At 36.5% G+C, this 72,089-nt stretch overlaps 2 protein-coding genes across 2 annotated transcripts in view; both read left to right on the top strand.

The window, feature by feature from the left end:
• LOC129257834 (meiosis-specific nuclear structural protein 1-like) overlaps positions 1 to 5,700 on the top strand; it is a 14,002-nt gene extending 8,302 nt beyond the window's left edge. Inside the window, exons 6-8 of the mRNA XM_054896245.2 lie at positions 208 to 438; positions 1,978 to 2,238; positions 2,641 to 5,700. Of these exons, the coding sequence (XP_054752220.2) occupies positions 208 to 438; positions 1,978 to 2,238; positions 2,641 to 2,745 (597 nt within the window). The 3' untranslated portion in view covers positions 2,746 to 5,700. The remainder of the gene's footprint in view (positions 1 to 207; positions 439 to 1,977; positions 2,239 to 2,640) is intronic.
• Positions 5,701 to 30,386: 24,686 nt separating this feature from the next.
• Positions 30,387 to 52,425, top strand: LOC129257835 (inactive tyrosine-protein kinase PEAK1-like). The gene is made up of 4 exons (XM_064096370.1): positions 30,387 to 30,598; positions 34,060 to 37,416; positions 46,842 to 47,593; positions 48,894 to 52,425. Exons 2-4 carry the CDS (start codon positions 34,155 to 34,157, stop codon positions 49,929 to 49,931), a joined length of 5,052 nt encoding a protein of 1,683 aa, XP_063952440.1. The 5' UTR covers positions 30,387 to 30,598; positions 34,060 to 34,154; the 3' UTR covers positions 49,932 to 52,425.
• Positions 52,426 to 72,089: the final 19,664 nt, after the last annotated feature.

Raw genomic sequence — 72,089 nt, 5'->3', positions numbered from 1 at the left:
ATAAATTGAACAGGCATAACACTCAATTTGATCAAAGTCTGCTGTAGAATAAGAAAGTATATGTGGCATTTCAAAGTTTTCACATATTTTCACAAAACAGTTCTATGCACAACACAGTGATATAGGGAACTGAGGGGGCCAAAGAAGTCACACATTCACCATTTGTTGTGTATTTCACATTGATCTTCTCTCTCCGTCTTCTTGCAGCTGAGCGAGGAGATTGCCAGGAAGCGCGCCATGGAGGAGGAGATGGAGCGGGTCCGGGACGAACTCTACCACGAGGAGCAGGAGGAGGCGGTCCGTCAGAAGGAGCTGGCGGAGATCGAGAGGCAGATCCGCCAGAGGCTGGAGCTCCAGAAGACCTACCAGGAGCAGCTCCGGCTCAAGAGGATGCGGAGGCAGGCTGAGCTAGAAGAGGAGGAGGAGTTCAAGCGACAGGTAATGTCAATGTTACTCTCTCGCGTGATTCAAGTTTCTTAACATCAAGATTTCAAACATCTATGTTCTGTAATACGCAGAGGCGTGTATAACTCAGTATAGATCAGTCGGTAGAGCAGGGTACTTTGAATCCTACTTGATAAGCTATTGCCCTAAAGTAAGCCAATTATCCTCATAACCGGGTTGCTCTGAGAAGGTCTTAAGCCTTTGGTCCTCTGGTTGGTTGGTTGCCTGCTTTCAATCATTCATGCTTTTTCTTAGCGATTGGGTAAAAAAAAGTCATCACCAAGCATATATTACTTTTGGGTGGGGGGTGGTGAATGTTAGCATGAGTTTGTATGCCTTCTCTTGAGTTTTTGGAAACTTTTCAAACTATTGAATTGAAATTGAAGTTGAATATGCATTTTTATATTCTTTTATTTCTTTTAATAAATCTTAGCATGACACCACGTACCATCTTCCGATTGAGTTTTTGAAAATGTCAAATTGTGAGCTGCATGACCGTTCATGCTATCGGCAAATCCCATAGAAACATTGCACTGTTTGTCTGGTTTTCCTTCCCCTTTCCTTTTGAGGCCTTTATCAATTTCAAGCTCTAAGCTTAAGATGGAGGTCTCCCACATTTCAAAATGTATTATGCCGATATATGTATATATATATTTTTTTCTGCTATTTGTTTTGATAATTAAAAAAAAGAAAATTTATCAGGTATAAATATATTTCAATTAGATTGTTAGAATGTATGTATGCATATGTTTAATATTCATTATGTCATTTGCGTATTGTTATGTTATGCTAAGAAAAAATGATTACACTTGTATGTACTTTTGTTATTGGAATGTGGAAATGAATAAATCAAATCAAATAAAGCCCTGGTAGTGACTATGACATTCATGTTATTAACGCAGCTGGATGATGCACAGTCGTCGGTGCGGCCGTCATCGTCGTGTCTTGAAAGAGTTACGGTGTTTGGGATTCATTAGATTTCGGCATAAATTTCATTTGTTATTTAGCACTTTGTTGTCAAATATCAAAGATTAATAGAGCTATGTACTTTTGATAATCGAATGTCTCAAGTCGGTAATCAAAATCTGGTGAAACGTTCGATTGGTGTAAATAGTAGTATACAGTTGCCGATTGTTGGTAAACTGATCGAAAGGATCGTTTATCCCCACACGTAACGTCTAATATCTTGCAATGCATTTCCTGGTGATCATTATTGGTGGTATTCAGTCATAAACCTTCATAGTCTTTGCTTTTTGTTCACCACCAGAAAATACTTACATGCCACAGAATTTTTGCCAGTTATTTACCGTAATCAAGTTGTCAAATCCTCAGTCTTTTTAAAGGATTCCATTTTAGACAATCCATGTTGTCATCTGCACACAATCATTTATTAAATCTATTAATCAAGACAATTTTGTTTACTACATTGCTTTCAGAGAAGATAAGTAAAGCAAGTTGAACTAACATTGACATCCTGCATCAAAGTCTCTCTTTGTACCTATCACACCTTATAAACTATGTTTTTTTGTTCAGATGCTGGCTAAGTTTGAGGAAGACGACCGCATCGAGCAGATGAACGCTCAGCGTCGACGAATGAAACAGCAGGAGCACAAGCGCCGCGTGGAAGAGCTCCTCAGAGACCGCCGTGCCCAATTTGCGGCGGACAAGGAGCGGGAGAGGGCGGAGCGCGAGGAGGCGGAGAACCTGGAGAAGCTCCGCATGGAGATCATCGAGGAGGAGAGACAGAGGCTCCTGAAGGAGCACGCATCCAAGCTCCTGGGATTCCTGCCAAAGGTAAGCTCCTCATACAATGTATGTTGAGGGAGTCATTTGGCATTAAGGCCATCCAGGGGGTGTTTCACAGAGATTCAAATGTGATTACCGAAATCAGACTTTTCCTTATCAATGATCCAATTTCAAACACATTTATTAAGTCTTTTTTTCTATGTATATTTTTCTATTTGTTTTTGATATTTATTATAATATGATATTTTAATAATTTTTTATCATGATATATTACATTTCCATCCTCTTGTGTATGTATCTGAAAGCCACTGGAAGCTCAATTTCTTTGTATGCCTAGTTGCCTACATTTATGAAAAAATAAATCTTGGAATATTTTGTGATATTAAGCAAAAAAAATGTTGTTGACCTTTGCAAGTGATTGTTCTACCTCTTTTCTCTGTTTTCCTTCAGGGAGTTATCAGAGACGAGCATGACTTGGAGCTGTTTGACGATGATTTCAAGAGGAATTACAGCGGCCGACAGAGGGACATGCACAGTGCAGACGGCTGGGATTAAAAAATAACACACATCAATTTAAAATTAATGAGTACTAAAAAAAAACATGAATGAACTTGAGATTGGAACTTCTTTTGCTAATCTCCCAGATGAATGGAACGATCGATGTTCCAACTTGTGGTCAACGGTGATTAGAACAGAAACAGGTGCATTTAATTTGGGAAGGCTCCGATCGTGGATGCCCATTCCGTCCAGCTTGGTTAACTTGGGAAAGTTTTGTTTGTCTTTTGAGTATATTGAAAGTGAGTTGAATCAATCACTCACATGCGGAGGTAAAAAAAGAGCAGGTATGAAAATAAGATAAATATCAAACTCATTCTAATATCTTGACATTAGGACTTCTTCTTAATTCTGAGAGTGCTTCACGTACAATCCCGGACGCTCTTTCCGTCCAACTTGGTTAACTTGGGAAAGTTTTGTTTGTCTTTTGAGTATATTGAAAGTGAGTTGAATCAATCACTCACATGCGGAGGTAAAAAAAGAGCAGGTATGAAAATAACATAAATATCAAACTCATTCTAATATCTTGACATTAGGACTTCTTCTTAATTCTGAGAGTGCTTCACGTACAATCCCGGACGCTCTTTCCGTCCAACTTGGTTAACTTGGGAAAGTTTTGTTTGTCTTTTGAGTATATTGAAAGTGAGTTGAATCAATCACTCACATGTGGAGGTAAAAAAAGAGCAGGTATGAAAATAACATAAATATCAAACTCATTCTAATATCTCGACATTAGGACTGTTCTTAATTCTGAGAATGCTTCACGTACAATCCTGGACGCTCTTCCCGTCCGATTTGTTTAACTTACAGGAAGGCTTTGTTTTTCTTTGGAGTATATTGAAAGTGAGCTGAATTAATCCCTCACATGCTGAGGTAAAAATGATATGAATAGTCCATGGGGATATGAAAGACAAAAGTCATGCGTTGCGCACCACTTGAGTTCCGTATAAGTACTGCTTGAGGTAACACTAGCAAATATCAAAATATAAATAAGTCATAGTGATGCTATGGATAAAAGTAAAAGTCACGCTCCACTTGATTTCCATAGCAGGGTTATTATCAGTAATTTATAGTGGGACATTACATGGGTCAAGTTATGGTGGATTGAACGACCTTTCAGTTTGCATGGCATAATATGTCACTGCTAACCCCATTCTGCTTGAACTGAAAATCAAGATGGTGTACGGACGCCATACTTAAATGAGCTTATTTTCCAATATTGAGGTAAACTTCTAGTCTACAGATATATGGCTCATGTGTCATATTGCCTGAAATGGGGTTCCCTGGAATATATGAAATACTATCTACCCTCCAGAAAATATGGGTGTCTTGTTTCCTCTTATTTGTTCAATATTTCAACAATAAAATAGTCTCAAATATATAGATAGTTATGTACATATTGTATGGTATTGGAAAGGGGATGAGATTTTGATATTGGTTAATTGATTGTGGATTTTGTTAAAATATATATGTATATCTTTATTATGTTCAAATTAAGTGGAATTGTATTTTCTTTATAAACTTGTATTGTTGATGTAGACTCAACATTCCCTTATAGTTTCTGAATATAAGAGAAATTGATCTTGTTTTCTTCAGATTGATTTAAAGAAAATATCTTAAAAGGATTGATTTCTTAGATTTTAATAAGTATTTCTTTATGTTTGATATATAGTTGCCAACTGCCTGAAATGATTGGGCATACCTATTCGGGGTCTCGTAACACAAAGGTTAGCAATTGATCATACGCTTGATTTTCACAATTGATATTGCATTGTAGTCAATGCAATCTATCATCCAAGTTTCTTCTGCGATCATTGCTAAGCTTTGTGTTTACAATAGTCGGCATATCGTAAATGCTAGCACTAAGTGAAATCTGTTTGGGCTAGACACAAAAATCTTTTTTGACTAACACCTCACTGCGACAAAATCTAAAAATAATTGGCTCACTCTTTATGCATGTTTCTGTCTGAATTATTGTTGCACAATAGGTTATTTGCTACGGGGACAATGACTCTAGGCTTTATTTTGTCTTAAGATATAGGGTTATGGTTGCAAGATGGTTTTATTTTAGAGGTTTAGGGTTCGGTGAAGGATGGGTATAGTGTTAAATCCAGGGGTGATGTTGGTCATTCCATAAATTTGTGGACTTTACAGCTGAGCAATTGTTGCCAGAGCAAACGAAATGAAAACAGTTCCGAACCAGTTCAGCTGCAACTAATCACCCAAATCCCCACCATAAAAACTTCATGCTCAGTAATTCTTTGTAATAACGTTATAAGCTATTTGTTTTATATACATATGTACCTATGATTTTGTAATAGATAAAGAATTTATGAAAGTTTAAAAATCTAGCAATTTCTGTTATGTATGTTCTATTCTTATTCATGGGTAGCTCCGAGTATTATTATTATTTTTTTTGAAGGGGGGGGGGGTCTGATGCAGTCTTATTTCTCCTCGTTTTTTTTTTTTTTTTTAGAAAAATCGTAAGGGAGGAGCCGTGAACCCAGCCTCCTCTTATATATTACATATACATATGATTGAAGTTATTTTTTGCTAGGTTTGACTTGCGAAATCTATGAAAATGATAACCCAATACAAATTACCATTCATAGTAAACAGCAATATTTTTGGTGCCTCTTCAACATTGTGCTTATTCTTGAATGAATGTTCAGGCCATGAAAAGCCTGGAGCTAACACAATCTTATTAAAATATCTAGTTATAGACATATTGGAAAAATATAATTCATTAATCATGATGAAGGAATAGTGACAGATGAAGTCACATGTATCTGAAAATTAAACTAGTAGTATGTCCAACTGTTGGTGAATTTTTAGTGTAAGAATATTCTACTAATGCTTATAATAAGCATACAAATAATTTGAAAATATATGTAAATAATATTGCAGTAAGTACATTATGTAAATTTATGTTATTAAAGAAAAAGATAAAGTATATTCCTCTGTTTCTTTGTTCTTATTTTTGTCAGGAAAATGATTGTACAGTCCTCTGTATCTCCTTATTTTTGTCAAGAAAGTGATCGTAATGTCCGTCCCGAACAAAACCCTTGGGCCCGGATTTTGAAGACCAGTTTAGCCCTGGGTCCCGTCTTACACAGAGTTGCAATTGATCCAATCAACCACAACTATGGAAAGCCAGCACAGTCAACATACATTATGCATGTTCGTTCAAAATATTTTCCAACTATGATGTATATTCATTGTTTTCTTGAAAATTCATTGTGCTTCTCTTTGTTAACAAAGGACATTGGACAAATTTCCTGTAGAAAAAAATATTGGTATGGATGGATTTCTATAGAGTTAAGTTTGATTGGATCAATCATAACTCTTTGTAAGACGGGACCCAAGCCTATTGCGTTAAAAATATTGATTGGGGTAAAAATTGCATATACATTAACATGTTTCCTATCTAACGCTGAAAATTTCATTAAAATTAGACGTGAAATAAGAAAGTTATGACATTTTAAATTTGTGCTCATTTTTCACAAATTGGTGATATCCACAACTCGGTGACATGCAAATGAGACAGACGATGGTGTATCTCACTATTTTTTTTATCATTGTTTAAATTATACCAAATTTCATTTTTTACAGATTTGGCAATAAGGACCAAGTTGACTGAACCATATAATATTAAACAATGCTAATTCCACATTTTCAGGGAGGAATTAATCGTTGTTTCACTTGACAATGGGAGAAAAATATTTTATATCATAAAATACAAAAGAAATGGCAAGTGGATGACGTCATCAGTCTCCTCATTTGCATACTGACCAGGATGTGCATATAACTGTTATGTGAAATTAAGTGAAACTTTAAAATGTCATAACTTTCTTATTTTACTTCCGATTTTGATTAAATTTTCAGTTATGCTTGTTGGATATTTCTCTTTATATTCAAATCAACTTTTTGTTTGGGTGGACTTGTCCTTTAAAGAGACATTCTCTTTAAAATTAAAATACGCCTCATGCCGATGTCTATTCAGTGTCCTCTTTTCGAAATTATTTTTACTTGATCCTGCGTGAACAAAAAAAGAAGTGTGTGCGTATCAAATTCGGGTAAAATTAAGTAGGATCTAAGCTTCACAAAAGTTTGATTCAGAAATAGGTACTTTGTGTCTAGCCTGCATAGCAGAAGCAAAACATAGCTCGACGCCGCGCCGTTTTTCCGATGGAGACGGCAAATTAACGACGCGTCAACATTTAAATTCATCTCTGGTTAAGTTAGAAATGTTATCATAACTTTAAAGTATTGATTTCGTGAAACTTATTAAGGTCATGTGCATAGGGCGGCCCCAACAGGGGCGGGGGTACGTGGGGCAGATGATTTTGTTTATAGTGGATAAAAGGTAGAAGAAATAGGGGGAGAGCATAAAATTATTGGTAGAGGGTTTACTTGCACCCCTATCATTTAAGTTAGAAAACATGACTCACGTGAGGTCACCCACCCATCCACCCCCCCCCCCCAAAAAAAAGCCGGCACCTGGCCCGTGGCCATTTAAAGGTCGTTTAAGGTCAATAAACTTTGAGCATATTGTGAGTCAACATCAACAACTAAACCTTTTTAGAGGATTTGATATATATTCCACAAAACCTGAACACAATAATTGACGACCCCCCCCCCCTTCTACAGGGAGAAAGATTGTGTTAGGTCCCCTGAAGACCATTAAACTTTTTTATTTAAATCTTTGGAAGGTTTTTCAATAAATAAAGAATCGTGAATCAATAACTGGTTCTACCTATATAAATTCCTGTATCGAATTCAAATTACTTATTATCAATATCTACGACAGCTACATGCTTTCCTTTATCTCACACAATTACCAACTCTGTAGAAACCAAGCAGGAGAGCGTTTCATTGAAGGGCTTGTCATATTTTTATCCGACAAAGTCTGTTTTATGAGATAGTTGCCATGGTAACAATTAGACGCTTGCAGTCATTGGATCTCACAATTTGTCGAATGACAACATTAATGTTGATAAAACGCTCTCCTGTGCGGCGTTTCATTAACATTTTTTGTCCATCAAGTTTACAGATGTGATAACTTTCCTTGATTTTGATTGGCTGAGAACATTAATTGTTTTCCTAGTAATTTTCGGATAAAATGGAACTTGTTGGATAAAACTTCCGACAAGTCCTCTCAAGAAATACTCCTCAGATTGTGTTATGTTCCATTTCAAAGTCTTTTGCGTTATCACCAAAACAAAATCATCATTATAAAGATTTTTTTCCTGCTCTGCTGATTTTGTCTCGAACAAGCTGCAGGCTTGCCTGGACATAAAATTTGAATGAAACGTATCCAAATCTCTCAAGACATTTCACCTCTTATACGAACCTAGAGCATCGTTCTTTCATTATGAACTTCTTTGAATGCATAAGCACTTGTAATCTTAGTCAATAATGCGAGATACAAAAAAATGTAACTTAGGTTATTACTCGATTTTAATTGTAGCGAATATTCTACATGGCTTTGTTTGTGTGTGAGGGGGTTTGTTTTTTATGTGTTGTTCATTTTTTAGTCGGAGTTGGCAAAAAGGGCAAAATCGTCATCTGCGCGCGTCATTGAAAAGGAACTTTACTTTCCCAGTGCCCTCTTTTATTTCTTGTATGGCGCCATCTCGCGAAAAGTTTGCGATTGATTTGTTTAGAAATTGTGTTGTTATCAATATCATGTTGTTCAGTGAAATTGTTGGTAGCAGAAGATGGTCGAGAGATCTGTGTGTATGCTTGTCATGAATTCATAATTCATTTAATTTGGATACTATTACAGGCCATATTAACCATCTCGTCGAATTTCAAGGTGAGTTTTGTGATATTTTTTTGTTTTCTGCGGCATTTATTGGCGCGTACCGTATATTGGTCCGCTGTTAACCGTTTGCCGCTGAGCTGAGGCGTGTGTGAGCCGAGCGGTGATCGGACTTTCTCTCGCTTGTCTGCCCGGTGCGGTGTGGGACGTTCGATCGCTCTCTGACTCTGCTGCCCTGGCCTGGGCTGGAGCGGAGGAGCGCGATGGTGCGGGGATTAGATTATGACTGTGCTGTCGTTGTGTGTATGTGATTTTTTTTAAAGTTTAATAAAGATCAAACTATTTATTCAATTTTGGTATAGATCTACATGGTAGGTGCCTATGTGATGTATTTTTAGTGTCATGAATCAAGAGATAAATGAATGATTCTGTCTTGAACTTTGAAGGGAAGAAGTGAATGATCTGTGACTGTGACCGTGACCGAGTCGGAGTCTGAGTGAGAGACTGAGTACGGAGTGAGACTGAGAGGTCTAACGTTCAGTTGTAATGGTTCAAACTTTTATAGTTAACTCTGTGACTAGGGTGTCTGTAGAAAAAAATTATTTTTCTTATTTCAAGAAAATATCACATTTTCTTTGTGAATTTGAAGAGAAATGACCTTCAGACTGACAGAAATGTAACATTTTTGAAAAAAATCCAATTATTGGCTGCAAAAAAGAAGAATGAAATTAGGTAAATTTTCAGCATTTCTCTGCCATAGACTGTGTAGTTAAGAAATGGACATACACAAATCCAAATTTTTAGCTTCCGAGAGCTGTTATAAATTTATTATTAATGCCAAAAACTTGTCCATAAAGAGTCCAATAGGATTTTTTATGCTCTATCTGATGGTATGATTTTTATAAAGATTTGGAAACCAGATCACAATGAAAAATTGCGACAAAGTGAAAAAAATTGTGCAAAACAGAAATTTCATTTTCCCATAGAAAACGCATGGAGAAATGGCAATCTCAACACACACAAAAATAAGGGTTTGCAATTTATCTCTAAATCCTTATTTAAATGATCATATAAACTTGTCCTTACTGTCAAAAGAAGCCCCTGAATTTTCTCTTTCCATACATGCCAAACACAAGTTAATAATCAATTCAGATCACATTTTTCTAGTAGCCTGAACTTCCCCGAAAAAATGTGCCATATTTTCCCCTAAATTAGCCTGTTTTATGCTGACACTTTTCAGTGTGGCTTCAGACACCCTACTGTGACGGAGCTCCCTGGGTAAAATTTAGACTCTTAATAATAAACAGGGATATTGCAACTTTATAATAATAATAAGAAGAAGAATAGATGGGATTTGTACAAAATTGTACTTGTATTGTAGTGCGCTAAAATCCACTCGGTAGAGTGCCCAAGGCACAGTGAGAGAAAGAAAGAGAGAGAAAAGTACACTACAAATACAATGATAGATTAAGGAACAATTAAAAGTAGGAAGCATTAATAGATTAGTTTTTTTAGGTAACATGAATGTTTCTACCCTTTCTCTTTATCTTCCAATTCCTGATACAATTGAATTTGATACTGTTTTAAAAATTATTGCTGAAAACTTTATTGTTTTTTATTTTAATTCAGATTTTTTTCCTCCGGCAATGGCATTATTGTTTTCAGCCTGGAGTACATGATAGATAGATAGATAGATAAAATGGTTTATTAAAAGATCATCGCAGCCAAAGGCCGAATTGTGATCAATTTTACAAACATGCAAGTTATAAAGTTCTCATACAAAGTATCGTAACAGTTTCTTAAAATGATACACGAACCTATTATGTATACTATGTGATCTTAGAAAAAGAGTCAGTGGGGAAAAAGAAGAATGCAGTGATAGGTGAGCGAAAATAAAGAAGGAAACTAGAAAAATGTAAAGGGAAGTTGTGAAGGTGTAAGGGAATGAATGGAAAGAATGGAAAAGAGAGGAGAGAAAGGGAGGAAAAGAGGAGAAAAGAACAGATCACGTTCATCACATCTTGACATGTACACACCATATCCTGTCACAGATGGTAGCAAGAAAATTGCAGTGAGATTAGAAAAGGTCAAGTCCACCCCAGAAAAATGTTGACTTGAATCAATAGAGAAAAATTAAACGAGCCTAACGCTGAAAATGTCATCAAAATCGGATGTAAAATAAGAAAGTTTAATCTTAAAGTTTCGTTTATTTTTCACAAAACAGTTCTATGCACAATTCAGTGATATGCAAATGAGAAAGTTGATGATGTCTCTCACTCACTATTTCTTTTGCTTTTTATTGTTTGAACTTTGAATCAGGGACTCGATTTTAAGGCGCGCGAGAGCGATCGCGCGCTACATGCGCGCCTTAATCCATTTTTGGTAGCGCGATTAATAGCGCGCCTCGCGATAGCTGACCTGCGCGAAAATGCCTAAAGTCGCCCTCGAAATCACCCAAAATCATGCTTTCGGGGGCGACATAAAATCTGAATGTCGCCCCCGAAATTATTGCCGAGTGATAACAACTCAACGGCCCACTAGTTCCATATGCTCGAGCTCTGCTTACCATTTAAAAACCATCCAAAATCCACACTCAAAATCACGAATAAGCCTTAAAAGTAGCGAGTAGCGCAGTTTCAAATTCCGAAGTTGCGTTATTTTTTCTGTACCCACGTATTTCCATACACATGGTACCAGGTATGGAAAAAAAAAATCAACGCAACGGTCGGGAAAGAGTTGCATGTATAGGGGTCCATTATGACTACCACCGTGTGTCATTTCGAATGCACATGTTTCCCCTACAGATATCACAATTCTGTGATAAAATAATTCGAATTACACAGGAAATAAATCCCAGAGTCTAGTAACCTAGCATTGGTGAGTTGTCATTCGGCTTTGCTTTTCAAAACGGCTTATTAACTTCCAAAATAAGTTATCTAATTTATCAATTATAACTAAAAAATCATTTGTTTTCTTTTTCTAGGGGATGAGGTATTATATCAGACAATAAATCATCAAACAAAGCTCCATCTTTTTTACAAGGACGGCGGCAGGCTCACGCATTGGCGCTTTTACTAGCTAGCCAGTTGGAGCTCTGTCTCTCTGCCAGAGCTCTGGGGGACAATTCGCTCAGTAAAGGCCTCAATGATGGTGATTTTCTGTTTCAGACAGAGTTTACATTTCAGGAATATTATTCAAAACTGCCAATAAAGTTTGATGATTTCTTCATTGTCATGTATATTTAAGTTCTTAATGAATACATTCTCACCAAATTTAGACTCCCCCATAGAGAAATTAAATTTTCATGGAGATCTGCGTTTTCAAAGAACTTCAGGAAAAGTTAGGGTAAGTGGGCCTTTATTACATGTACATGGCTGACTAGGGTATTGTACTGGAATAAATGGAGTAGAAATTAGATATTGAATTCATTTATATCCAAGTCCAACTCACAGTCACACACACACGCACACACCCACCCATCCACACACACCCACATCCAAGATTCTAAACATGATAAACAACTTTAAAAATCATACAATATTAAACAAAAAGTAATAATTCCTTAATAAGTGAACAGGTATTCCTCAAAATACAAAAAAGTAGCATTTAAAAAGAGCCCCCGAAATTTGACAAAAAAATTAAAATGGAGCCCCCGAAAAAAAAAAAAAATTGTCAGTGACTTAACTTTTAGCCAAAGTCAAAACCTAACTAAAACAGGTTTTACAACACACAATCTAATTACAATACATTGTAAAACAATTATGAATACTTCCTTTGGTTGTTGATTGTAATTTTATAGTACATACATTTCCTCCATCCATTTTGTTAATTGGGCAAAAAGCTCCCCTTGTATGTTGAAGAAGAGCTTTTTGAAGTGCTCCTCTACCGCTCTCCTTAAAAGTTCTAGGAGAGCTTTTTATTGCTCCCCTTATAATTATAAAACCGAGTCCCTGTTTGAATCATACAAAATTTCCATTTTTACAGATTTGACAATAATGACTAACTTGACTGAACCATAAAATGTGAACAGAATAGTACCAGTAATTCCAAATGTTCGGTGAGGAATAAACCTTTTTATAAAGGACAATGAGGAGAAAATTAGAATATTTCACATCATGTAATAAAATACAAAAGAAATAGTGAGAGACGTCATCAGTCCCCTCATTAGGCGTCAAGGATGTATGTGCATATAACTGTTTTGTGTAATAAAACGAAATTTTAAAATGTCATAGCTTTTTTATTTTTCATCAAAATTTGATGAAATTTTCAGTGTTTTGCTTGTTGCATTTTTCTCTTTTTATTTAAATCAACATTTTGTTGGGGACTTGTCCTTTAAGTATTAAGGCATTTGTTTTTTCATAGTTTAGGCCTATTAAAGTTGCCTCCCATGTAGGGGATATATGTACAGTATACATGTAGATACAATTATTTTTCCTCAATTCTGCAATTTTTGCTACCCCTTTCTTTGTACATGTGTACATCGCCTGGCTTAAAGAAAAAAAGATGAATGCCCCCCCCCCCCATAGGCCTACATGTTTATCTTTTGCCCTATTGATTGAGTAGCATTCTGAATTTGTGATTTGTGATATACATGTACAGTGATGCTAAAAAGTTAAAGAACCCAAGAAGAAAATGATTATTTTTAAAAGTGTTCAGGGTCTGCCTTCTTTTAGATAATTTATTGTGAAGTCAGGTGATGAATAAATTAAAATATTACATTGAATAAAGTTTGTTTCTCTTGGCTCGCCAGACATTGTAGTGGTGTTGTCTACATTCAACACTCAGAATATTATTAAAAGGAGTGCATTTTCTGGTGGGGTTCACTAACTTTTTAGCACCACTGCATGCGAAGATCATGCATTTCATATTCAGTGAAAAAAGAAAGTGGAGTACACTGTTTATCAGAGGCCAATGTGATCGAGGCCAAATGATAGAGAATTCCAGGACTTTGTGGCCATGGATTAATTCAAGACCTGCTTTGGGAGCAGTCTTGAGAAGAGAGGACACTAAAAACTCAATGAAGGTTATCCCCCAACAAAATGTTGACTCTAAAAAAATAGAGCCAAACTTTAAAACCTGGCATTTCCTTTCTTATAAATGTAGATTTCAAATCTGATTTAATTAAAAAATTTCAAGTGCTGATCTTTTTATTTGGCTCTATTTTACATGTATTCAAGTCATGTTTTTGTTTGGGTGGACTTGGCTTTACTTTAATACCCATGGTCAAGTCCTATGCTCCCTTTAATAATAATCTGTTTTGTGAAATCATTTTCAACATATTTTTGTCATATATATTCTTCTTAATAATTGCTCTGTAATGTTGCTAATGTGTCAATGCAAAATTATGACAAACCATGCTGTAAATGCACCCGTTGTAAGTTGATGCTCCTTTTTCAATTGTCAATATCATAAGTTTGTTTCAGGTGATTTTAATACTGTATTTAATGTAACTTCTCCAAGTTTGAACTTTTCTCTAACTTAGACTCCTTAAGCAATTAAAAAGAGAACCTTGCAAACAAGGACGAGCCTCCATATTCATTGGTCTCCATGATCAATAAATAAGCTGGTCAGTTAAATGCAGGAAATAAGAATAGAATCCCAACAATGGCCATCTCCCCTACTGACAAAAGATTTCGTCACAAAAGGCTATTGAGCACTCACCATTGAAAGCCATCACATGGCTTAGTTCACATACACTGTATAGGCTAACTGTATCGCTTAAATGCTATAATAAACCAAATCCTAATATCATTGTCAGCTTATGTATTTCTTGCTTCATTCATACATTTGATTATTCATTTTTTAAGTATTGGACTTTGGTGACTGAATTTTTTTGCATTTAATCTTTTGGGGGGTTTTGCCTTTCTTTCATTTCTTGTTTCTATTAGAAACTTTCTGTCATGTTTCATATTGCTGCCTACTTTTTATTATTGCCTAATTGCTTACACTGCTTGGGGTAAAAGTGGAACCCGAAGTTTTGCATGCTCTGCTCATAGAGCTATTTTATAGCTCTATGCTCTGCTGTAGCCGAAGGTACTTTACGTTCTGTATGTCATACCCAAGAAAGCCCCCCCCCCCCCTACCCCCAAACACACACACATGTTAAACTGATTATAAGATGGGTTCTTATATCAAAGTACAGCTTTCATAATGATTGTAATTTTTATTATAGAATTTTGATGATATAAATCTAGTTTGTTTATTTTGATTTTTATAGTTCATTGTCGGATGAAATGAAAATAAGTATGGAAATGTTGCATGAAAGTATCATAAAGTTAAAACTTAATTATAAAGAGGTGAGTCTCAGAAAGTCTCAGAAAGTTTATATACATTTATGTAATTTTATTACCGTACTACATGTATGTTCAGCAACTGTATGCATATACATGTACATGTAATGAGGCAAACATTTCATAACCATCTTTGTGAATTGCCTTTTGGATTAATTAGGTGTTTTCAGGGCCTTCAATATCAGTGCCAGTTGTGGTGATGATCTAGAGTCTACATTTACATATTAGTTCACATAGAATCCAATAAAAGACACAATTAACATGTGAATCTACGAATCAAAATGTGCCAAGTGATCCACAATCACATCATAGAATCTTTACCAAAGCTTTATGCAGGATTTAATGTCAAAGAGGGCAAATTTGGCTCGAATATAATTTAAAAAAAAAAAATTAAAGTAAACTCAATCTCATGGAAAATATTCCTCTGCAATCCACTGTTCATTGACAGATTGTATCTTTATCTCGTGTTGTGGTATAAGGAGGAAAATGGCAACACATTTTAGAAAACTGTTTCATATTGGAGGATAATTGACAGCCCAGGTCTTTGTTGTGAAGGAACTGTATTATCCTTGTATTGATCTGATTCTTGATGCGGAGGGAGTGAGGGTAACAAAGGAAGAAGTTGAATCATTTGAATTGGGAAAAGTACACCATCTAGGCTGCGTTTATGCGACCTCAAGCCAGAATCATTATTTGAATCATGACCTGAATCATGATTCAAAACAAACATGAATCACAATATCACAGAATCAGTGTTTAGACGGCCTTCATTCCAATGCAATGAATCGGGCCGATCCAGTGCGCAGTTTGACAGAGGAAGTAGAGGTCAACTTTTTTGCACATGCTTCGGCTCGCGAAAAATAAATCTTTTGCCTTCAGAATTCAGTCTCTTATACCTCATTTTGTTTACTTCTATTCATCTTGTCGGTTTATCGCAATGGTTTTCGGAAATGAATTTCAGCGTAGATCCAATTTAATATTGACACTGTTAACTCAACGACAACTGAGATCATTGTCTGATCAGTTAGTTCATTTACGAGAACTTGAAGAACTTGAAGACATGACCAAAAAATGAAAAGCAGTAGACGATGCGATGACCAACACAGAACTTGAAAATGACAAGAAATGCATAGCATGCATAGCACATACATACAATATAGCGCGCGCCTTGAATTGGCAAGAGTCAAACCGAAAGTAGCCCGACACAGTGACGTCATAGAATCATGATTCAAATCACGATTGCGTTTATACAACCTTTTTGGTTTGTGATTCTACAGAAACGTCTTTCCAAATGCCCCTTTTTCCGTGTTTCATGTTTGTGATTTGAAAGACGTTTATTTTCACTTTTGACTAAATGCAATCGTGATTCTACAGAATCATGATTTGAATCATGATTCTAGGGTAAAAAAGTGGTGCATAAACGCACCCCTAGTCTAATGTAATCTACTTTAAGACGTGAAGGGTAGCACCCTCTCTGCCATGTTTTTCTGTTGTTATTTTAAAAGAGCCTTTTTGAGCACACATCTTGCAAATACATGTACATGTATGTCAGAAAGCTAGAGGCAATGATTTACATGTGCATGTATACCCATAGATTTTCATTCCATCACAAAGAAAAGTAGGCCTACATGTACATACATTTATTTTATTTTTATTGGAAAACATTAATCCAAACAAATTTTCATGCAAAAATCATGAAATTAATTTATATCCAGCAATCTTTAACTATTTTTATAGGGCAAGTACACATTCATATTAATCTACATGTAGAATTAATTTCAATAGTGACATGAACTTTTGGAGCATTTGCCAAAATATGCTTCGAAATCTCTAATGTTCATCGTGGAACAGATTATAACAGATTGGTGGGTTACATGGTCTATGGAAACGGGGGGGGGGGGGGGGCACTTTTTAAAATACACAAGGATGTAAAATTATCTGATTAGATGGTTTCAGACCGCCTCGAAGTTCGTCAGTTCCAGGTATTTTCTGATCGGGAAATTTACCCCGATCAGAAAATACCAGGTAATTTGGCAATGTGAAAGCAAATTACGCGTAATCTCCCCGAAAGAAAATACCCACTAAATAGTAGGTACTTGTCAAAATTACGAGAACTTTCGCAGGGATTTTTCCAAGGTCACAGGTATTTTGGCAATGTGAAAGCAATTTACGGGAATTTTTAGCCCAGTGTGTAGTTGTCGCGGGCGCCGTGGGTGGCTGCTGAGCTAGCGATTTTGAATCTCGCGCCTCGCTTGCTTATCAGACCATACTGTGCATGCTCCAGGAACTTCAGGAACTTATCCCGAAGGGTATGTTTCAGGGCGGTGTGAATGCAGGAATAATTAATGGGTATTTTTTAGCCTTAAAAAGTTCTCGTAATTTAACGGGAATTCTTATGATCGAGGCGGTTTGAAACCACCTATTGTGTTTTTTTCACTTGGTCTCCCCCCCTCCCCCCCACTTTCATTACCATCCTGTGGCCCCTGTAAATGGAGAATTCCTGTGTTAAGATGTAGGCCTACATGTACTAGCACAGATCAATAGCTGTCGTGGGTAGTTTAGTAGTAAACCGGGTATTTTGTGGTTTTTGGATCCCCATATGGACCCCTATAAATACCCTTCTTACAAAAAGAAAGTGAAACTAACTCCTTGAAAACAATCTTGTAAACAGGAAAAAGATAGTAGAAACAATAAAATGCTCTGATGTAATACAGTAGACCGATTAAGAGGCTTATAATGGTCGCAACTTCGCACAGATGATGCAATGAGAAAGTTAATAAGTCCATCTATAAAGCTTAATTCAAAAGATTAATGATGACGCATGACATGAGTCGCTCCTACTTATCATACAGATCTGTGGGCGTTATTTTGTTTATTTCAGGGAGGTGTTACAACATGGATCACAAAGAGTGAAAAGTTTGACTCTAAAAAGTCGTACACAATGCACTCATGATATTTAATGAGTAATCTCATTTGTCTAATACAAGTTAGCATGCAGTTGCGAATCCAGGTACATGAAGGAGGTCCAACCCATGCCCCCCCCCCCATTTTGAGAGTCACCAAAAAAAAATGAGGGGAATATGTCATGCATACGAAACTGAGAACCTTTTTTTATTATGTTTCTTATCATTTTTTTTTTCCTGGAACAAAATGACCTCAATTTGGTCATGAAGCTTCTTCTTTTTTTTTGCTTGTCAAATATTTCCTGTACAAAAATGCCCCCCCCCCCCCTTTGGAAAATCCTGGATCCGCACTTGGTAGCGCATATCCCATACGTTACTATCCATGTATACGCTGCAAAAAGGAATTTCCATGTGACTTTTTAGTTTGACTTAAATGTTTGTGAAAACAAGTGGAAAGCAGACAAAATCCATGTTTAGCCTACAATCATCAAACATACCCAGGTATAAAAGGATGACCACCCCCCCCCCTCCCCGGGGGGAAAAATGCTCAAATTAGCCTTTGCCCTATAGGCCTACATTTCCCAGGTTGCAAAATCAACCCCTGCCACACAGCCTAAAGGGCTACTCGGTCCAGTAATTTGTCATCAATAAAAGTAGGGAAATACATGAAGCCCTCGTTTTAATAGAAAAAAGAGAATACCCCTGAGGTACAAACATGTAGAAAAAAGTACCCTCTTTTAACCTTTTAATTCATATTACATTTTCAACTGACAAAGTCAGTTCAACAAGAACAAAAACATGGAAGTCATGAGCGAGGTCATAGAGAGAGCAGAAGTTAGTCACATTTTGATGTTGGAAAATACCAACAATATGAGTCATTCCTAGCTAGGCAGCAAGGGGTCAGTCTCCTTATTTCGTCTGGTCTTGTAAAATTTCTTTTTGTGGTATTTTTTTTCTGGGAAGATATTAATACTGGGCAGGTTGAAACATGGCAGGAGGGAGGTGATTATGGAATTTGAGAAACCAGCATCTGATGTCAATATTTACCAGAGGTCTCTTCTTGTTTGCCTTGATCCCTGACTCTCTTGAAGATTGTTTTGGTGGAGACAGACCAGGAAAAAAAGGGACAAAATAGAAAGGAAAGGACAAATTTTATACATCATATCCTGTACTGTAGGTCCATCATATTGTGTACATGACTACATGTGGGCCTTTATTAGAAGTTCACCCTGGAGAAAAGTCTTTTGTAAAAATAGCAGAAAAAATAAGAAGTCTTTTGTAAAAATCGCCGAAAAAAATAATAAAAAATATTGGAGAAAAATCCATTAAAGATTTTAAAATAAAGTTATTAGAATTTTAAGTTTTGGATCTGTACCCCCAAGTCCTTGATACACCTTTAAATAGCCCAGTCCTTTTAGGGAGTTGTGGACGAGCAGCTGATCCATACCTTATGTACTATAAAATTCATAAATTTCAATTATTTAATGATTTGTGATGACTTATTTTTGTTTTATTTTTGGGGATGGGTGTGAAAAATGATTTATCTCTTGATACATACTATGAAGACAGTAAAAACTATTCCCAATTTTCTGAGAAAATGACATTCATTGATTTTAACCATACAATGTAGTGTACAATGTGTAGGAAAGCTGCTCGCATATGACGTCACAAATCAAATAATTAAAACTCTAACAACTTATTTATTTTATTTTTGATGAATTTTTCTCAAACCTTCAGTAAATTTTTTTTTTCTACTATTTTTACAATAAACTTTTTGTCAGGGTGAACTTCCCCTTTTACAGCCTATTTGGTATTGTCTGGCCTAACTTTTCATTCTCTTTTCCACTCCACCCCTGTCCCCCCTCATTCTCTAGAAATAGTTTTTTCTTTCTTCTCTTTTTTTCTTTCTTTCTTTCGTTCGTTCGTTCTTTCTTTCTTTCTTTCTCTTTTATTCCTTGAGTTATGGCCAATCTGTATGATGATTTTACAAGAGGGAAATATGAATCTTCTTCATTGATATGTTTATACATACAACTTTTTAATAGGTTATCATTACAAGAGCTTGTATTGTAATGCTCTATACGAGATTAGAGAAATTCCTTGTTGAAACATTCCAAAGTGCTTGTTGGGGATATGCAATTATAGGATTAGCCTTTCATTCAATCAATAGCCTAAATCACTTTTTGATATAAATGGTTCCCCCATTTTAAGCTACTTAAAGCTTTGAAAAATTACAGTAATAAAGAATGATTGATGAAGATATATGCAGGCCAAGGCCTTTAGTGCACCCTTCAGCCAATACATTTGTCCATACTCGAAAAAAGAAAGAAGAAAAAAAAACTTCTGAGAAAGGCAATTGCTCTATGTTGTTGTTTTTTGTGCAAACTCTTAAATTGATTATGTTATTGAAATCCTTGTATCTGATTGGCACAGAGAAAACTTGCCAGTGAAAGATACTTCATGAAACCCTCCCAGGGGGCCGTTTCATAAAGCTGTTCGTTTTAAAGTTAAGAGCAACTTTAAGAATGACTGGTGAACCTTTCTTACGTGCCAAACCATCGCCAGTGAATATACCATTTACCACCATGACCACAAGAAAGGATCACCAGTCGTTCTTAAAGTCACTCTTAACTTACGAACAGCTTTATGAAACACGCACCAGGTCTCCTGTTTATGGTATCTGTTCTAGGACAAACTTTTAATACAGTCTAGGCCTAGGGCTACATCCCGGGGGGGGGGGGGGGCACTTCCATTGACGAGTGGATACCATGCGCGACCATGGGGTCTCGAAAAGCACCCTAAACACGTATTTTCCATATTCTGAAAATGCACCCCTTAACAAGTATTGGCGTGTGAAACCCTATCCTTAAAAAGTATTGGAAACAAAACGATACTCTTGCCAAGTATTCCCTGAATTGACCCCCTGAACAAGTACGTGTAAAGCGATACTTTTATTGTTACATGTACATGTATGTCACGGACGTCGGTTTTACCTTTACCTACATCACTGGGTTTAGTACAGCCCCACCTCCCACATCTTGCGCAAATCGTACTCTAAACATGTAGTGTTGACTCTTGGGGCAAAAAGTACATCCTTTATCAAACATTTTAGTCTTAATTTTTTACCCCCTCGCAAATTTGACGCTAAACACGTAGCTTTCCTTTAGAACGAAAATAGATACCCCTTTTTCACTATTTTAGTGTTTTTGACACCCTTATTACGTTACGTACTTAACGTGCCCTATCTTGAAAAAGACATCCTTTTTACATGTTTTTTTGGTCGCGCATGGTATCCACTCGTCAATGTAAGTGCCCCCCCCCCCCCCCCCCCGGGGGCTACATGTACATTTGTAGGTCTATATCAGGCCCGTAGCTAGATCAATGGTACAATGTAGGCTTGTCATGTGCTTGCCACAATAAGAACACAAGTGTCCTCGTACATATATCTGTTATAAATTAAATAATACAGTTGGTTTCCCAGCCTGTCAAAGTGCAACCTCATTATCATGTTAATATTGATGATTGTTGACAAAGGCAGCTCCATCAGTTCTGACACTCAGAAGTGGTCCAATGTTTGTTTTTGGCCTGCAGTACCAGGACACTGCTGAGGAGTGCAGCTGTATCATGCAGTGTGTGGTCAGACATTGGTTTGTTTACAGTCTACAGGCCAGATCAAAATCCATGTGTCAATCATTCTGGTGGACAGAGACATGGATTTATTAACTCTATGAACATAGAGTTAAAAAGAAAATAACTGTAAAATTGATGAGGATAGCCTACTCTTTATACGGTGTGGTGTGTCTACTGTCGAGGCCTACATTTATATACATGTAGGCCTAGAGTACAGGCCATCTCCTTAATATTTATATGGTTAAATGCAAATAACAGTTAAAAACAATAACAAAATTGAGGATACTATTTTATACAGTGTAGTGTGTACTGTGTAGACAGTTAAGGCCTATGCACATACATATATAGGCCTACAGTACAGGCCATCTATCAGTAGCAAGCATACACTATAAACCACCCTTCCCTGCCTCTCGAACCTCAATTTTAAATATGGGTGGAAAGTTTGTTTTCATCCTATAAATATATAAGATAAGGAAAAATATATGGGCTCCATGTTCATGATAATGGTCAACACAATATACAGATGCAAATGTATCTATAGCCTAGGCCTATGGCCTACAATGTATTATTTTAAGTATACAGTAAACATAAAAGAGTTAACATAATTTCAAATTGCAATAGTCTTAAATTGAGGCCTTAATATGTTCTGCAATGAATAAAGCTAATATGATATATTTTGTTTGAATTTTTAATATTTTTGCATTTAATAGCGTGATGTTTATAACCAAGCATAGAAAATACATTGAACGTACGGTTAGGTACACGTACATGTAGATCAAAATTGTTTTTCACCAATTTTTTTCATTAATCCACTTTGAATGATCCCCCACGAATATGGTCCGATTGTATGCGGCTGATAGCACCGGGTGTTACCCATTCAATCAGTGGTTAAATGGCTGCAACCGTAAGGCAAGGGTTCTTCTATTCAACTCGGCTGATTCAATAGCAAAGTTTGTTTACTTGATCTACCTCGGACCGATCTCGCAAATAATGGATTCATCATCTGCATTTGGGTTTCTTTGTTCTGGGATGATTAAGCTTATTTTTAGTACTTGATAATCCCATGGAAATCCAAAGTGTATGATATTTAATTCTATATTTTGAATCAATATAAGGGAAAGCTAGGTAGGAACATATACACGGATATATATTTTTTAATTCTTCAGGCTTTTTCGGGGGCTACTTATAAGCTTAAAGGAAACCAAAACCCAAGAAGAGAAGCAATCTTGTTGGAAAGAGTAAAATAAGAGAACACTTTAAAAAAAGATTCATCAAAATCGGTTATGAAATAAGCAAGTTATGGACGTTTAAAAAGTCTTGTTGTACTTTCTATGGGGATCCTCAAAATGGCTGAATTTGTGGACAACTCTCCATTTGTTTTGTACACAAATTTTCAGATTTTCCCCTTTATTTTTACATATTTCACAATATCTCCTTCTGACCTTGACATATGTGGTGGGAATTATATTTTCCCATGACATATGTTGTGCTCAGAAGGAGGCAAGATGCAATTTGAAAGATAATGAGGAAAATCTGAAAATTTGTGTACAAAACAATTTTTTTTTCCATGCCTCTTTTGAGCACTTTTGGGTGAAATCGCTCTCGAGCCCCTGTTTAATTTTTTCCCCTGGTGGGTGTTTCATAAAGCTGTTCGTAAGTTAAGAGCGACTTTAAGAACGACTGGTGATCCTTTCTGGTGGCGAATGGTATATTCATTGGCGATGGTTTAGCGCATATATGAAAGGTTCACCAGTCGTTCTTAAAGTCGCTCTTAACTTACAAACAGCTTTTTATGAAACAGCCCCCAGGTAACAACATGGTTGGAGCAAGATTTGTTGACAGAATATAAAAGATTATGTCTAATATGCTTTTCTTTTTAAGAGTAATTTGAAGGATTTATTTTGACATCCATGATGATACTCTTCATGTCCTTTTTCATGTCCTTTTTCTTGTGAGCAATAAATGTGTTTATTGCTTCCTCTTTCCAAGTATATTTGTTGTAGTTGTTCGTTCTATTTCAGTGCAGTCAACATTAGTTTCAAATCAGGGATGATAGAATACTTAAAATTAGGACTTAAAATGATCTTCCCAAGGGTGGGAATCTGTATAAATTCACCCTTTAATGTGTTGTTTATGAATCAAGGAGGAAGTAGACTGCAATGTTTGCTTCAAGATTGACGTAACTAGAATTCAAAATAATGAGAAAATACATGTAGACTCGATAATCTATGATGTAAGTCCCTGATTTGAGTAATAACCTTCTTGGAAGATGAATGGCTGCATCCTTGATAATCCTTGACTAATCTTCCCAGTGGTTGTAGTGTACAGTGAACCTTGAGACTCTATATTAAAGCTACCACCAGTCAGCTCTGTTTCCTTATCAATTATTCACAAATTATTTGTGGATGGGGGAGGGGATACTGTATATCACCTAGGCCTATGTGTTATAAATGAAATCCAGGGTAAATATGATTTTTTTTTTCTTTTTTTTTTCCAATTTATGTATTTTGATATTTCTTTTTTGCATTTGTTTTTCATACTTGTAGTCCTGCCTAAGCATTGTCTATCGGAATCCGTTTTCTTTTATGTAGTTTTGAAATAACTTTATTGCTTTTTTAGATCAAGGCATTATTCTGTGGAGGTTGCTAAAGCAGATATGTTGCAATATTATGTTGAATATTTAGCAATGGAACTGTAAACAAATCTTTTTTCAAATTTCTTTTCTTCATTGGAGGCATCCTTGAAAATGATAACAATTAGTTCATTCTAGAATGATAGCATTACATGAAAACACACTTTGTGGTTGATCAAGTTTGATTAGCTTGAATCTTTTCTAAAAATACATGTGACTACAGAGCTCAAGCCTTTGTACATATAGGAGGCGATTGTACACACATGTGGGCAGAGTCTAGGTTCCCTGGTTTGGGCACCAAAGCAAAGAGGACATGCATCACTTTTTATACATTAGTCAGTACTTGCATGTACATGTAGACATGTTTGTTCAAATACAGGTGGAAGTACCACAGACTTTTAAATCTTTTTATCACATGTACATGTAGTCCCCTCTGTAATGTTCACTCTTCTCATTACATAACTTCCAAACCGGTTCAGGGAACCATTTTGAAAGAACGTTTGCTAGCGTTCCCATCTGATCACCCGAAAGTGGTTTTCAAAACCACTTCACGTAAAGCGGTCTTGTTAATTGCTATGGGAATGCTCCCAGTGGGATGACATGTTTTGCGAAATTTGAAACTGCAGCGTAGACATTTTACACACTGTTGGTGGAGTAGTGTGCTCAAAATGTGCAAAGATCGCTTCCTGACGAATGGTTGTGTCCTCACCTTCGCTTGGCTTAAACCATTTAAACGAGGCAAAGCGATCTTCAAAACTACAGTACATCGCGAGGTTGTTTTCTGAACCTCTTGAAAGACCACTTAAGGTCGGTTCCAAGACCGCTTCCCATTATACGTTAGTTTAACTGGTTTCAAAACTAGTTTTTAGGATTGTAATGTGAATGGGGTCTTTCTGATTGATCATGATAGTTCAAACACAATACAGATGGGTGTATGAACATACATGTACATGTAGGTGACGGAGGGGCGGATTGTCAATAGGGTTGGGTCTTCTCATTGCAGAATGACCTGAAATGTACAACTTCTAGTACACCGAGCGAAAGAGAATAATGACGTTTAGATTTTAAAAGAGTTTATTTTGCTATGGTAATGTCTGCAGAAATAATGTATGGTAGGCTTTCACCTGACTTTGTACACAAAACCTAGGGTATGAAGTATAGTTTCTTGATTGGAAAGAAATAAAGTGCCTGTAATTAGATCTTTGTTCCACAAGATGCTTTAGATTCCAGAAGCCAAGAAACATCACAGACACAAATAAATTTCAGCAAGAAGTGTCATAATGTTATGTTTGCTTGATTTGAGGTTTCCATAATGAGTACTAAAATTGAAATTTGGAAAATTTTCAGAATTTTTAACACAAGGTCATTTAATATTCTTAGAAAACGTACTGGACTTTGGTGAGAATAATACTCTGATACATGTAGGTTCAATTGGCCCCAGTTCAAACGGTTATGGAGTTTACACCGGCCTGCATACTTCATAGCTATTTTAAATTTCACGTGATCACGTCATTTACTTACAAAAAACTTCAATTGTATCTTATCATTCTAATAAAACCATTATAGAAAATAGGCCTGCATGGCTGTTGGTGTTGACATACATGTAGGTTTTGTGAACCTTTGATCTACTGATCAACATCCTGTATGCTTATTTACTATTGCAAACAAGGATGCTGAGAGCTCCTTGGTTTGATGCCTCCCTCAACCTATTGCAGATGATAAAACAAAGGTCACATGTTTTATTATTTAGGGAAACCTTGATGTAAAAATTTGGAAAAGTTTTGGAGGGAAAATCCCTTTGTGAAATTACAAGTACATGTACATGTAGGTGTGTAGGCCTCTATTTGATTTTATAGCATGCTGATAGTACCAGGTAGAATTGTAATTTCTTATCCAAATATTCTTATTGTAGATTTGCAGTGTGTGTACACATAGCACATCTGTCACGTATATTTCAAGTTTATTAACTTTAATCAATTTGAACAACAGTAAAAAAAAAAAATCAGGCAGAAAATTCTGCACTTTTGTTATTGTGTACAGTATAGGTCTATTCTCTGCCTCAAAACTTTTAGTTACAGGCCCTATGTTTTTTTCCCTTTAATTACATGTATCTTCGATACAGAATAATCAATGAGTTCATGCAAAAGAATTGAGAATTAAATGAACATTTGTTTTCAATATCGCTGTCAACAAGTTACTAGGCCATTATTCTCGCGTCATTCCTTTTCGCCCTGCATACATCGGGTGTGTGCAGATCTATTCAGTGTCTCACCTGCGCAACAATAATCTCCCAGGTCACTGCGAACAGTTGTCGATTTCGGGTCATTGAATCAGAATATAATACATTCTACGCCTCTCTGTCTATTGTGCCTAAATATTTATGGTATCATTTATTTGTGTAGGAGATATTAAACTGACACTAAAGAGGAAAATGTCATAATTTGAGTGCTTTACAATTACATGTGTATTTTACATGTATGTCCTTAAAGGAGAATGAAACACTTGAAACCAGCTGAATCCATATCAAAGAGAAAAATCAAAGAAACATATTGTTGAAAGTTTGAGGAAGATTGAATGAATAATAAGAAAGTTATGAGCATTTGAATATTTAGATCACTAATGCCATGTAGATCCTTCTATTGGCAATGCGACCAAGATCTGTGATGTCACACACGTACAACTCCCTCATTACTTTAGTACTTATTTCACTTATATTCTCACTTTTATAGAGTCTATCACAAGGTGAGGTGTTCTCTTTATGAGAGGACAAGTACAGAGGTTTCACAACATTATATCATTGATGAATCGTTTGTCATATGATTAGAATGAGCAAAAAGAGATGTTTTGGGGTATATTTCAGCGTCCAAAAGGGGAGAGTTGTTCATCTGTGACATCATAGATCTTGGTCGCATTGCCAATGGGAGGATCTCCATAGCATTAGTGATCTCGACATTCAAATGCTCATAACTCTTCTATTGCTAGTCCTATTTTACTCAAACTTTTGTTGATCTTATTCTTTGATTTTTCTGCTTTCACAAAAGCTAACTTGCTCCAAGAGTTTCATTCTCCTTTAACATTTACAAATCTGTTGAGAGGGTTGTAGCTTGGAGTTAGGGCCTATTCATGTAGGTCTGGGTCCCGTCTTACAAAGAGTTACGACTGATCCAATCAACCACAACTATGGAAAGCCAGCAACGTCAACATCTAAAATACATGTTTGTTCAAAATATTTTCTAGATATCATGTATATTCATACGTTCTCTGTTTTCTTGACAATTCTCTTTGTTTTCAAAGGACATTGTACAAATTTCCCAAAGAAAGAACTATGACATTAATGGATTTCCATATACTTGAGGTTAATTGGATCAATCGTAACTCTTTGCATACCGTTACGGGGGCCCTGTGATTGTGCAAAGAAAATGAATAATTTTATAATCTTATTGCATTATCCTAAAGTTACCCACAGCTTTGCAAAGATTGGAGCATGTTCTCGGGTGATAGGTATTAATAGGGATAAAACTAACATACATGTAGCACAAAATCATTTTTGTCTCACCTGCATAGCAGTGTGAGACTATAGGCGCCGCTTTTCCAACGGCGGCAGCGGCGGCGTCAACACCAAATCTTAACCTAAAGTTAAGTTTTTGAAATGACAGCATAACTTAGAAAGTATATGGACGGTAATGGACCTAGTTCATGAAACTTGGCCATAATATTAATCAAGTATTACTGAACATCCTGCCTGAGATTCATGTCACATGACTAAGGTCAAAGGTCATTTAGGGTCAATGAACTTAGACCATGTTGGGGGAATCAACATCAAAATCTTAACCTAAGGTTAAGTTTTTGAAATGTCATCATAACTTAGAAAATATATGGACCTAGTTCATGAAACTTAGACATAAGGTTAATCAAGTATCACTGAACATCCTGCATGAGTTTCACGTCACATGACCAAGGTAAAAGGTCATTTAGGGTCAATGAACTTTGGCCGAATCGGGGGTATCTGTTGAATTACCATCATAACTTTGAAAGTTTATGGATCTGATTCATGAAACTTGGACATAGTAGTAATCAAGTATCACTGAACATCCTGTGCGAGTTATAGTACATGTAGGTTTCAAAGTCAGCACTGCTGCTATATTGAATCGCGTGATGCAGGTGAGACCGCCAGAGGCATTCCACTTGTTTTGTAAACTAATGGACAGCTTTTTTTAAATGGACTCCTGTTAATACATACATACACATGTAGGCATTTAGTTTTCCAGCTAAATTTGAATAATTTATATATCTGAGAGGGTCTACCAATTAATATATTCTGTACAAGCATTTTACTCTATGCATGGAAAAGAATTAAATATAATGATATGACCTTATACTATACACATGGAATAGGCTTATTTTCAAATTCATATTCCAAGGAGTGAACCTTTATTTCCCCCGTGGAAATAACTTTTCTGAAATTTGTTATTGCTTCTTGTAGCTAATTACTTGCAGCCACCCTCCTTGGTTGAAATATTCACTATAATGATCAAATTTGCAAAAAATAAAGAAATCTAGATTACATATGTTCATATACAGTATACATGTACCACCAATGGCCATGGCCTGGAATCCGAAGCATCTGAGTCTGAATCTAAGTTTATTTATCCATGTTATAGCCTCTACAAATCCCCAGGGAAAAGTGAAAGTTGATCCTGGCTTTTCTCTAAACCTAGAACAAACATACAAGGTAACTGATAGAGGTCAACCGAGGTGAAAGGTCATGGAAAGTGCATTGTTGTTTATGCCTCTCCCATGATTTATCATGGCCCATTCCTCATCCCAATTCTCGGCTTCTGAAGAAAAAAAAATGTGGGTGTGGGCTGATATTAAGTGCACTATCGAAAGTACTTGTCTACACCTGTGATTTATCGGTATGCTACATGTACATTTGAACTTTAAGGTTTTATCTTGACTTGACTAAATGAATGTTCATCTTGGCCTATTTATACACATCCATTTCTTTGTTTTGTAATGTGCTTGAAAAGTTTTTAAGTCAATCATGGAGGTGTAGGCCTGCCTTCATGAATTACTATATTTTTAGGGCAAGATATTTTTCTATGGGCATTTTTCTGTGTAACAGCTCATGTATATGAGAAAGATTTTTTTTTAAAGGGGCAAAGTAAATATCCGAAGCCAATGAAGCAAAGTTAAATGGCATCCAAGACCATAGACTTTGATCTATATTGGATCTAAACTTATCATGGATGAACTTTTTGTCAAGCACACATTAAATTAAATATGGAAATAAATGGAAGTGTAAACATGTAGGATAGGCCAAGATGAACATTTCAACAAGATAAAAACCTTTATCTAGTTCACTAGATATATGTTTAATTGAGTGCATTTGCGGTTCTTGTGTAGGTCTAGTGTACATCACAATGCATCACAGTCCTTGGAATTATTGTACAGAAGTGGTATGTTCATTGGATGACTGTGATCAATTATTGAACTTATAGTTAAATCAATTTAAAAACACTTTATTTTAAGTAGTCCTATGCAAATTTTGTGCAAGTGTAGGATTGTTAATTTGTCATTTACCTATTTTGTTTATTTCCTTTGTCTTGTGTTTTCTTCAGGTGTTTTACATTTCTGTTCTGTCTAGACTTTAGTTCATTTGCATTTCTTTTCAGTACTGCCCTTGCAGTCTGGACTTAGGTTATTTGAGTTTAATGATATTCAGTTGTCATTCATTCATTCTTCTCTGAATGCCTTTCCTCCAATTCTCTTTTGTCATCTTCATTCCTTCTCTATTATCTCTTCAGGTGTTCCACTCATTCCATCCCTCACCTGACTCCTTAGTTTCTACTTCCATTATTACATAATCACCAGACATCTTTGTCATCTCATCTCATTCCTTATTGGTTTATCTTATGAATTGGGTTCTTACATTTTAGTTCGATCCTTCCATTTTCTTTAGTTTGATTGGTTGCTATTTCTAATTTAAATATTTATGTAAATTATAGAATGATTTGATTTTAGCTGAGGCAAAGCAGCCCAGATATTAAACAGTGCACTACCAAACTTCTTCGGTTTAAGTTCTCCTCATTTTGCGTCTGTTTCACTTATTCCCCCTTCAGCTTGATTGATTGAGTTTGTTGATTTAGAACTTCATTTATTTTCTACCTCCAAACATATAATTTTCTCAACCTTACACAAGTATAACTCTAAAGTGTCAAATTTTGCAGGCGATTCCTTATGAAGATAGGAGTTTGCAGGAAATATTCTACAGTGTACATAAAGCCTGAATACTAATCTTCCGTATGAAAAATGATTTTGGCATCATCCGTTCATTCCCATCGGATTTACAATTTCAAGCAGAACTCTTGGCTATAAATCATCAGAATTTGTCTGCTGCCCTCTTGAGTCTTGATTTACCCAGGGTAGTACAGCTGAGCAAAATTTTGGAGTGGTGTGTGTGCAGTTCTTAAACTGCCGGTTTCCTTGAGTCGTAATTACTCTGGATTTGGTTACTAAGAAGGAAGGATCCAAAGGAATATTATGGGTTAAGGAGAGTAAATATATCTTTGTGATTTTGTTGTGGACACGGACCGATTTGGAAATGGACAGTTTTGTCATCAAATAAGTCATGGTGAGAGTACTCTTCTTCATGTAGCTTAACATTAATTTTTTAGTTAATTTCTATCAGTTTTAAATAGTTTGAAAACCTGTTTTGTTTGAAATGTAGATTTTGTTTGATATTCATTCATTAAGCCTTGGAATTTCCTCTGCATTTACATGTAATACTACTGTACATAGGAAATGGGTTCGAAAAGTATTTCATTGAACAATATTATTATTTACAGTATATTCATCTCACATTGATGACGAGGATAAACAATATTATATTTTTTTTAATAGTTTATTTCTGTCATTTTAAAAAAGTTTGAAAACCTGTATTTGTTTGAAATGTAGATTATTTTTATTCTTATCCATTCTTTTAGCCTTGTATTTTCCACTATAATGGGTGCGAGAATATTAGTATTTTATTGAACAATGCTTAATGATCGATGTTCATCTCTCATTGATGATTGAGGATAAACAATAACGCAAAGCTGTTTTACTCCTTTTCTTAGAGAGAACAAAATTATAGTATTGTTCTCATTGACCTATTTTACAAAGAAATATTAGAAAGAATTTTACATACTCTTATTAGTTGCTGAATTTCACTGAGAAACTAGAAAAAAAATCTCACAGCCCTGCGGACACATGATCCTCCATTATGTACACTGTACACTGTACAAGTATACAAAATTTCTGATCAATTGAATGCTTTTACATACTTTATATAAACAAGAAATTTTGGTTACAATTTCAAGATTAAAATTAACACTCCTAGAATGTTTATTTCTATCATATCTTTTTTTTTCTTTTCTACATCAGGTATTCTTAAAGAGATTTATTTTTTGTGAGGAATGTCCACCAAGAATGCTAAGATTTTATTTGTATTCTGGCAAGTTCCATAATATTCACAAATAGTCAAATATTTCTTGTTATCCTGAATTAAGTAAGGGGCCTGTATCAAAAATTTTTTTTTTCAATTTTTTTAATCCTTTGTAAAGCATGAAAATGCAAAAAAAAAATCTTGATTTCTTTTCAGTTTTCCACATTTTTCATTTCTCTTCACAATTTCTGATGATTCTTCAAATAACTTTTATATTCTCTAGAAATCTTGTCATAGTACTCTATGCAAATGTACATGTAAAAAAAAAATCCCCAGTGAGTCACCTTGAAAATTGTAATCTCAAGATGGAATCCCACAAAATATCCAAAAATTGTCTCTATTAGAAATAATCTCAAAATTATTTTGATTGGGAAGATTTGCTGGAACAGAAGTAGCATGATATTGAAATATCTGGCTGGTGTAAATAGGCCTATACTATCAAGGCGTATTTGAACCTGAAAGGAGGTCAAACCTTTGCCGAGCGTTGATAGCCCTCGGTTGCCATGAAGTCTGAGCAGGAACTTAGCCCTGCCCCCTCATTGCTACCAGCTTTTATACCAGCAATACATTTCTTTATCCTAAGAGGATTGATAGGGTTAAACTTTGGATTACTCCTGTGGAAAATGGGTCAGGACGGTCTGTCCTGGTTGACAGGAGCCATGATGTTTGTTGTCATTTTTTTTTTCAACGAATATAATTTTTAGGTGGAAAAAAGCATTTCATTTAGTTAACTTAAGTTTGTAAAAATGGTCTAATGAGTATCTTAAGAAGAATTACTCTGTCAGTGACAGAATTTATGTAATTATTGAGAGGAATATGACATGTCTTTGTAAAAATTGAAGTTCTTTATGCACTACAGTAAAAAAAAAAAAATTCTTTATTTTCTAAAGATACATCTCTAAGTATGTTATTTTGTGTGTGAGTGTATGTGTGGTTTGGATACTCATCTGTCTATCTGAAGGCGGCCTATTCTTCTTTAATTGACATATCTTTAATGATTGTTTGTATTGAAAAATAAGGTCAGAAGATATTTAATCTTGAAATTATGCACATTTGGGTTATAAAAACATTGCGTGCATGTTGTGATGAATATGGTGATGATGGTCCACAGTATTTATATTGCGCCATATTTCTTTTAAAAAACGTTCATAGTTGCTGGCACATCCAATTCGGCTACATGTAATTACATGTACTACAACTCTGCTGATATGCAATTGGTGGTGATGTCTTAATACTTTCCCCTTTCTTGTTTTATCGTATGGAATTTTATGTTATTTTTTTTCAGTATATTAACATTAAATTGTTTTTTTTTGTGACAGAATATTCAATCAGTAGTCAAATATTTTTTAACATTCTCAGAGAAGAAAATAAGAATAATTTGATTGTGTACATCAGGGCTCCACACTAACCCTTTTTTTCTACTGGTCCAACCTGTTCCAGTCAGACCAGTAGATAACCATTTTTTACTGGTTCGAACCTTAAATTTACTGGTCCCCTAAAATAAAGAAAAACATAACGAAAGACTTGTTTGTTTTGCTGCCTTTTATTGCTTTTATTGCCCCCCCCCCCACAAGCGTACTAACAAACAATACACACACAACACAATTCATGAGAACCATTTCTAAATTTTGGAAAGACATTTCTTAAGATACTAAAGAGGAGGAAATATCATTTATATTAGTTTGATATATTTTTTACTGGTCATCTCAGACCAGTAAATCTGGCTATTTCTGAAAAGTTACTGGCCTGACAGCAATTTTTACTGGTCTGGGACCATCGGACCAGTGCCAGTGTCACGCGCTGGCGTACAAAAGGAAATTCCAAAGACAAGATGAAGATATGACATCATCAGCTCTCTCATTGCACATCACAACTGTTTCAGCAAAATATGGAATAACCCAAATTTGCCAAAACTTCAATTATTTTTTTCACTTGTGAATTTGATGAAATTTTTAGTGCTGTGCTTGTTCCATTTTACTTTTATTCATTTAAATTGTGTTATTTTCAGCCTGGAGTATAAACTATTTAAAGCTTAATTTGTAAGTTTGTGTGAGAACATACATGTAATATAGTCCTAGGATGTATATTTGGCTTGGTATGATGTTGATTTGTCATGCAGTTATACATGTATCAGAACAAAGTTTGAAAAAGCTGTTAACAATTGTGAGCTTTGATACACATTCATGTGAGCAATTTTTCATCAAGTATGATTCACCCACAAATGGGAGTTCATGTAGTAATTTGATGATTCATTTTCAACATTTTAGAGTTTTATCTGTGTATCAGACCTGATGAATATTGTTATGGAATAAGAGTCATAAGACATTTCAAGCATGCATTTCCTATTATTGTTGATCTTATACTTGGTCGATAATATTTAATGTTCTATTATCATTACAATGTATCAGGAATGCACACTTTGAGGTCGATATGACTTAAATCAATTAAAACTAGGTTATTGTTTTTTCACTTTAATATTGCATAATTGGGTGAAGTACTGTACATGTGCCACTTCAATGTTCCCACATGTGGTATTGTTTTTTGAAACCTTTATCATCATTACTTTATAACTAATGATATTTTGTTTTATTATTTTATCTTTTCTTCAGGTCCATTTTGCGGATGAATAACCAAGGCTAACTTGTCAACCATGAGGCTTGAACATCAAAGATCTTAAGGGAAGGGAACTGTTTCATTTAAAGAAATGTTGGAAGATCAGAAAGCTACCACCTCGGCTTGCTCGGCTTTCGAACAACATCGCTTCAAAGTGCACCTCTGTGTCCACTGCTTCAAACTGAAGTCGGCTCACGTGGAGAAAGCGGACAGCATGATGGAGTCAACAAAGATCCTCGCTCTTGACGACAACATCAACAAGGTGCAAGAGAATGATGGGAAGGCTGCGAAGCAGAAGTATGACATTCCCAAAGTCATCATTCGTAACCAGAATAACCTCCAGAAGGATGTTAAAGGGCGGGGCGAGAGACAGGCCGAGAGGAATAACAGGAAGAGGGGTAAAGAGAGAACTAAAGATTCACTATCCCACAATGCAAAGCGCGATGTGACGAGCAAAGCCACAAAGAATGCCGTGACCTTAAACATCCCCTGTGAAGCAGAACGCTCGTCTGGTTTGGACAACAAGGTATCATCGAAACATGATTCGACGCAAGCCGGGATAAAGGGCTCTGAATCGTCTTCTGAGAATGGAAGTATCAACATCAATGTGCTTGCTGATAAGCAAGGAATAGAGACCAATGGCAACATCTACCCGGATAATAATCCATCAGACAGTGAGCTGGAGCTCAGTGGTAGTTACAGTGAGCAGTTTAGGCGGGTGTTGCGCCCCGTACAGAAGGCAGGAAGCCCATCAAAGACCAGAGACAGGAACCGCCGTGATCCTGAGCTCCCGGAATTTGTGAAAGTCGCCAAGAATCTTAGACACATCCAGAGCATGGGGCTTACCTCTCCTGCAGAGGTTCATAGTAGCAATAACAACAACCATTCTGTTATCGAGACGGAAGAAATGCTCCCAGATCTTCCTGACTTGCCGAATGTGGTTGGAAGCGATGCCAGTGCCGATGAGCAACAGAAATTGGTGGATTCAAAGTCAAATCTGCCCAATTTTGTCATGAATTCACAAGCTCCAATTACAGGCCACGAGACGTTTCCAAAAACCATAGGAGGAAAGTCAAGGCCATCTATAAAGCCACTAACAAAACACAAGAGACAGACATCTGATCCAGAGGTCTTTATGCCGCCTGTGAATGAAGAAATAATGGTGAATGTCAGCACTTGTACAGGTGAAAACACGAATGATGTGCAGACTGAGAATGTTGTGGTGAGAAGCAGCCAGCTCAGTTCGGATGTTTATTTTGGCAAGTCTCCGGTCACGTCTCCCCAGAAACATGCTGGCAGTGATGCACAGCAGGATTTGACATCCCGATATGGGCATATTGCGGATTGTGTCACAATCATTTCGCAGAGTGGGGAGGTATCTCATCACTATGAGAGAGACAGAGGAGACAATGGTAACGAAGAGATGGCAGAGGAGTCTGTTGCATCCCCAACGGTGAAAACAGATCCTTATAGGGTCGTAGATTTGCACGATAAGCAGGAGAAAAGGAAATCAAGCTCTGCATTAAGCAGTGAAGGAACCTCATCTAGTAGTGGAAGAATGTCAAATGAACTTGACGAAGGTCTTGGATTGATCCAGCAGGAGGACGGTGGAGCTGGTACCTCCATGGATCCATCGGGTCACTTCTCAAGGAGAAATGTTGCCCTTGCCGATGGCATCTATACTGCATCTCAGTTCCACACAGACTCGGGTATCAATGATTCTATGGAATCCAGCGATTCGAGTGATGCCCCCAAGCATGAAACACCACCTACTCAGAGTAGTAAGAGAAATACGCCACCATACCCTATCATTCTTCATGATGAACAACCCCCTGATAATAACAGGAAAAAGAAACGAAACTCTGGACAGTATAAGGTTCCTATATTTATTATGCCAAAGGGGTATAACAGCTCCGACTTGGATGCTAGTAAAACTGGCAAGGATGCTGATATAGATGGTCGGGTAGAGCTGGGTCCTAGTCAAAGCATTGATTACTTGCAACCTACTGAGAAAAATAGTGAAAAGCAAACTTTCACAACAAGGGAAAAAAATGCTAAGAAAGAAGGTGCCCAGAATCTCCTGGAATCAAAGAGAGTTTCATTGAGTGATGAGACATTACAAGAATCTAGAAGACCATCTCGATCAAGGTCAAAAACTCATCCAGTTTTGGAGGAGGAATTATCAAATGGTTCTAGTGGGAAGGACCAGGATATACCAGAGTTTAGTAGGACTAGGCTTAAGAGGGTGGCTCCAAGGCCACCATCAATGGAATTTGTTGAACAGGACTTTGTAAGGGAGAGGGATGACAGGCTCGATAGCTTGCCACATCGTTCCCCACCCTCTCCCCCTCAAAAACACAAAAAGGACAAGAAACAATCAATAGACAGGAGCTCCTCAGACCTATCGGATGACATCGACAGATCATCACATCTGCTGGCATCCAATAATGATAAGTCCAAGGTAGAAACCTGCATAAGTGGGAGCTCAGGAAAGGGTGATGAAGTACGAAGAGAGATGTCTCCTACAAGACACAGAGACATGTCCCCTATTAGAAATCAACATGAATCTAGAAAGGCAACTCAAGCCAAGAAAGAGAGTCATTTCCGAGCGAGGCTGCGAGAGTTTTCTCCCACTGGACGAAGGGAATTGTCACCCATGAGCAGAGAGAAACTGAAGGATGTCTCCAACAAGGAGAATCGGCCAAGTGTCCCGCATATGAGACGAATGGCTTCTCCTCCACCTCCTCTCAACAGACCACAGCCACTCAACCTCCCAAACACAGCCGCCACACAGGATGCACCTGCTGTCACCACAAAGTCCAAACGGTCCAAGTTGCCTTGGAAGAGAAAGAAGAAGCGAAACGATTCTGGCAGCCCGGAGAGGGAGTTCAACGCGGAGGAGGTGGAGAAGTGGCTTGTGAGTTCTTTCTCCGCCTCTGCTTCCCCTCCTGCAGGTACTGACCCAAATCCTGCGAATCCTAGGAACTCCCTGGAGCGCCTGGAGGTCATCAATGCCTACAAGGGGGAACCAACAGTCGCTATCAAAAGAGCATCCCAAGCTACTACTAATGCTGCCTCTCCTGCCACACCCAATACCAAAGAGACCACACCCAATGCTGCAACCAATCTCAACAGGAATAGCTATGTTGAGAGCGAAGACGACGATGTAACCAGAAGTGGGGGGAAAAGAAAGGCGCCCAAACCCCCTACACCCCTCCCAGATCACCAAGATGAAGGCCCCAGTGAAGACCCAGTCCCACTCCAGAAGTCCTACTCTTTGTCACCCAGCAGCAGGAGGAAGAATAACGAGACGAACAGAACAGAGGATGAAAAGCACCTCTATGAAAACATGGGTAGGTACAAGTCTTGAAATTTTCATACTTAAGTTTCCAATATAAACAGTCTTGGGAGTATTGTGGAAAATATGCTATCAACAGGTCCCCCCAGTCAATCTTAATTAGCAATTGATGTTGAAATGGCAATGGATTAGTCTACTTCCAGGGGAGTGTTTCATCGATATTTGTTTGACAATTTGTCAGTTGACAACTTTCCTTTATTTTGAATAGCTGGGAGGCAAAGTGTCTGACTGTTACTATGGTTACTGTCAGATGAAACAGACTTTGTCGGATTGTCAGATGAACAATCCAACAAATCCTTTCATGAAGTCTGAAGAAACCTACATGTAGCAACATACTTTTCCGTTTGTGGATTAATTTGCTATATAATTTGTTAGTAGCAGTTGCTTTCGATAGCTAACAAATTTCTTGCAAAATTCCTCTGCCCTTGCGCCATAGTCATTCTTTGGGATAGTTGCCTTATTCTTTGTGCTATTCAGAAATACTTTCAGAGGTCATACAGTTTATCAAGGTCATTGGTTCATTTTCTTTAAATCTTATCATATCTAACATGTTAAGGTCCATGCAGGAAGATGGAACTAAATATTTCATATGAATTCATACATCTTGATTTATATGTTTGATCTAATATTTTTGAAGGTGACCCGTTCCCCTCGCTGGATTTGCACTTTACGTAATTGCTGCCAGATGTGGGACGTATAAAGGTCTTTCTTCAGTCCGATTGTGAATTTGATAGTACAGGCTCTCTTTCCTTCTGTTTGCCCCCGTTTCAATCTTGATGTATTACTCACTTTGAGAACGGAGACTGGGAGTGGGATGAACAGGAACCTGGGAGTGGGGGGACTGGGGTGCCAGGTTTGAGGAATATATGGTCCCTTGTCATGTACTGTGCCTCCAAGCAGCTGATTTGCCTTGGTTGCTGAACCCATTCATCCTGGCTCAACATAATGAGCTGGGCACCGGCAAGATGTTGCCTATGCACCGAAGAGGTGTTAACTTTCACAGTGTATTTTATATGGTATCCAAGCTTGTGTGTGCTTTCAAATTTTCTTTCATCCAAATTTTTAAAATCCTTATATTTCGTAAAATCTCACTCTTAAACATATACAAAGGTCTTTATATCTACTGATAGGAAAAAAAAATATTAAAGCGAGACAATTCTTTAATTGTAAGTGGCGCATGTTACATGTAAGTATGATTTTTTTTTATTGAGAGCAAGTAGAAACTCAGCAACAATCCTAACATCCTTTGAAATACACCAGTCTTGTCTGATGGACATGTAGAGTCCATTAAGAACACACTTGTGACTTGTTGGACATATCCAACAGGTGCACCAATAATCAACATATTTTGTTTTGTTCATCCAAATTATTCTAATCCCCTATATTTGATTTGTACATAATATTTTGTTAAAGTAGATATATTTCATTCAAATATATGTGTACTCTTTCTAGTACATTTGTAAATTACAAATTTATTCACTTCACTTGACTGGAGAAAAGGTTCATTTTATTGAATACTACAATGAGAGTGTTGATACTTGATGTTTTTTGTCGAGCATGAAAAGTAACAAAACTTGGTCAATCTTGGACTGAAGAACATACTTCCTGTGTATTCCTATTATGTCAGGAAGTTGGGACACCAGCCAGAAGAGCAAATATCATAAAAAAGAAATGCAGGATCCAAAATTCCAATTCTTAGTGATTTAGGAAGTGTCATGAAATAATAAAATTTAAAAGAAAAAATCAAATAATTTCAGCTATTAGAAAAAAAAAGCTGTGCTGTCTATTACAGCAATGAATATAAAGAAATTTATAGGCTCCTGTGTCAAAGATGTGGCCCACTTATCACAACAGAATAATCCGACCTTGTTAGATCGAGGCCACTTTACATCACAATCATAATAAAGTAAATCCAATATTCCTTTGTATTCAGTCATATTTTACCGCATTTCAAAGCTCTATTACCCTACCCAGCTAACTTGTTCATTTGAAACTCCCTTTGTGAATGTTCAACGATAGCACAAATGGCAAAAGTCTACAATGCCCATTCTGGAGGTGTATTATGGCAACTCCCCCAACAAAAGGTTTCCCTCGTGTTTGGTTGATCTTGAGCTTGGAGATTTATCACAAAAAGTGAGGAATGCAAATTGAAACAGAGCTATTGTCGAGAGTCTGTCTGACCCGCTTCGCCATTGTGTATATTGGGAGGGATCCCATCAGCCCAAATTCGCCAGAGTTTGAAAACACAACATGATTTATGCAGATTTCATCATTTCATGCAGTAATTATGCAGGTAATTATTCAGCAGGTGATTTGAGAGAGAAAGATAGACCAATAATGAATGCATGTTTTTATAATTAGGATGCATTATGCATATGTTACTATAGCATCAATGATATCGCAGTTTGAATCATTGAGCCCACTGGTGTATTATGAACAGTAGGCTTATTAATGCAGCAGGTCTTACCTTTAATAATAAAACAAGCATGAATTTAGTGCCCTATTTTAATAATAAAAGTATGCATTCATTTCTTGGACTCAATGTACATGATGAAGAAATAAGCGTAATGAGTGAATGAAATCTGCATAAAGCCCACTTTCAGTTTCAGAATTCAAATCCACCAGTGCATATTTGGGCAAATATGTGTACAAAGCCCTGGTTAAATCATTCCCTTCCAACAACCAAAACTATTTAATAATCAAATGAAATGTAAAATTATACCCTGGTTTTGATTCTTATTTACTTGAATAGTTGGTATGATACAGACCATTGCATCCTTAGAGCCAAAGAAGTGCACATGCTCAGAGCCAAGTTCACATTCCTTTTTTGAGCTAGTATTCTCCATCCTGGGCTAATGGGAACAGGGTTTTAAGTTTTCTCTCCAGAGTAGGATTAAAGGGAAAGTTCACCCTGAAGAAAAGTTTGTTGTAAAAATAGCAGAAAAAATAATGAAAAATATTGGTCAAAGTTTGAGGAAAATTCATGAAAGATTAAGAAAGTTATTAGAATTTTAAGTTTTGGATTTGTGATGTCATAAACAAGAAGCTGCCCCATTAGGTTATGTAATATAAAGTGCATAAATTTAAATTTGTCAATGGTTGGTGATGACCTGACTGTTTTCTTTTTAAGAAAAGGTGTGAAATGATTTGTCTATTGATACACAGTAAAAACCATTTTCAATTTTCTGAATGGCATTTCATTGATTCCTACCATACGATATGCAGGAAAGCTGATCGCATATGATGCCACAAATCAATTAATCAAATTATTAAAATTCTAATAACTTTTTTATTCTTTGATGCATTTTTTTCAAACCTTCGGCAATATTTTTTATAATTTTTTTCTGCTATTTTTACAAAAAAAAAGTTGTCAGGGTGAACTTCCCCTTTAATTTTCAAGCATCCAAATGTTAGCAAACTCGGGCTGATGATGGCTCATCTACTGTACTATGCACACGGCCTGGGCGTGGTTTTAATGTTCAAGATTTTTAGGATGGAGCTTGCCTGGTACCTGTGAAAATAAACATGTTTTGAATGAATTGGACTGTAAATGGATAGGGAGATTCGTGGGAATCACCCGGGGGTCTTTGTACTGTTCCCTTTTCTTGTGTCCAAACATTGCGGGGAAAGTTAAATGAAATCAGGTTTCCAGCTTTTTTTAAAAGGCACCTTTCAAAACTGGTAATTGAAATTTTCTGAGGCTTGTATTGTTGTGTCGTCATTTTGCGAGAGAAAAAAAAAATGGAAGTGGAAAATAAAAAGGATCCTTAAGAGCAATCTTTCTCCAAAGTGAAGTGCTCAAGGAAGGTGTACTTCTTTTCTATACCATTTACAATGTACATGTACATGTAGCTCACCATGGTACAGGTGTATGCATGTACTGTTTGGCTTCCATGATATTTGCTCCAGCGACAATTGCTCTGGAGACGATTGCTCTGATAGAAAATCTTCTCATTAAGCCAAACATGTTAAAAAAATATGTTACAATCCTAACTCTAACCCTACATGTATGTCCTCTTAGATATTTGGACTGGACGTAAAGTCGCAGGAGCATGTTGTGTCACCCAGTATGTAGGCTTACAGTTCACATTTGTAAAGTTTATCTATTTATCCGGTTACTTTCAAAGTTTATTTGAGGACAAGGTGAACAGCTAGATTTGAACTCTTCATGAATTTAGGCTGAATCGCATCTTCCGCTATCAAAGATCTGTTTATGAATAATTAGTTTGATAGAAAACAATTCACAATAACTATATTGTCGCATATAGCAATATAAAGAAATCCAGAAGCCATATATATTTGATATGACCTTGATGAAGCCATGCACTCTCAACAAATAGCATCTCATCCAGAACAAGGGAAGATGAGACACAATAGAAGCCGAATAGCTTTCAAACCACAACCGCCAGCCTTGGATGGGATAAATAACAAGTGGTTTTATTTTTCTTTATTGATTTGTTTCTGTCTGTGGCAAACAAGAATGAATAAAGATGCAATGAAATGAGTCAAAATATGATTATTAGTATGGTGTTGATGAATCCACTAGGCAACAAAACACTCCCTATGTTTAAGTAGGCCCTACATGTACATTATTTACCAAGTGAGATTCGTAGAGACTGATATGAAGTTTTTTTTTTTTTCATGTTAAGTCAACAATAAAGGTGAGAAACATAGATCGATCTTGTTGACCCTTGCACATGTACCCTGCAGTATGTAATGTTCTTGTGCAAAGAATTTGAAGTACATGTACATGTATGAATGTCAAAGCTTGTCTTATGGTTTGGTAATTGACTTGTACTGGTATGTTCAATGATACAAATAAAATGTTCCAATCTCACTAAAATGCAAAGACTGTTTATATCATTTCATTGATTGATTCCTTTAATAATTCAATCTGCCTCATGGCATTAATACACAGCTTACACCTCTCTGCATGAATATATTCACATTTTAATTAGTAATACATGTATCTTTAAATTATTCTACAAAGAAGGGCATGTACATGTACATTATTTGATATAATTGTAGGGTTTGAGAATGGCTTTGTAGGGTGAAATAAAGATGTTTCAACAATCCGTATTCTCCAACCTGCATTTATTGCTCACATTGGCTAGATTGCACCCCTCCCCCCAAAAAAATCTAGTCTAGTCTAAGAAAATGCCATTAGAAATATGTATTTGTATTGAGAAACTTTTAATCAATGTCCAACCCCCCCCCCATTTTACATTAACAAAAAATTGATAAAATACACACACACCAAAAGTCTGTGTAATTGTTATCAAATTCAATTAATCTTTTATAAACTTATGTATAATTTTCATATTTCCTTATTAATACAAATAATAAGATAATTGACCTTGGTGATATAGAGGTTAAGCCAAGGTTATCAGACAATTGCTTTTGTGAGCATTAATGTTTACAATGCCCACAGTCATAGTTTACAAATGACGTCATCTCTAATCCCTAAAAGCCTTGAATTGGTTAATTGATGTTTTAAGTACATGTAGGAGATCTATGGATAGATTTGAAATGAAGAGTCAAAATCCCTACATACATGTACAGATCAAACAAGTATTCAATAATATTCTTTTTTTTTCATTTCATCATTTATTCAGTCTTCTTTTCCCTGTTAATATATATGTAAATATCTGCACAAATGCAAGTTCTAAAAAAAACCATTGTTTACATACTTTTGCTGTATTTTATTTAGTAGTTTGCTATCATATTGTCTTTGTGTAGCTGAAAAAAAAATTCTTGTGAGAAAAGTAAGCTGAGGTTAACCAAGGCTAGCTATGTCTAGGAGACAGTTTGTTCTGGTTTAAGGTTATTCATAATTTATTATATCAGTAATTGCTTACATGTACTTACCAAAAGTACCAATATTCTTCATTAATACAGATCTATCTCATTATAAAAAAATAAATGAATATAAGTGTTTGTTCACAGCTATGATAACTTGAAATCAATTACTATCAAATTATACTTGAAATTAAAGATCTGATAACTTTTTATTTTTGATTTCACATGGGGTTGTATATCAGCCTTAGAAGACGGATATTCAATTTGACATGGCATTTACTAATCAATGGATCTTCAAAGTGATTCCTGAAAGCAAATGTCAGCTCAAGATCTTAATCTAGGAATTACAAACAATGTAGGGAGCTCAATTTAGTTCAGATCGAAACACTTGAACTGTCAAGTGATGCCTTGCCCTGTCTGCTCACGGTCTTGTACATGACTATTGCTGTGTGTTGTCGTGATACCGACTGCCTGTTACCTGTTTAATAATGAACGCAATGTTCTCAAATTGGTTTTTTGAATTGTTTGTCAGTGCATAAAAACAAGAAGTTCTAAGATTGCATTGTTAAGAAAGTATTTCACCAATTTTTCCATGTGTAAGACACATTTAGTAAACAATTCAATCAATTTCAATTTATTAGTCAATAATATACAGTGTATGTGTAGAAATGTTTCCTCCGCTTGCTTTTACATAAGAAACTGACATGAAAATTGCAAATGTGGACATGGCCTATACATAAGCACTCCAAACCTTGATGCATCTATATGCATATCTATATGAATATAATACAAGATTTCATTGTATAATGCAGTAGATACCTACAGCTCGCTAGTCTGCAGACCCTGATTGAAACTTTGATCAACAAGTGGGTCTGCACGCAGAGACTAACACACAGAGGGCCTTCAGTACACAAGGCATTATAGGCTACACATTCAGACCCTGAATTCGAGTGAATGGTGTGCACAGCAGATTACTGGCTACATAAACGGCTCACCATGAGGCTGGTCTTGAAAAGAACTGCAATGAACGCTCGTCACAACAGTTCAAATCAGGGGTGCTCATTAAAAAAAAATCACCAAGTGACAGATGTGTTGGCAATACTCTATCCTTTGGTGAAAACACCATTTCCTGTGTTAAAATGACATCCCTCACACCTTGTCAGGTTGATATGTTACTTTTAATAATCACAAGACAAAATGCAAAAACTTTTTAAAAAAGTAAATCATGATTTTTTTTCTCCAGATTTTCTCAGTAGGGAAAGTCATTTTTATTGTTTGTTGATTGGTTGGCTTGTTGGTTGGTTAGTTTTCAAAGAATGTCATCAATTACATGTAAATGATTTATTAAGACATTCATCTTCGGCTTAGTAATATCCATACACATATTCATACAGGTAGTATTCATTAAATCTAACCTTGCTGTCACCTTTTGAGAACTCAATTTGAAGATAAAAGAGCTGATTGTTCCAAGGAAATCCAATTGTAATCGCTAAACACAGAACTCCCGTCCCTGAACAAATTTGGGCTGGAAATGTGCTGACATTTACCGGATTCCTAATAATGAAATCAATCCCATTTTATTTCTTCATTTTTGGTGGTAATTCTTTTCTTGTCAGTTTCTGAGTCAGTCTGACGGGGCATTGTGAATCACTTCCCGGAGTGAGCTGGGCCATGTCACATTTGGCAAAATGCGAGGTGTTCTTATCTTATTTGAAGTGTGAAGGACACCATAAATAATGATTAGTGAATGAAGAAGAGCTTTAAAAGTGATATTCTATGATCAACTCAAGGACTGTATGAGGGTTTCATGCTTGATGAGCTGTAATACAGAGGTTCAAGCTAGGATTTCATATTGTAAGCGCAGGAAACAAGGAAACACTTTTGTATATATGTACACATATTTATGTAGAAATCATGCGTTTCGTTTATACCGGTAATTGTTTTGAGTATCATATCAAACAAAAAGGCTTGGTTTAAGCTAGGATTTTATTGAGTACATGGAGGCACAGGAAACAAGGTGGAGAAATGGTATTGATTAATTTTGTGTACATGCGTACTTGGTTATATAATTGAGTGTTTATCTATTTACATGATCAACATATACAGAAAATAGCAATCATTTTATTTTTATTTTTTACTAAATCGTAATTTATTGAGAAAAGTAATCTCTATATGTCTCTATTTCATAAAACGTACACAAATATGGTTATTAGATCAATGTAATTTCAGGTAACTTACTTTTTTTTTCAATCATTTTGTTAAAAACCAGGGTGAAGATATACACATGTTTTAATGTTTGTCTTTTTTCATCTGCAAGAGCAGTGCGCATTTTAGCTTGCATGCAGCTTGAGCGCCGCGATTAGCGAGTGCGCCAAGCATTTTATTATGAAATACACTATTTTGGGGAAAAATACAGTTTTTTTTATCACAGAATACAGTTAATCATTTCCAGAGGTTGGCAGGTCTGCATATTTATCTCACACGGTAAAAATACAGATTTTTTTGTGAAAATACTGATTTTGGGGGATAAGAATACTGAAAATGCAAAATACAACTTGGCAGCTCTGATTACATCTAATTACTTTGTGAGGAGGTGACAATTTAATGAACAATGAAACATTTGTTTTTATTTACTTTTTTACTTCGATGAAGCCCATTTGCTACATATTTTTCTTTTTTTGTTATCTTATTTTCTTTGATTGTTGATCATGAAAGTCAATAAAAAATTCAATTCAATCCAAACAATTTAAACATTATTTCTGCCAATTGCTTCTAAAGCATCTTAATACAGAATATTACTTTATGTGCACTGTTCTCTGTACTATAAAAGAAACCTTCTTGGACACAGCTTTTGTTATACTTTTACTTGTAAGAAGTAGTTTTTGAGAGGAATGAAAAACACTCATTTTGACCTTTAAATTTGAAGATCTTACATGTAGGTATATCTACATCTTGATTTTAAATCACATAAAAGAGACTTGTAATGAGTTCATATCCTGCCTTGGCCAAGACTAGATATTTGGAGCGTTATCAAGAATCAATTTAATCCTCATAACCCCGCAATATCTTAGCAAAATATTTCATATAAAGTGGGGAGATTAGATGGATTCCAACAGGAAATTCCACATTCTTTTAATTTATTCATCATTTCTGTATTTTCATAGGGCCTCATGTCTGAATTATCTGCAAACCTAGCCAATTTTATTCGATATTTGGGAGAATTTATTTGTACCTCCATAGACTGTAAAGTCTAAGATAGTGCCATCATAACCTTGCGAATCTGAATGGATTAATTTATATATGAGGGGGAACAGTTACTGCAATTTTTCTCGTTCTTTGACTTGATGACAGTATTTATTTTATCTCTCTCATTTGATGGAACTAGCTCATTGAGCATTGTCCTGTTGCACTCATTTTAGTGGACAATATGGAATGTTATTGTCTAGGTTGTTCTTCGCCTCTAGGGAAGAGGAAAAGAAGTGTCAATGTTGACGGTATGTGTCAATGAACCTTTGAGGGGTTTCACTGAATGTGAATCATTTTTCTAGGCATGTACAGAGTTGTAGTAGATGTTAAATTAATAACGTGCTTGTATCTTCCATTGTTATCATCCCAATGCAGGTACCGGTCGAGCGAACATAGCCCCTCAGAAGCCAGCGAGGCGGAGACAACGGAACAGGACCACAGGCTTTGAGGACTTACCATCTCGCGTCAAGCGCATGGCCCCAAAGACTCCTGATAAACCAACCCCTGATGCTGATACAGAAGATGATGTTGTTCAGGCCACCAGTGCGAAGCAACTGCTGTTTGAGGACATCCCACTGAGTTCCTCGCAGCCCCTGAAGTCCGCTCTCCGGAGCACACAGTCAGAACCACTGCGGGTAGATGCCGATGGCAAGGTTGTCCCGAAGCGTCCAGTCCGAATCATTGCTCCGGAAGATGAATCCATCGACACCCAGTTCCCGCTTCCCAGTGTCCTGCGAAGCGACTATAAAAACCTGGCTTTGGTTCCTCAAGCGGATCTGGATGGCAAAGTCCTCAAGGATGCAGGGACCCAAGTAGAGGACAGTTCTCAAAGATCAAAGACATCCTTTGCAGATGCAGATGCTCAATGCAGTTTGAATTCTCACAACAGTTCATCCCTTAATCAGCCAAGTCTGGGTAATCTTCTTCATGATGTTGATGCTGTCCATCTTCAAGCCTTGACACAACTCTCGAGGACGATACCAACAATTTCACTGGACTGGGCAGGGTGTAGGGATTCGGTCTGGAAGGAGCGGATCACATCAACAGACCCTAAGTGTCGTTCAGCAGGAGCTGCATTCTTTGATGTAACACATCCAACAAGCTCTTCCACTTCTCCAGGTTTACTGGTGAGTCTCTCTGCCTCTACTTTTGTCTCTTTCGAAAATATCAATATATCAAAACTTAAATGGAGTTATGATTTCTTCAAAAAGAAGAGTTTACAAAAAAAGAATGGAATAAATCTGTAATGGACCTAACTGTTCAGAATTTGGTTCATAATTTTGTTGGCCTTGATGATGTTTGGTGATATCTTATCCATTGAGTTTTGAAGTTAACTTCATTGATGTGGATATATTATCTATACCTGACCACATTGGGTTTCTTTTATAGATTTATTATTAATAAGTACACCATTTTTCTTAAACTCTGCAATAGCGACAAAAATAACGAGGGAATCATGTACTGTTTGATGTTGTTTTATTTTTCAGTACTAAATTTTCCTGTTGTAGTTCAGTGAAAATTTACAGATGAAAAGCAAGTACATCTCTAGAAATTACCTTCTTTACCGACACAGGAAAAAAGATATGGAATAAATATTGTCATGATGCCAATTGATTGTGCAAATATTACTATTTCGGTGCATGTGTTGATTGAAATGCTATCTGCTAAAGATATCCATGACTAAGTAATTTCCGGATTCAATCCCGTCCTGCTAATTAGATTAATTGATTCATTTGGATCAGCAGACGTGTCTGAGTCTTGTGGTCAGGTTTGTCAGCAAGGCATTGATTCTGTGGTCACATTACAGCTGATCAAACCCAAATCATGGTCAAATACCGAAAGAAAATGAATTGGATAAGTACTCTTGTTAGTGCTCCCAGTGTGAAATATCATCCACATGTCATTTTGTTTGTATGAAATTTGAGATTTGGAGTTACAAGCTGAGGAATTACATGTCAGGTTTATCGACTTGTTTGTCAAAAACAGCATGACAGTTTCTAAGTGCATATTATCATTTGATATCTGTGTGAGTCAGGTTATTTTTTGTGCTTGCAGAATCATATTGTTTACAAATACAATCAATCATATATGTTTTAGTTACTTAGTATCTATTCTCTGAATGGTATTTCACCTAGGAACAAATAGTTTTGCTCCCCTTCTGCTTTGCTTCTGTTTTAGATCAGTATTTCACCAGAATGTATCCTTTTTGAATATCTGGTATTTGCACGCCAGTATTTATTAATTTTTTTATCCAGAAACTTGTGCCCTTACCTTACTTGTAGGGATCTACGTGGTTTTTTTTTTCTCTCTATTTCAGAGAGTATAGAGGTGATGAGTTTGTCCTACAGTTATCTGAAATTAGAAAGAAGGGCATAAACCTCATTAACTTCATTTTCCTTTTCATTTTCATGTTTTTGATGCATCTAGGTATGTTGTGATCCAAGCAAGACAACTCAGGTGCTTCAGATGGCTGAACTGACCAAATCAATGACATCTCAGCCCAACCTTATATCTGTGTCCCATGCAACCAGAGACACTGTGACCATTGATTCTTCACTTCTTGAGCAAAGAAAAACCAGGGGCAGTTCTCCCCAATCAGGTGCATCCATAGAGACAGCCTTGGTCTTCGTTGATGACTTACCAAAGGGGAACGTTGCGGAGTATGTCTCGCAGAATATCGAGAAACATGCAAATCTACCTGAGGTCTACGAGCGGGATGTTGCTTCGATGCTGCTGCAATTGTGTCAGGGACTGTGCCAGCTTCAGTCGCGCCACATGTGCCTTGAGAGCCTGAAGCTCGACCACCTCTTGCTGACAGAGAGTGGACTTCCCGGCAAAGGACACCGTCTAGTCATCAACCACCTGATGGGGGCAGAAGTGGTATCCCCAACGAGGGCAGACGAGAAGGAGGTGGCTTCGAAGCTGGAGCAGAAATGCCACGAGTTTGATGTAGGGATTCTGGTCTACGAATTCCTCCATCAACCCAACCCTTTCTCCACCCGGACGAGCTTGATCATCTCCGACTACACTGCAGATGACCTTCCCGACATCCCCGTCAAGTCGTCCCTCTCTGCTGATCTACGCACGATCGCTGCGAAACTCCTCGCCAAGAATCCCCAGGACAGGATCACCTGCCACCAGGCTGCCGCCCTCTTACAGTGCCTGCTCTGGGGCCCACCATCAACAGTATTCACTGATAATGCAAGCACAGCCGAGGCACTGAACCAAGAACTAGAAAAGTGGCTCATGACAGAGCAAGCAAAGGTCGTAACCAAAATAGCCCTGTATTCCTTGCTCGGGCAGACATCCGTCGAGAACAAATCCGGACTCACTCTATCAGACCAACTTCAGTGTCAGTATCTATCTGATTTGACAGTGGACTCATGCAAAGAGATGTGCAGGATACTCCATGGAGAAGCGCCAAGTGATACTGTAAATGTCATCGATTCCAACTTAGAATTGTAAAGTATGATTCTGAATCTAATAGATATGCCATACTGTGCTTCCTTTACCCACTGTTTTTTGTTATTTTTGAAAAATGGTGGAATTACACAAAACCAAAGTCAGACTCTGTGGACATTTCTTTCAGTCTGTGATAGATTGTCTCTTCTGTTTTTCAATCTCAAGTGCTTTTAATACTTACTTCATTGAATTCACCAACAATGCTATTCTTGTGCCTTTGTGTCATTATATTCCTATGCCCATGGAAGGGTATTTTTAACCAATCGTTTCTATTTTTCATATCATCTATCTCCAGTGACTTTCACATTTGAAAGATCTGCTTCAGATGACCATTTATAAAAATATCAGATTTATATATTTATTAATTTTAAAATGTGTTTGAATCTCATGTCAAATTGGAAGAAGTAAAAAGAAATCGTGCACTTAGGGTGCTCATATGCATGTAGAGTTCACAATCATTTCCATTTATTATCAAGTATTTCCTGAAAGTATTCTCAAAGTTTATGATTAATTGAAATGGATATTACTGGGTCGGTTTTTCATGCTGCTGGGTTTTATCACCAACAACCTCCTAATCGACATGGAAGTCATCACTCTCAACAAATACACAGCAATTAGTTTTATTTTTCTTCAAGGTTGGATAGAGTCAAAGTGTCAAGGTTTATTTAGACGAGATAAGTTTAGATATAGAAATGCTCATCCCGAGGTGCTCAAAGAAGTAATGTGCATAAGTTTGAAATCATTACTGATAGTGAACCTCTGTCCTTAAAGAATTAAGAACCTAAAATGAGGTTACGTACATGTACATGTATTTGATGGTGTCCCTGAAGGAAAAAAAATGAGTAAACAGCAGTACTATTTTGTAAGTATGCAATCGATGTAGACGATGTGCGCAATTTGAACGCGTATGTAAACTAGGCTGAACAAAGAGGCACATTTTTTTTCCCCAATACACCGTTTGGTGTATGATCCTGGCATGTTATGGTGCCTTGCGATTGCTAATTTATTTTTTTTTCATGCAGAAGAATAAAAAGTGACAGTCTTTGTCTTACTTTGGGAGTTCTGTAAGTTTGCTTCATCAGTTACATTTCTTTCATTTTTACACACACCGATTTCTGTTTTCATGCACTACAATCATTTATCATGCAATCGCCCATCCAGAAATGTGCAAGGTCTTTTTCATGCATAACTATTATTTGCCCCATGGAGCATTCATTTACAAAATTTAATGTATGAAGACTTTCATATTTGATTGTATTTTTTAGATATGAAGGTGCAAAAATATATGTATATCTTGTGCAATTTTCATCTTGTTTATATCCAGTGCCTCGTAGGAGCTTACAATTTTATAGACCAAATGTATCTGTGTGTGTGTTGTATATATATAGTTTTTGTACAGTATACATTATGATTCATGATGTACAATGTAAGTATTTGCCCAAATTCTTGTTCATTGAAATACGTGGACTTCAAATCTGTTGTTTCTTGTATCACCCAACCCCTGTTTGCAAAGCCTAATTTCAGTTGCGATATGAGCATCTAACATGCTGGGTATTTTCCCTCAGAAAATCCCTCAAATTTGGTTGGCTCTGTGCTATCCAATTCTGCTTGAGGAGGATTTTTGGTGTAGATTTTTCATGGCAATCAAAACAAATGTATTTCATAGTAAAGCTGTCTTGTATTTCATCAATCTGACTTCCTGATGAGATGTCTGAGAGAAGATACTAATATCAAGTGTTGTGTATATACATTCCTCAAACTTAATTGTGGCTGAAAAATGACAGGTCAGTCCCCGGCTTTATGATATGTAAGAGTCACCAAGAAAATATGTATTCCCTCTGTCTTATGATAAGTTGTGTTCGACATTTCAAATATACAAAGTTTGAAGAAAATTTATTTCAAAAATGATAATTTTGAAAAAGTCATGGGACTTTCTTTAGACTCTCTTAAAAAACTATATTCATAGAAAGCATATTGGACCACAGTGAATGTAAAGCAATGTATATGCAGTTTTGCTGGTGAATTGAACTTGATTTCAATAAAATTTACTTTTCAAGTTACATTTATTTTATCAAGAAGTTCTTTAGCTCAAAAGAGTATAGATATGCAGGTAAGATAGAATAGTCATTTTTAAAGTCCAATATATTCAGAAGTAATTTGCATAATCTTAAAGCTATATTTATATACATTTATTATGTACATTATCAAATATCCTACTTGCCAAATGAAATAACATCTTTAATATTTTTCAAATATGTAAATCTTAATTTGTCAAAATGTGCTTTGTTGTGTTTTTTGTTGTTGTTTTTTTGCTGTCCGCTTCCTGATTTTGACAATTGTTTTGACGTCGCTGCATATTTAATCGAGATGTTCATGTACGAGTTTACATGTTCTTCATAGTTGGTCGTGTGTCTAGCAGAAAGATATTTTGTGTATATCTTTATATTTTTTACTTCACTCTTGTTGATGAAATAAAAGCTTTACAAAATGATAATAATATCAGAAAAAATGTGTTCTTCTTTGTAAAATTGTTCTGGTTGAGGGGAGGGGACTTACATATTGTAGGTTTGGTGAAAATGTAGTTGGATAAGTTGATAACAATAAGTGTATTTGAATAATGATAACATGTAGTTGTTATGATGATGATGATGAGGCAACACGACATCTGCTCCTGCAACTATTGCTCCGGTCTTGATATCTCAGCGGGCATAGGGTTAGAGTTAAAGGCCCGGGTTAAAGGGATGCTCTCGGCTGAAGATATTTAAATCTCAATAAATAGAGTAAAATTCACAGAGCAAAATGCTGACAATTTGATCAAAATCGGATAACAAATAACAGAGTTATTGAATTTTAAAGATTTGCATTATTCCGGTGAAACAGTTCTAGGCATGTCGTCATGAATTTTCATTGGTTAGACTGATGATGATGTTGGGTTTTAGGTTTGACTCAACGTGCAGATTTTCCAATGGAGCAATTGTCGCCAAAGCAAATGTCATGGCACCGGTGATGATGGTGATGATGATGAGTGGTTGTTATGATGATAATGATGAGCAGTGAAAAACTTGGGTGCCTGGGGTCTGCACCGAACAAAACAAAAAAGTGTGTGTGTGTGTGTGGGGGGGGGGGGGTTCCTTCATTAGTAAGCTTACGTTTCCCATTCAGACATCTGATAATTCCTTAAACATAAATTCTAGCATTTTGCTCACATATAAGCAAAATGGCTTCTATCTTAAGCCAAAAAAAAAATCATATTGCTAAGAGATTTTTTATTTGCCGACTTTTGCTCAGATATTGCTATTATATGCATTTTCTTGCTTAGTACTAGTATTATGGACTGTTTTATGCAGCATTGGAGCCTGTTTTAATGAAACCTTTGCTGAAGCCATCAGTTATCGGACAACGGAAAACATCAAAAACTTGTATTGAGGCTTGAGATCGATTGCATGTCCAAAAAAGTTGGAATGGTTCTTCCATGAAACGGCTCGCTTCATCACGCTCCACGGAGAGAGTTCATGAACTTGAGTAGGGAGTAGGATGGTTCTAGGAGTGGGATGGTTCTAGGACTTTCTTCACCATGTCAGCTTGTCAATTTACTTGATTGAATTTCCAGATTTCTTATTAAACTATCATGACAGATGATGTTCACATAATGGGGAAAGCATCCCAGCATTCTACCATCCCCAAGGCCGTGTCCGGGTTGCAATTTGTAAAAACATCGTCTTTTCTTATAAAAACCGTTTTTCACACTCTACCCATTAAAACCTTAATTTTGGATCTCCTCTTGGAACTTCGTCTTGTGCCAATTTCTCTTCCTCCCCCCCCCCCTCCTCTAACAGCTGCACTGCATTCTTTTTCCCTCTTTCTCATCGTCCCTCTATCGCAGCCCCCATTCCCCTATTATTTTTTTCGCCGATAGAGCTCTGCAAATTTGTCCGAGGCATGATGGTGATGATGATGGTGGTGGTGGTGATGATGATGATGATGACAACCGCGTAGCCAGGATTTCATTTTGGAGGGGGCGGTAAATGCACGCGAAGCGTGCCAACACTTACAGAGCGCGCGAAGCGCGCTCCCTAGGGGGTGGGTGCAGGGAGGGGGAGTTTCCCCCTCCCTTGCGAAGCTTTCGGTGTTTCATAAATTAAAATGAAAAGGAGCCGTCTCTCTTGTCTCTAGGACCTATATTAGCCCCAATTCAGTTGACTTTATTGTGATTTTGAACCTTGTTTTCGAAAGTGACTGTGAACGCACAAAAAGGGATAAAATGGAGGAAAATAAAATAATATCAACCCCGCAAAGAAAAGGGTCCCGAGAAAAGGGTATTCTCTAAGTTATATTGAATACTTCCCTCGGAAAGATCAGATTTGATTACAAACAATTTAGCGACAGTGCATATCTTAACTCGCAAAACAGAGGAGAAGAAGGATATATGCTGGGAGGAAGATATTCCTCCCCGTGCAGAGCAATGAAACTGAAATTTAAAAGGGTGGACGTTTCATCAAATGCAGATATCTCTTATACCCCCATCGGCTCTAATTCAATTGATTTTCTAAGATTATTGAACTTCATTACAAGGAAAATAGTTCGCAAATATTGAAACTTCTGTGATTTATTGTAATTATATAAAACAGGATAATGTATAATTTCTTTGACTTATCCTGATGCGCTTCATTTTGAATGATAACGAAATTTAAGTGTCATTCAAAATTTCAAACTGAGGGCGCAAAACAGGACAGGAGATGAATGTGCAGGGAAATGACAAATTATAGTTGTTTAGTAATGAGCTGAAAAGCGGGAGAAGTTGCCTATATGGAGGTGACGGCAGAAATTGATATAAAGATTTTACCCGCCCGGAGACGACCCGACCAGAAGTTGCGCGATCTATTAAAAAAAAACAAAGATAACTTCATATATATCGGCCTATCCTTACTCTAATTTCATGCCCTAATGAATGTATTTGAACTTTAACTGGCAAAAAACACATATAGCTGAGGTGGAAAAACAGGGTTAGAGAAAGGGTGAGGGAAACAAAGGAGAACTGCAATATTGTCATTTAACCGCGCGCAGCGCGGAAGCAAAATTCGTAAATATATAAATTTAGAGCAAGAGTGAAGGAGTTTCTTTTTTGAGAAAATAAAATAAATAAAAAGAAAAACCCACAAAGCTACCTTTCTTCCCTTTCCTTCCTTCGCTTTTCCTTTTCCCCTCTCTTTTCCCTTCTTTTTTTTCTTTTTGGGGACGTTTTTTTTTTGGGGGGGGGGGGCGACCGCCCCCACCGCCCCCCTGGCTACGCGCCTGGATGATGATGATGATGATGATGATGATGACGAAGATGATGATGATGATAATGACGATAATAATGGCCATGCCTCCCCCCACCCCACCCATTCTCACCACAAAGACAAAATGAGAAAAAGAAACAAAATGAAAGAAAAAAACGTGAGAAATGGGCCTATAATATTATTTCCTAAACATTGCCAATTTTCGTTTATCAAGAAGTAATTTATTTTTGCAGGCTTGCTTCGCTCGTTCGTGACTTTTAAATAGAAATTTGCTATTCAAACCATGTTTGGCCACCTCAAAATTTTCAAAATATGGTGACATGCCTCATTTTCATGATTTTTATTCAATTATAGCAGCATTCATCTATTTCATTCTCAACGAGTCAAAAGTGTTTTTCTTTCTGAGAGTTTGTCCTAAAAATCATCGCGTGTTGAAATTTGAGTAATGAAATACGAAAATTTGAATCGAGTTTAATCACAAATTGATGGATAAAGCAGATTTGATACGTGTCTATGGGGCTGCACAGCGGCGGAAAGGGCGTGAGTAACAGATGCATCGCTGGCCAGCTGCAATGATGCGGCGCTGATGGTTCGAATGCAAGGAGTTCTGCCATTATTCATCATATTAATGAGATGACATCTCAAGGTCAATACTTTGTCAAGATGGATTATATTTCTGGAAATAAACATGCTTTTTAAATGAAAAATAGCTAGTGTACACTCTTTAACTCTAGCATAACGAGCCAACAAAATTGGAGGGGGCAGCATGGCGTAGGGGGCCAATTTTTTTTAAAAGCTGCAAGAGAAGCGAACGAGCAAAAAAGTTTTACCTTAAATCGAAACAAACGTCTAATATTGAAGCAATAATCAGTTGATTGTTTTATTAAGTAGTTGATATAATAGATTAATACTCAAATAAATCAATGGATGAATAAATGATGATAAATCCATAAAATAAACAATAACAATTACATGGAAATGAATAATTCAAAAGTGAATAAGTAGAAGAAAAAACACTGTAGAATCAAATATAAAAAAAGATTGAATAAATGAAAAACACACAATATAGATAAATAAATGAATTTATATAATCGTGACATTGTGAATACCTGTACTAATATATATATTTTTTTTTTGGGGGGGGCCGCAAAGCCCCCCCCCCCCCCCGTAAAACCGCCACTGCTGGGATCCAACTTTTTTCAAAAAATCAATGCGTACAAAACCTTAAATAAAATACATTCTGCTTGTGTTTTAGTACATGGTCAGCCCCCCCCCCACAACTTTCGAAATTAGTCTGCGGCGGCCCCAGAATCTAAATGGAGAAGTTTATACAAAGAAACTTTGTTACATTAAATATGTTAAACGATGAAGCAATTTAGTGTTTTATAAGTAGATTGTTCACTGAAAAGAAATAAAAAAAAAGAAATCCATTTGATATCAATTTAATGATTCATCATTTTATCGCATCGAAACTTGCAGCTACAAATATTTACGTCATTTGGAAAAATGCGGCCATCCCCGGGGACACCCGTTTAACGAAGTTAACTGTCATTTACAAAGGCGGTCGGTTTATAGAAATGTGATCAGGTGAAATTGTTCGAGGGTGAGTTATATCCTGAGGGAACTATATTTGACCTTGGATAAGGACAATCCTAATTTCCTACTATTCTCATTCTTTTTTCTTTCATGGAGGATTTCTGACAATGGACTTCGATGAGTCAGTCGGAGGATGGGGGTAGCTCGCTTATTCTAGGGGGTCAGGGTTTGTTTTCGGGGGCCTGCCGAACTTAGGGTTGTTGTTCAGGGGGTGGAAGGGGCCAGGGCACTAGCGTACCTACGGGGGGGGGCAGGGGGGGCACTTTGCCCCCCCTGACGAGTCATAACCCATGCAAAAACGTATCTTTGCCCCCCCTGACGGGCTTGAAAAAAACTTTTTTGCCCCCCCCCCCCTGACGAGCTTGAAGACCTTTTTTTTTTTTTTTTTTTTTTTTTTTTTTTTTTTTTTTTTTTTTTTTGCTTGTCAATTTTTTTTGGGTACGAAATCCTTTATTTGTGATCGAAGACCTTTTTTTTTTTTGCTTGTCAAATTTTTTGGCGGACGGTTTTGCCCCCCCTGTGGAAAATCCTAGGTACGCCACTGGGCCAGGGGAAGAGGGAACGATGAGGGGGGGGGGGGCACTGATTAAACGAAGAAAGAAAAATGTACATCTTTGATATTACAAGAAAACACAAAAACTATTTGAAAGATATTTTATCTTTTACCCCATAGAAGCCCAAATCTCCTCATCTACAGGCTCTATTTTCGTTAAAAGCTATCACGACCAGTTTGTAGGGCCTATATCTTTCATTGGAGATCGTTTCGAATTCCTCATTTGAAACAGAAGTGTGCCGTCCCTTTTGAAAGTGAAGAACTTATTTCTTTTCTTTTTTTTTTGCTTGTCAATTTTTTTCGTGGACGAAATACCCTTAATTTGGGGTTAACCTATTTTTTTTTTTTTTTGCTTGTCAATTTTTTTTTTCTCGGGAAGATGTGCCCCCCTTTCGAAAAATCTTGGATCCGCCTGATTCCAACACAACACATCTATGAGATACAAAACAACAACATTAAAAAAATGTTATTAACATATTATTAGGGAACTATATTTGACCTTGGATAAGGACAATCCTAATTTCCTACTATTCTCATTTTTTTTTCTTTCATGGAGGATTTCTGACAATGGACTTCGATGAGTCAGTCGGAGGATGGGGGTAGCTCGCTTATTCTAGGGGGTCAGTATGTGTCCGGGGGGGGGGGGCTGCCGCACTGAGGGTTGCTGTTCAGGGGGTGGAAGGGGCCAGGGGAAGAGGGAACGGTGAGGTGGGCCTCGTTTAATCAGGGGGGGGGGGCTGATTAAACGAAGAAAGAAATTGTACATCTTTGAGATTACAAAAAAAAACACAAAAACTATTTGAAAGATATTTTATCTTTTACCCCACAAAAGCCCAAATATCTCCTCTCCTCATCTACAGGCTCTATTTTCGTTTAAAGCTATCACGACAAGTTTGTAGGGCCTATATCTTTTATGGAAGATCATTTCGAATTCATCATTTTAAAAGTGCCTTATCATTCCCAAGGGGGAAAACAGAATGATAGAATTGACTTTTACCCCTAAAGGGGGAAATCAGCCTGAGCCGTTCCAAAGGTTATCTCCCTTGTTACCCTTGATCGAAATGCGTGTCAATTTTGTTGTTGTGGCTTGATGAATGCTTTGATAACGACTATCAAAATTTAAAGTGCACGCGTCATAGGATTCACAAAATGACAACGCACGCACAGCTTCTTCACGCAGGGGCAGGGCCCCTACGCAGCCCGGGGGGGGGCAGTCAGATATATTACTGTACACATGCGTGACCCCCCCCCCCCAAAAAAAAAAAAAAAAAAAAAAAAAAAAAAAAAACGCGTTTAATAAAGGGGTGTTTTTTCAGTTTTGGACGTGGGCCGCGTAAAAAAACAACAACACCGATTTTCCAAAAAAAGAGAGGTGGTTTTGAAAGACTGGTCAATGGTCAATCGCAGGGTCAAACGTATTAAGGGCATGTTTTTGTTCCAAAGCTTTTTTTTAAGACTAGCCAAACGTGTTTAGGGTATGTTTTTCCCCAAACTTTTTCCCCGGGGTCATATTCTGGCGACAACTTATTTAGGGGCCAACTGAAAAATGTGTAAATAAAGCCAATGAAATAGGGGGTTATTTTGCACACAGAGAAAAACTCGTTTAGGGGGTGTTTGGAAACAATTTGGTCACGCATGTGTACAGCAATAAATTTGACTGCCCCCCGGGCTTCGCAGAACGTAATCCCACATTGTAAGAACTGGGGTGTTAAAACTGACATATAAGTTGGTGTCCCTAGAGGACAACACCCTGGGGTGTTAAAATTACACCAATTACAACATAAATTACAATAAAACACCAAACATTATAAAAGTAACAACCAAAGGTACTTTAATAACTAACACCCATACGAGAGATGTTAAAATAACACTTTACTTAAAATTCAACACCCCTTGTAAGTTAATTGGTGTGGTACTCCGTGTGCATCGGTTAACACCGCAGTCCATATCATGCTTATGATCGCTTCTCATTCTGATTGGTTGAAAGTTTCCGAGTCCGTTGAACTCCCGGAGGAACTTGGCAGCGCATCCTTTCGCCGCATTACAACTAACTTCAGAGATAACATTTTACAGATAAATTTATCAGTCGTACTTTCTGATCTTTTTTATTAGGCCTATTACGATCATAACCACACAATCTGAGTTTTGATTTAGTAAAAAAAATGTTATTTTGCCATTAATTGCTCCAATATCTTCTTTATTTGCTCTCCAAGCGATAAAAAAAGTATCTCGTTTCCGACGGTCTTTCTCTTCACTTATCGAGGGGGGGGGGGGGGGATTCATATCTTTTGAACGCACGACAAAAAATCTGAGTTGTCATAAGGGCCAGAATAGACAAAAAAGCATTTTTTGCCACTTCATCTCCATTTTTTCCCCAAACCGCTCGCTCGCAGAATAGATAAAGCTTACATGTACATTTCATATTTAGTTATCAGAACCCCCTTCAAATGCATTTTGGTCGACTTACTTTACCATGAAATATATATAACTATTTGAGGTAGAAATGTAATCTGATGGTAAGAGTATATGTTTTCGCCCAAAGCCCCTTTTGACATAAAAGTGGCCTTTTTTCTTTAGTTTGCCCCCAACCAAAAATACGTTCCGCCATCCGTTAACCATTGCTATAATTTCATGAAATTTGAATTTTGAACACAATGCAGTCGGTCATTTTAGAGTGGGGGTAGATATGATATTTTGGAGGTTATTTTTCCCTTTGTTTTAAGATAGTGCCCTTTCAAAAGGAGTGCCCCCTTTTCCCTGTGCCCCCACTTCTGACGTCACTCCGCCGCCCCTGGATTTAAGGGATGTGTGTCGAGGGGGGGGGGGCGTACTGAAGAATTTCCTGAAAACATGCATGTATGGCCCTCACCTGCGTCTATAGCTCCAAATATAAGGTAGGTTGACATGGAAATTCATGTTAGTTGCTATTTTCGTTGAATTTTTTTTTTTTAAAATTGAGAATCAAAATAAACGACTGGGAGTGCCGTGAATTTATGACCTATCTAAAAATACTCAAATTTTGTCATAAGATATAAAAATACACGTTGGGGTATGTGAGGGAAGAGCATTATCATCCTTGTAAATATATATGTTGAGCTCTGATAAGGGTGATAAAAAACATTCATACCCGGCATTCATATTAATAATATCTAAGTTTAACTATGTTAACTGTGGTTAGCTAAACGTTTTAAACCATTTATCAAATCTCGTTATTTTAACGCGGATGAATTTAGAAAGGAATCGGATATTCCCTTTTTTAAACGTTCATTAGAAGGGTTACTTTGATAGAATATACTATATACAGATTTACTTATTCAACCATTATTCATTATTCTTATCAAGTTTACTAGTTCATTATAGGTTTATGATGTCCATTAACAGTCATATAAATATATGTATAGGTAAAGGAATGTAATAATCAAAATTACATGGACGGATCTTGCTTTTTTCCCCCAAGGAGGGGGTGTGACCGAGAAATTTGAGAAGCAAAAAAGAAAACAAGTGGTCGTCATCACTACAAAATGCCCATTTTGGTACCGATATATTTGACAAGCAATTAAAATGGTTTCACTCCCAAATGAAGATCATTTTGGTACCGATTTTTTTTTACAAGCAAAAAAAAAAAGGTTCACTATAAAATGAAGGTAATTTTGGGCTGGCTTAAAAATGTAGGTCATTACTTCTTTTTTTTTTACTTGGCAGCCCAATTTTGGCTAAAGTTTTTACCACCACGAGGGCAATCATGTGTCCAACCAATTTGGGGCAGTATTTTACCCAATGCGGGAAGCATATTGTCCATAAGGTTAAAAAATAAGAAAATGACTTTAGAATGGGCAACATTTTCATCACACTGGATAAATAAGAATGCTCAAAAGAACATGGAGCACTTTTACCCAATATTTTTTAGAGTGAAGGGGGGGGGGTTAAACCCTCTAATCCCCCCTCGTTGATCCGCCACTGCACAGCGGTAACAACAAAAATCCTAAAATTGGAAATTCGAAAGCAGTCTTTATCACTCACGGCGCATCCATGATACCCAGTAAAGTTATGAATTTTAAATAAGGGAACTGAAAGCTGTGCAATACCCCTGTTCAGTAACGTAATGAAACAAAAATTATGAGAGGACCAGACATGGCGTATGGGGCAAAATTTGTACAAAGCTGCGAGCGAGAAAAAATGCAGACCCTTTTATTATCTCGCCCCTCTTCCCCGAATTCTGGGAAACTTAGTCTTAACATTCGAGGAAAAAACATATATTTCACTCTTCCCCCCCCCCTCTCCTTTCTTTTTGATATATTTTTATGTGAAACTTTATCGAGGCCAAGCCCCCTCCATATGTACGTCAGTGCCTGATCCAGGGACCTGTTGCATAAACTCTGGCAAAAAAAAAATGCCAGAGTTTTTTTTTTTTATTTGCAAGTGCATGGCATAGTTTCGTTTGACAGAGTATTTTAAGGCAAAAGGTTTATGCAACAGGCCAAAGGTGTACAAAAATATTTTTCTGTTTTAAAATAACTGTGAATATTTTAGGACATGGGCTTTTGCTGACAAACTAGTCTGTTTGTGGATGTCAACACTTCCTGAGGACAAAACTGGACATCTACTTTTGATAAGCTCTGCAATTATTTTTAGTCTCCCTTTCCTGTCAAATTCAGAGATCTTATCCCAATCATGTGATTCTTTCTATCGTTTGTGATTTTATCAGTTATTAAAAAGTGCATATAATTATGCATGATTCAAATCAGAATTACCTTCTCTGTACATTTATATAGATATACTTCTCTTGGTATTGTTTGTTTACAAACTGTGAAAAATTTTTTTTTTGCAAGAAGTGACTCATATGCATACGAACTTGGAATGATTTTTGGCATGGCATGAATGAGAATGAAATTCATTTTTGGTGCTGGAAAATATATGTGGCTTTTTAAAAATAAAAAAGTGACCCCTTACACACAACATTTCTTACACCTTTCGGATAAAAGTACAAGTAATTATGTAGTACGATAAAAAAAGTTGAATATATTTTGAACATAAATGTAATGTCTTTATAACATGCCCAAACATCCTACAATAAAAACTATAGAGACGGTGAGTTTTTTAAATCATGGTACCTTTTAATTAATTCATATAATCACTTCCTATATTCTCTGTAAAACAGTTCTATATCTTCATCAGAGAAATATGAAAAAGAATCAATATAACATCTATGATATGTAAAATTGTAAACAATGATTGCAATGTTTCAAGACATCAACTGCATGTCTGGAAATCGATAAGTGACAACATACAAGCTATGGATCTCATAAAAATCAATACACCTAATATACTTTATGGACAATTCAATAAAATTCAAATAATCAATAAGGAACAAAACAAAATGCTGTCATCTAACACAAATTTATCAGGTTGTAAAAAAACATAATTATATATCACAAGACATCATCAGTTATTATTAATCAGTTCTATTCCAACACAACACATCTATGAGATACAAAACAACATAATTAAAAGAATATTAACTTATTATTAGGTACCATTTGGTACTTCTTTTCTATAAAAAATTATAGTTTGGCAACCATTACCTTGTGAGTCATGATTTGCTATTGATAGATAAAGTATATAGTTTTTCTTAGCATTATTTGTTACATAATCATACTTTTATTTGCCACGATTATCTAAATATCTTCGCAGGCATTCAGAATGCTTTTAAATTGTACACACACAAAACAATATATTAGAGAAAATAGTATATCTTTTAAAAGAAATAAATCTGTGGCAAAATACCTGCTCAATGAAAAGGTATCGCATTATTACATGCCAAATGACAAACTGTCATATTTGCTTTGTTAAACAAAAAATGCTTCATTCATGTCAAATCATTCTCTCTCTCTCTCTTTCTTTTTAAGAAGAACAGATAATAATCAACAGCAAAGTTCTGCTAAACATAACATTGGATGGTCAGGGGCACCACTTCTAATTTAATAAAGGTCCAGTTTTACATAAAGCATATAAAAAAAACCCAGCACATTACAATATAACAGTCAATATTGCCTAAAGCCCTAAATATAAAAAAAAAGTTTAGATTTATACAGCAGCTAAACTGCATAGAACATTTGAATAGCATGTTATACATATAAATTATATATATTATACTATTAAATCTCTTTTAGAGGCTGATCATACAAAAAAATGAAAGACATGAAAAAGCTATCTAAATATACAGGAAAGAGGGAACACACTTTCCACTCAGAACAATCTTTATCTCTACAATGATATCAGAGACACTTCCAATAGACATCAATTAATTATTATCTATTTTCTTATATCTATTGACACATCTATTTGTTTCAATACTAACAATGAAATTAAGTAATGCCTGTATTTGTGAGAATACACGTTGTCATGTGTATCAGAAAATATGATCTTGTACATTTTAGCATACTAGCTACAATGGCCAATTTTTAGGGGGTTAATAATCATAATATTTCATGCACAATAAAATGTGCAAAATCAAAATGCTATCATTGCATACCAATATTCACCGAGGAGATATTATCATCAATAATATGATCTACAAATACTACATTCTCAAATTCAATGATTAACAATAACACTCCTGTCCCAGTGTCATTTTCATTATAAGTAGCAAACCAAAGAAAAACATTAAAAAAATACATCACAACATCACTGTCTTGCAATAAGTACATGTGTTATAACTAATGTCACTAAGAGGTGCATCACGCAGATGTAAAACGCTTGGCTTATGTCAAAATAAATTTTGGTAATTGGCAGGATAATCTAAAATCCTCCAAATTTGGAGCTCATGGTATAAAACAGTGATAAAAAACAAAAACAAATCAGAACAAATAGAACTAAAATTATCAAACACTATACTCTTTTTTATTACTCTCATCTACAAATTCAAATGAAATTTTGATATCTGGCAGATCCAACACTTGAGCAACACTGTTGTTTGGTCTTATGCCTGAACTGTAATTTATGATTTAGACAAGTTTTATTATCAACAAATATTTTATACCAAACTTTCTCTTTTCATGAAAAAAGTCAACAGTTGAGAGTCAACAAGATCAAGGGTGTGAATTATCATAAATAGAAAGATCTGAAAATGCTGCAGAGTATTGGATAAAAGCTGAAATTAAACTGAAAATCAAAACCAAAAATGACTTAAATCAGCTAAAATGTTGAAGTTGAGAGTCAACAAGTTCAGGGGAGTGAAAGAGCTGAAAAATGCTGTAAGAGTGTTTGAATTAAACTGAAGTTGAGCTAAAAATCAACACAATAAACAGCTGAAATCCGCTAAAAGGTTGAACTCTCTCACACCCACAAGACGGACAAAATTAGTGTTCAGATTGTCTGATCTTATTGTTTCCATTCAAGCAGGTAGACGTTTCCTAGTTGATCTCCACACAGAATGGTATTGCTGGTCTGAGACATGGTGGTCAGACTGGTCACCGGGGATGGACAGAAGAATTGACCCACCTAAATGATAAAAGAAAGACAAAACATGAAACAGAGGAATTAGTAAAGATAAATACACTGGCAGATCCCATATTGATAATGAACTTGAGTTTTTATCTGAAGACTCGATGAGCGTGTCAGTCCAAAAATGTCCATGATAATCTTGCGAGCTGGACAGAGTTGAATATGAAGCAAATGTTTTTATTTTGCAACATTTCATGTAGTATGACATTAAAATCATAACAATGAAATATAATTCCTGCAGTTGTCATGGCAACATCACACTCGGAACAAAACTTGGCTGGAGCTACAGCAGAGTTAGTCAAATGGCTGTGATGTCAAATTCATCTTTCAGTAACCAAAAGCCGGGATTGAACAGACGCATAGGTGGTGTTAATCCGCACATTGAGGTATTTCCTTACCTCCTATGAGATCCGATAACAACAAGTCTCCGGGAGTAAGATCAACCCCAAGCCCTATTCAGGAAACTAGAAATATCAGGCATGGGATTAATGACATGAACCTACCAGGGGTCTGGTTTGGTTTGCATGCCCACGCTCAAATGTCTGCATGGCACATAGAAAGGAGAATGTTGTTCAAGAAAACAGGAATTTCTTTGAATCGAATTGAACCCTTGAAATATGGGTCATAATACGCTTGAGATGCTATCTGGGTTTTGATCCCTGGCATGGCAGCTATATCCTTAGGCAAGGCATATCATTACTTGTCTTGTAATATGTGTAATGCTCTATGGAAACTGGGTGGAATCAATCAGTTCACTGAAGAATGATCAAGTTAGAGAATAATGTTCTTGAAGATAGTACATGATACATATTCCCTACTTGAATACTTAGCATTGGCCAGACAAATGTTACAATAGCATCAACTGCCTTTATTAGAGAAAGCCTTCACATGTACCAAATGATCATCTCGACTACCTTTCCAGGGTCCTCGTTGCATGAAACTGGCTATTACGGTAACGTTGCAATCCAATGGTAAATACCACTAATGGTAATTACCATGGTAACAGTTTCCAACACCCAATAAGAATCAAGGGTTCCTTGGAAGTTACCATTGGATAGCAAAGCTACCATAATACCTACTTTTACACTAAGGTCCAAGGAAAGATTAGAAATAAGTCCAAAGTAATGGAAGACATGGAATGACAGACTCCATTGTCTGGCGCATACAAGTTTGCATGTTGTTCAACAAAACAGTCATTTCATTGAACCCTTGAAATACAGGTCATCCAAGTGCACTATACAAAAGAGATGCAATCTTGGTATCAGTCCCTGATATGGCAGCTTTATCCTCAGGCAAGGCATTCAGTTACATATTATATTATGATAAGAAGAGTTGTAAGTGTAACTCCCTACGGAGAGAGACAGGTGTAATGAGATCCAGATTGTAATCAGTCTTTAAACAATACAAGATCTGGGGACTGTTTCATAAAGACTTACAACCATTGGAACTTTGCAATTATTGTAACTTCCATGATAACCTTGATTGTGATTGGCTGCTGAGCCCTGGGGACTGTTCCATTAAAGGCTTACAACCATTGTAACTTTGCAATTATGAATAAAAAAATAATAAAGGACTTTTATAGCGCACGACACGTATCCACCTTACTAGGTGCTCAAGGCGCTCCTTTACTACCCCGGCTAAGCTAGTCTACCAATTCCGGTGCGCACAGCTTTTTGAGGAATTACTTCCTGCCGGTACCTCACCTGGGATGAGTGCAGCACAATGTGAGTGAATCTCTTGAAGGAAAACACACCATGGCTTGGAATCGAACCCACGCCCTTCAGATTGAAAGACAAAAGTCTTAACCACTAGACCAAAACGCCCCCCCCCCCCCATTGTTGTAACTTTGTTCCATGGAGACCTTGACGGTGATTGACTGCTAAGCCCGGGTACCATGGGAGTTGCCATAATGGCAAAGTTACCACAGTTGAAACTCTTTAGAAAATCAGCCCAGGGGTGGGGGGGGGGGGTGGGTCATCAACATTTTTCATCTGAAAAGTTATCAGATCTGACAACATTCCGTGATTTTTATTGGCTGAGAAGCACAGTTCCTATGTTAACTGCCAGATGGAAAAAAAAAATACTTTATCGGATAAATCACCTGACATGTCCCTTTCCGAAACGTTCCCCTGGATGACTAGGTCTGCCTCACAATAGCCACATTTTTCTAACATCTTTCAAAATAATGGAAGAAAATAGGATAATTCATTGAAATCCTCTTTTGAAAAAGGTTACTCCGGGCTGAAAATAAAAAAGGGTACTACGGGCTGAAAACAACTATATCTAACTGAAGAGTTAAATTCACCAAGCAAAATGCTGAATATTTCACCAAAATTTTGAACAAAAATCATTCAGGGTTGCATCAACCTCAAATACAGAATGGGGACAATCCCAGGGGGATAAAATCCTATGACTATTACGCATTCAACTGATAATCTGATACTACTATTTAAAGACAATATTGATATTGGTAATCTGACCTACACAAAACAACAATCTCATAATACACACAAAAACAGCTTAGAGGATAAGAGATTAAGCTTCTCCGGTTTGATAGAACTGTTATATCTAGTTTCAAACAAGGGTGAGTGACCGAATAAACATTTTAGATCTTTGTTTGTGGCATGGATCCTATCATAGAGGCTACATAACGATTCATAGGGCTTCTTTTTTTTTCTCTTTCCATGTTTTCATGTAGGTCTACTTTTCTCTTTATAATTAAGCAGATTGAAGAATTATCTTCTTGTCTGCATACGCAGTGGCATGATGCATAATCTCACTCGCATTCACATTAATCACTATTTTAATGACAAGTTCAATGTATAAATTATATATTTCTAAAGCAATATATATATTTTTCATAAAAAATATAATGAATCTCTCATCAAACAATTTTTCAATGGAGTGCAGGCTTATCTTTCAATTACCAAATTGCATTCACAAACTTTCAGCTACTGATTTTTCTACTTGTTTTCAAGTACCCATATTAAAAAAAAAAAAAAAAAAAACAATCTATCAGAAAATATTGATTAATCATTGCACTAACTGCACTTGCCACTGACGTTGCTACCACATTTTTCCTGCGGGGCTCGCACAGCGAGTCGAAAACAGCCATTAATGTTTAACGGCTGTTTTCAACTCACCGACGGCAAATGTTTGGGAAATGTGACTGCTCCATATTGAATTGATTAACACTATGGATTTATGTATTGTTGCAGCTTCCATCCATTTGAAGCATTTATAGCAATAGGTGTGTATTATTCTCCTACCTTTCTGTGCATTTTTTTTAATTTGAATTTGAAATGAAATGAAAAATATTGTCATTCATATAAAAAGAGATTGCAGTTTGGTCATTTTGAAGGGAAAAGGTATTACCTCTCTGGATGTGGGTTGGTCTAGACTTAATATATCGGAAATTATTTGACCAAATACTGAATAATTGTGGAAATAATAAATTAATGGCAAATAGGCTTTCGTTTGATGATTATTTCTCTCCAACAGAGAGTAGGATAAAACTAATTTGATAGTTCTCTTTTTGGCCTGAAAATTCTAAATATAGCTTTCTATTCTTCCGGCCTGTGAGTGACCACATCAGCAAATATATTCTGTACTTTGTAGAGTGGAAATTAGAAAAAAAAAACCCCGCTATAAAATATAGAATAAGACATTATTCTGATCTCTCCGAAGACCGTTTTTATTTTTCTTTTAAAATGTATGATAAATAGAATGAATGAAAGAGAAGCACTTGACTGATTTAATTTTTTTTTCTCCAGGAATCAATCATCAATGTTAGTTACGCAAGGTGAAGGTGAATATCTGCTTTTTGGACATGCCATTTTATATTTCACTAAATGACCCTACTGCATATCTTAACAGGTAAGCACCAACATCACGGCTCAAATCCAAAATATATTTGTACAGAGGCCAGGTATTTTATCTCATTTAATGCTACATCCTGATAAAAACCCTGGCCTACTTATGGAGTATGTCTCCCAGCTCGTTGCCTCTGATCTGTCAATGTACATGCAATCGTTTCCTCATCATCACTTCAAAATATTAGTCAATATCCAGCGTAAATTATTGGATTGTTGACCTTTTCCACTTCAAGTTTTCATGTGGAAAATGCAAAGAGCAAGGACTGCATTTATCCATGAGCATGAAAATTTGATTACATTTTAGATTATTACTAAAGAGTTCAATTACAAATCCATTTGCTTCAGAAGCAGAAACAGAATCAAAGAAAATTCACAAAAAATAGTACAGAGCCGTATGATATATATTCAGTTCAAGCATTCGTTTCCTCAGTACTTTGCGTCATTTTAGAATCTATCAATTACTAATTACACAAGAATCGAAGATAAATATTATTTCTTTCATTAAAAAAAAGTTCCTTGAACACTGCTGATAATCTGTATGTTCTTGGAAAAATCCCTGAGAAGGTCTAATAATTTTAAAGTTATCATTTTGCATCTGGACATTTTTTTTTTTTGGGGGGGCTTATAACTATTACAGCACTTTCACTCTGGCAAAATACCTGATCAGAAAATACCAGGTTTTTTTATTGTGTAGGTGTTAATATTAATAGGCCTACATGTATATGCCATAAATAGGTCTAAATGCTTGTTCTTTATTTGGACATTTCTGTTTCTGCTATTTTTGGATACAGGCCCTCTAGTAGGATGATGACGATGCATTCCAATATGTCATACATCCAAATCCATTGTTCTAACACCTGATGTTTTCATTGTGGTATATAAGAAGTTACTGATGTCTACGATATGTCATTTGTGGACTGGCCAACTGATCTGCACGCTATCACTATCGCTTTCCTAACCGGCCCAGGGGCCCCTGTTAAGAACAACTTGTTACAATAACAAATTTGCAGAAAACAGTTAAAAGCTACTGAAATATTCCAATTTGGTTGGCTGACAGTAATATAAGTTTGTTATAAAAATTGTGCATTTGTAACTATAACAAGTCTTTATCAAACTTTGCCATTATCATCTCTCACATGGATATTTGCATGGACCTTAGGTGATTCAGGACTACTTTAATCAGTTTTGTGTCGTTTATCTTGAATTAGCTGTCACAAAAATTTCACAACTGAACTTATCCTTTGAAAAAATAAATAGACATCAACAAACTAAACCATTTTGGAGATGAAAAAAGGTAAAAAGCATAATTTGTATTCTCCTCCAAATATTAATTTCTATATTTGAATAAAAAAACAAATTAATAATGGTAGCGGTAAGCAGTTAACACCTATGAAATGAATGCAGCAATGAGTTTATTTTCATTTTGTTGATGACTGTACAATTTTTCCACCAACCTATCAATTGGCAATCAGTCAATCAAGCCTCTATATCGGCACTTCTGAGAGGACTTCATTTCTGAAATTGGCATTAAACTACAGGCCGGCTGTTTCGTTTTCACTTCTGTCCGGTCAATTAGAGCGAGAATGAAGAAGCAATTAGTACATATTTCAGTAGTCATCAAGGAACTGCAATAATGGTTTAGGGGTTGGTGTCCGAAAAATGCACAGGATTTGAATGGGTTGGAGTTCATATAAAGAACACACAAGAAAGACAATTAAAGAGATATTATTGAGCCAAAATGAAAACAAGCACATTAGCGTTGGAGCACTGTGGCCCAGTGGATGAGCCTCTGGCCTTTAAAACAGAGGGTCGTGGGTGGGTTCAAATCTCAGTGATGGTGTGTTTTCCTTCAGCAAGAAATTCATCCACATTGTGCTGCACTCAACCCAGGTGAGGTGAATTGGTACCCGGCAGGTTCAATTCCTTGAATGCACCGAGTGATGGAAGGCAGCTGGGGCTAAAGCCGGGGTAATAATGATAGATTTATTTATAATATTTCTAGATAGATTGCAGCAACTGTGGGTAATTGTTATTATCAGTACTTATGAATTGTTTTTCAAAATACAAGACAGATTATCAAAGAACAGTGATAGGAATTTAAAAAAGGGAAAAGGGATAATATAGAGCCAAAACGATAGATGCAATATAAGAGGGGAACCCTATGGTTCCCAACCTACAACATTGATTCCCTGATATTTGCTCTGTTATCAAATTCCACTCATTCATCGAATGTCTAACTTCAACCCTGGATTTATACCTACCCTAAACATAACTAACACTACCTTCCTAAAACTAGTTTACTGGAAACTAGTTGAGTAGAAACTAGTTTAACGTGTAGTGAGAACGGTCGAAGCGATCTTGGAAGCGATCTTCCAAACCATTTCAGAAAACCACCTCGCGATGTACAGTAGTATTCAAGATCGCTTTGCCTCGTTAAACTGGTTTTAGCGTAAGTGAGGACACAACCGTTCTTCGGGAAGCGATCTTCACACATTTTGAGCGCGCTACTCCACACGACAGGTGTCGAATGCCAATGCTGCGGTTTCGAATTTCGCGCGAAACGTGTCACCCCACTGAGAGCGTTTCCATAGCAACAAGATCGCTTTACGTGAAGTGATTTTGAAAACCACTTTCATGTGATCAAGTGGGAATGCTAGCAAAGCGATCTTCCAAACTGGTTTCCTGAATCTATTGCAACCTTAACTTTACATAATAGACAAAATAAGGCCATGAGCAATTGTTACAGAAAGCAAATGTCGTGTCACCACAAACACACTACCCCAAATATCGGTGCTTGAAGTGCCAGTATGTTTCTCTTGCTAATTTTCCCCATGTTTAATCATTTATAATCTTTTGTGAATATGTGAATTATTCTATAGGTTTTTTACAGGAAAGAAAATGAGGCTACTAGTGGCACAGTGCTAATCATGGATTTCATCAACGTCTCAAATGATTAAGTCAGGTAAAAAGCAAGCCAGAAGTGGGACATGTCTCCTCTGAGCATTCTGGGATACATTTCAAAACTTCATTGGGTTGCCATGGCAACTGTCAACCTGCTCGGTGAGTCAAGGATGTGAATCACGTCTTCCTTTCTTATACCTTTGGCTCTCAAAATCATTTTCCAAGTACTTCAACAGACAACCCTCGACGATGACATAATAACCAGTACCCCTCTCGCCCCCAACGCTATGGGGACAACTTGTTCCCCTTCTTCCTCCCCTAATTAACTTTACACATACACATGCAGGCCCGTATTCTCCAAAGAAGTTTCAATTGTACCTTGATACAAAGCCATAGACCTGGCATATTTTTAAAAATGTAATCAATATTTCATCACTAAAATGCAAGCTTTTGG

Source organism: Lytechinus pictus, chromosome 3 (genome assembly GCF_037042905.1).
Source record: "Lytechinus pictus isolate F3 Inbred chromosome 3, Lp3.0, whole genome shotgun sequence".
In the NCBI taxonomy this organism is placed as follows: Eukaryota; Metazoa; Echinodermata; class Echinoidea; order Temnopleuroida; family Toxopneustidae; genus Lytechinus; species Lytechinus pictus.
The sequence above is the reverse complement of the archived record's forward strand: the minus strand, read 5'-3'. Positions and strand labels throughout refer to the sequence as shown.

What these genes read in the sequence shown, in the direction of transcription:
- LOC129257835 (XM_064096370.1), top strand. Translation starts at nt 34,155, where the DNA reads ATGTTGGAAGATCAGAAAGCTACCACCTCGGCTTGCTCGGCTTTCGAA. An exon ending in GCACCTCTATGAAAACATGG is followed by an intron (nt 37,417 to 46,841) that starts GTAGGTACAAGT and finishes ATCCCAATGCAG; the next exon opens with GTACCGGTCGAGCGAACATA. An exon ending in CCACTTCTCCAGGTTTACTG is followed by an intron (nt 47,594 to 48,893) that starts GTGAGTCTCTCT and finishes TGATGCATCTAG; the next exon opens with GTATGTTGTGATCCAAGCAA.